This window comes from Xyrauchen texanus, chromosome 32 (genome assembly GCF_025860055.1).
Source record: "Xyrauchen texanus isolate HMW12.3.18 chromosome 32, RBS_HiC_50CHRs, whole genome shotgun sequence".
In the NCBI taxonomy this organism is placed as follows: Eukaryota; Metazoa; Chordata; class Actinopteri; order Cypriniformes; family Catostomidae; genus Xyrauchen; species Xyrauchen texanus.
In genome coordinates, this window is record NC_068307.1 from 3,439,840 (window position 1) to 3,507,931 (window position 68,092).

General features: G+C 40.5%; 4 protein-coding genes across 5 annotated transcripts; 3 read left to right on the plus strand and 1 right to left on the minus strand.

Moving 5' to 3' along the window:
* The first annotated feature begins 1,702 nt into the window (after positions 1–1,702).
* On the plus strand, positions 1,703–5,133 carry LOC127625749 (peroxisomal trans-2-enoyl-CoA reductase-like). Its single transcript, XM_052101114.1, has 5 exons — positions 1,703–1,712; positions 1,794–1,927; positions 2,193–2,369; positions 4,189–4,306; positions 5,018–5,133. The coding sequence occupies exons 1-5, from the start codon at positions 1,703–1,705 to the stop codon at positions 5,131–5,133; spliced, it is 555 nt and encodes a 184-aa protein (XP_051957074.1).
* Positions 5,134–7,625: 2,492 nt separating this feature from the next.
* Positions 7,626–12,427, plus strand: LOC127626369 (transmembrane protein 169-like). Its single transcript, XM_052102110.1, has 3 exons — positions 7,626–7,787; positions 7,966–8,271; positions 11,412–12,427. The coding sequence occupies exons 2-3, from the start codon at positions 8,031–8,033 to the stop codon at positions 12,044–12,046; spliced, it is 876 nt and encodes a 291-aa protein (XP_051958070.1). The 5' UTR covers positions 7,626–7,787; positions 7,966–8,030; the 3' UTR covers positions 12,047–12,427.
* Positions 12,428–17,671: 5,244 nt separating this feature from the next.
* Positions 17,672–32,074, plus strand: cflara (CASP8 and FADD-like apoptosis regulator a). Its single transcript, XM_052101650.1, has 11 exons — positions 17,672–17,847; positions 18,870–18,932; positions 19,014–19,584; positions 19,750–19,855; positions 23,542–23,674; positions 24,316–24,368; positions 24,450–24,513; positions 24,602–24,654; positions 24,765–24,843; positions 27,533–28,049; positions 30,339–32,074. The coding sequence occupies exons 3-11, from the start codon at positions 19,277–19,279 to the stop codon at positions 30,463–30,465; spliced, it is 1,440 nt and encodes a 479-aa protein (XP_051957610.1). The 5' UTR covers positions 17,672–17,847; positions 18,870–18,932; positions 19,014–19,276; the 3' UTR covers positions 30,466–32,074.
* Positions 32,075–32,848: 774 nt separating this feature from the next.
* On the minus strand, positions 32,849–55,274 carry LOC127626288 (UDP-glucuronosyltransferase 1-6-like). 2 transcript variants are annotated; one of them, XM_052101980.1, is made up of 5 exons: positions 54,085–55,274; positions 36,284–36,415; positions 35,428–35,515; positions 33,827–34,046; positions 32,849–33,704 (listed from the first exon to the last, which is right to left on the minus strand). In XM_052101980.1, exons 1-5 carry the CDS (start codon positions 55,024–55,026, stop codon positions 33,425–33,427), a joined length of 1,662 nt encoding a protein of 553 aa, XP_051957940.1. In that variant the 5' UTR covers positions 55,027–55,274; the 3' UTR covers positions 32,849–33,424. The 2 variants fall into 2 exon arrangements, with proteins under 2 accessions (XP_051957940.1, XP_051957941.1); XM_052101981.1 differs by lacking the exon at positions 54,085–55,274 and adding an exon at positions 48,531–49,525.
* Between the last annotated feature and the right edge of the window lie 12,818 nt (positions 55,275–68,092).

A 68,092-nucleotide genomic window follows, 5' to 3' on the forward strand; every position in this document is an offset into this window, starting at 1 on the left:
GAAATCAATCAAATTAATCTGTACATTTTTTAACCGATTTCACTCAAAATATAATATGTAACGAAAACAATTTCATGAAAGGATACACAAATGTAAAATGTATTTTCCTCATTGGCCTCTTGTTGAATAGAAGTATTGTTGTTTATTTTAGTCAAGTTAGAATACATTTGTTTTTAACGGTACATGTCACTTTAAGTAGGCTATGTTTCAGTTCCTACCAGGGACGGATTACCGACCGGGCCAGTGCCCAGGGGCCCTTGACTGCCCGGGCTGCGCGATCTAGTTTTGTTATCCCGCACCGCTTGAAAACCCTTTTGGGCATGAACAACGAACCGCTAGAAAGACACTTCCTTGAGTAAAGACTTTTCTTTTAAAATATATCGAAGCCTCTATGGCCCTGTCCCAATAACCTCACTTGTGGTTTTGGTCTTGCCTACTTTACCCACTTGTCTTACGTATTTCCAGCATTTGGCCACTAGTGTGCAAGTACACGTGAATGACTTTTGATTGCACGTTGGGACACTCATAGACTTAAAGATGTTGATGCTGTTTGTGACAGCTATTTTTGTCTTTTCACTCATCTGAAGACTGATGATTGTTGATAGCGGTGACCTTGATAGCCTAATTAGATAATAAATAACTGAACATTTTACCCATCATTTCATTTATTAATACACTGGTACACACACACTGGTTGGACATCATGGGAAAATCAAAAGAAATCAGCCAAGATCTCAGAAAAACAACTGCAGACCTTCATAAGTCCTTGGGAGCTATTTCCAAATGTCTGAAGATACAACGTTCATCTGTACAAACAATAGTACGCAAATATAAACACCATGGGACCACACAGCCATCATACCGCTCAGGAAAGAGATGCATTCTGTCTCATAGAGATGAACATGGTTTGGTGCGAAAGGTGCAAATCAATCCCAGAACAACAGCAAAGGACCTTGTGAAGATGCTGGAGGAAACAGGTAGACGAGTATCTATATCCACAGCAAAACAAGCCCTATATCGACATAACCTGAAAGGCTGCTCAGCAAGGAAGAAGCCACTGCTCCAAAACCACCATAAAAAAGCGTGAATACAGTTTACAAGTGCACATGGGGACAAAGGTCTTACTTTTTGGAGAAATGTCCTCTGGTCAAATGAAACAAATATTGAACTGTTTGGCCATAATGACCATCGTTAGCTTGCAAGCTGAAGAACATTACCCCAACTGTGAAGCATGGTGGTGCAGCATCATGTTGTGGGGGTGCTTTGCTGCAGGAGGGACTGGTGCACTTCACAAAATAGATGACATCATGAGGAAGGAAAATTATGTGGATATACTGAAGCAACATCTCAAGACATCAGCCAAGAAGTTAAAGCGTGTTTGCAAATGGGTCTTCCAAATGGACAATGACCCCAAGCATACCTCCAGAGTTGTGGCAAAATGGCTTAAGGGCAACAAAGTCAAGGTATTGGAGTGCCCATCACAAAGTCCTGACCTCAATCCGATAGAAATGTGTGGACAGAACTGAAAAAGCATGTGCGAGCAATGAGGCCTTTCTACGATTAAATGTCCGGAAAAAACGAGTTTAAATGTATTTGGCTAATGTGTATGTAAACTTCTGACTACAACTGTAGATATAGATAGATACTGTGTATATAAAATATGATGAATGTGGAGCATAAGCTTTTTAATCAAAATGTTTTAATGCAGTCAAGTGAGGCCAAACTTTAGCTGTAACTGTATAGAAGTGTTAATACACAGATTATTCAAGTCTCAAATATCACCCATGTTGTAGGATATAGTGTGGTCATATCCTCCAGGAAGCTCAAGCGTCTGGTGTCAGCAGCTGAAGAGCTGACTCACGAAATCCCCTCATCCACTTCAGCTAAAGTGACCCCTATACAGTGTAACATCCAGTGTGAAGACGAGGTGACGGTCATATAAACTTGGCTTTAGGAATGGCAGTAAAGCATTCTTTTTGTTTCAAAGATTGTCCGTTAGATGTTTGGCACCAAAATGCTAACATTAGGCCATGAGGTTGTTTTCTGTACTTGAAACTTCATGATGGAAATTGATCATTTTTGTATGTACATAGAGGGACAAATGCCCCTAATTGGCTTTACATATTTATCATAGTTTCATGTGTTATGAATCTGTGTCTACTATCCAATGTTTTAGCTGTCATTTTTGACAGGTGAAGAGCCTGATGGCCTCCACGCTGAAGCTTCATCTGAGAATTGAATTATTGGTGAACAATGGAGGTGGACAGTTTTCCAGTCCATTGAACTTGATGAGTGCCAAAGGCCGGAAGGCTGTGATTGACAACCTTTTTATGAGTTTAAATTTGTATTTGGGTCATTCCTACAATTTGGTGACATTTCAACATACTTTTATAAGTATCTTTACGTTTCATCAATGGCTGGACTGGTATTCTGGCATACCGGGCATTTTCCCTGTGGGCAGATGCACTTTGGGGCCGATCAGGAGCGGACTGGCCATTGGGAGAAACGAGCAGGCCGGTGGGTCAGCCGCGAAACGGGCCAATGCACGACAGACCACAAAACGGCACCGCGATATGCAGAAAAGGACAGCGTCAAGGTGGAAAATAACAGATTGGACATTCAGTGTACAAATGAGTAATTACGGGGTCTGTAAATTATATCTATCAAACATATTTGCAATGTTATATTTAGGGGCCAAGCACTGAAGGTACATAGGCAGCTATTGTATCTGTTAGTGTTCTTGTAAGTATTATTCTTCCACTGAAAGTCTATTGCAGCCCATAGAACCGTACATAGGAATATTGTGAAATTTGGTACACTGTTAGAGGACACTCTCAAATTGAATTGACCCAAATTTGAGGTCACTAACTTAAACCCTCTAGGTCCACCAAGTGTTCAAATTGCACACATGTTTTGGTCCATAACTTTTGATCTGGTCTAGAAACAAAATCATATTTTCCTCTGATTCCTTGGGTCATTCCGATTCCCAGTGGGCTGTTTCATTTCAGAGCCCTGCCCACTAGATTATCCGCAATTTAATATGTTCTGAAAACCTACTTTTTCAAACTCCTCCTAGACAGTATGTCTGATTTACCCCAAAAATCCTCATGACAAATAAATATGGAATTTATGATGAATTTGACAATGAGCCCACCAAAATGGAAGTGAGGCTGTATCTTTGCAACTCTTAAGCGTAATGTCTTGAAGGAACCTTCAAAGTTTTGGCATAGCACCACCTAGTGGTCAGGAAATCTAACAAATTGATACTTTTGCTTATAACTTGTGAACAGTTTGGCCTAAAATCGTGAGACTGATCTCTTTAGATACATTGGGGTACAACAAGTCGAATAATATCCAATTTTCTGACGTTAACTTTTTGTATTTTAGAAATACATTACAAAATGTGGTCCTCTGATTCCTTGATTCATGCCGATACCCAATGGGTGATGTTATTTTGAAGCTTCGCCCACTAGATATTCTGCCATTTTTAATTTTCTGAAAAAACAAATTTTCCGAACTCCTCCAAGATTGTATGTCCGATTCGCTCTAAGTTTTAGCTTTAATTTTAATCTAGAGACACTCATGACAAAAAGTTATGGAATTCATGACGAATTGAAAGGCAAGCGTGTTAAAATGGATGTTAGGATGTATCTTTGCAACGATTTAGCATATTGACATGAAGCTTAGTATGTCATCACAAGCATAACTTGATGGCACAGCACCACCTAGTGGTCAAGAAATATGAAACATTGCTATTTTTGCTTATGACTTCAGAATATTTGGCCTAATATAATGAGACTGCTCTCTTTAGATTCCTTGGGGCATAACGAGTCGAATGATACCCAATTTTCCAATGTCGGCCATATTGAATTTGTCTTAAATTGCTGTATTTTAGAGACGCATTGGCATATCAATCTGAAATTTGGTATGGGTCATTGGGGCCATGTTTTGAAGGTACTCAGAAAGTCTGGGGATAGCAGATGATATAATAAAGTCCATATGACTTTAGAAAATTTGGCCTATTGTCATTAGCTTCCTTGGCTCATTGCGAGAACGATGATACCAAATTTGGTCGGCCATACTTCCTGTCTGCCATTTTCAATTTCAGGTTGGTCTAACATTCATCCTTCCACATTCAGGAACTTTGGCTCCATTCATAGCTAAATTTAATCTCCATTTAATGACAAGGGAGCATCCAGGGCAGCGCTGGACAATCTGACCAAGAGTCTGGCCATTGAGTGTGCTTCCAGTGGGATGGCAGTTCCATCCAGTCCGGCTAAAAGAAGGAGTATATGTTCCATAGGAGGTAGGTCAAAATAATCCTGATCTGACAGAAATTTCAAACTTTCTTATAAGGTTTTAAATCTTGAGAATTTATCACAGATCAGCAACACACCTTAAAGGAATATTCTTTCAATATAAGTTAAGCTCAATTGTGTCAATGTTAACTACCACAAAAAATAATTTCAACCCCTCCTTCCATTTCTTTGAAAGTAAAAACCAATGTTACCTTGAGGCACTTACAATGGAAGTGAATGGAGGCCAATTTTTTGAGGTTTTGAAAGGCAGAAATGTGAATCAGATAATTGTATAAAATCACTTAAATACATTTTTCTGTCCAAACTTTTGAATTATTTGAGCTGTAAAGTTATTTAAATAGTCGTTTTACTGTCATTTTAGGGTTTACGGCGCTGCGTCATCATATAACTTTACAAAGAAAAGGTAAGATGGCGATTTCATCACATTAAAATCATATTAACACACATATTGTTTATGTCTAGTGGCTATAATTTTGAAACGGTGAGTATTTTAACATTTACCGATTGGCCCCCATTCACTTCCATTGTAAGAGCATCACTGTAGCCCAGATTTTTGCTTCTTTTTTTTTTTTTAAGAAAAGGAGGGACAAGTTGAAATACATTTTTGTGGTAAACAAACATTATGCCACAAATGCTGTTGATTGAGCTCAGCTTGTATTGAACCCAGAATATTCCAAAGTTTAATACATAACCACTAGATGGCAGCTATAACCAGTTTAAAGAATGTCTCGTCCGTGTGGATCCTGTTCTGTATCCTGACCTGGAAGAATGCAATGCAGAAGGACTAAGGCCCATGTTTGCAGTAGCACACTAGCATACTACTAGTATTATTTCTGCAATGTGTTGTATGTATACTCTGCACAGTATGCAAATGATCTCAATGCAAAATACTCCACTGACCTACTACATTTACCACAATGTGTAGTACACAAACAGAGCACACTGCACTGGATATTAATACATAATGAGGTCATCAATGACAGCAATGTAGCATATTAATATTTCACTTACTGTTTTAAAAAGAAATAGCAGGCAGTATACATTGACTTAACTTTAAAGAGTTAGTAACTAACTTATACTGTCAGATATGTCTTACAATATGTTTCTTGCTGTCCCCGGCTGCCACTTTCATTACTGGAGCAACCCTGAAGGTGGATGCAGGACAGAGACTCTACCACTCTGTGTGGGAAATCCCAGGTACATGCTTTGAAAATGACAACATTCTTTAAATAAACACCCTGAGCATTTGTGTAGTTTGTGTTCAAAAGTCCTATAACATCTTCTGAAGCGTAAAATATGTAATTGTGTGCAGCGGATGAGGCTATAACACATGAACTGACATTCACTTTTCATTCCTTTTTTGTCTTTTGTATTCCCTTTTTCTCCCAATTTGGAATGCATGATTCCCACTACTTAGTAGGTCTTTGTGGTGGCACAGTTACTCACCTCAATCCGGGTGGTGGAGGACAAGTCTCAGTTGCCTCCACTTCTGAGACCGTCAATCCGCACATCTGATCACGTGACTCGCTGTGCATGACACAGCGGAGACTCACAGTATGTGGAGGCTCATGCTACTCTCCACGATCCACACACAACTCACCACACGCCCCATTGAGAGCGAGAACCACTAATCACGACCACGAGGAGGTTACCCCATGTGACTCTACCCTCCCTAGCAACCGGGACAATTTGGTTGCTTAGGAGACGACTCCAGCGGTGTTAGTCAGCGTCAATACTCGCTGAGATACCCAGACCCCCTAACTTTTCATTTTTAAGTATTAAAAATCTTTCTGTTCTCTCTCTCTCTCTCTCTCTCTCTCTCTCTCTCATCAGACCACAGTGCCTGGCCTCCAGCCCCAGAGGGAGAAAATACAGAAGCATTAAATAAAATCATGGACGTGACCAAATCTAAACTGTAAATCAACCACTTGGATTGCTGTTTGAAACAGCTGTTTTTCCTCACAGTTTGGGTGGACCACAAATAGCTTGGCTTTGTATTACTGCACAACACATCTTGACTGTGGCCTTTGAGTGATCATTGCATCATTTCACTAGTAGGTTTAATCAATGTAAATATGTGTAATAGTATGATATTGTGTATCAGGAGAAATAATGTTTTCGTTTATAAAAAACAAGGTTTATCAGCTGACACGATGACATAATTACGTAAAGTATTTTTTAAAAAGCTCATTTTTGGGTCTATAAAGGTTTTAGGCAATTGCATTAGTATTGTTTCTGTATTTTGCTACCATGGTACAGTGTTGATATGAGATGGTGCGTGTAACATGATATTTACATTGTACTGTACTTGAAACCATGGTACCAAAAATATGGTAAAATATTATACTTTGTACATCTATGATGCTGATGATGATGATCCATAATAAAACCAGGCTTCTATGTCACATGTTATGATATTTAGTTACAGGGTTAATATATTACAGGTAAAGTGGGACACTTTCTGATAATTTGTCATTAGTGTTTGACATTTTAAAATATAATCCAAATGGCAATAGAAATGCTACCCCATACTAGTTTAGCGTGAACTTAATGTTGATTTATAATTTACACTTAATTATACATGATTAAAGGAATATTCCAGGTGTAATACAAGTTAAGCTGAATCAACAGCATAAGTGTCTCAATGTAACCCTTTTTTGTCCGCTATTTTTGTGGTAATCAACATTATGCTTATTTTGTATTAAACCCAGGGGCGTAGGAACCATTATAAGCGATATGACAATAAGTGACATGTCCTCCTCACTTTTAGAAAATATATTATTTAAAACTGTGCTATAGTGAAGAGAGGCTGATGAGATTTAGAATGTATCCCCCAGTTTTCAGATCGTTCCCACGCCCCTGATTGAACCCGTTATATTTTGTAATGCTTCATTGTCCCACTTTACCAACTGTACAACTTTACCTGTTTCCACCCATATATTTATTTCATTTTAATTGTATTTAATTTTATAAATTATAATTTATAATAATTGTATACATTTTATAAATGATAAAATGTAGAAATTATAATTGTATTATAATTTATAATTTTATATGTAATTTTATAAATTATTATTAATGTATTTTTTGCATGGTAACGCATTGTTAGGAAGTAATGATTAATCGGTTTTGCTGGCATCTTATGGTTTGTTTTCCAAACTCGTTTAAAGATTCATGCTTCTGCAGAACGCCGGTTGCCAGGCAGAGCCCACCACAGTCTGAGCATGCGTACGGAGCGAAGCGCGCGCACGCCGATGATTGGCTGAAGAATTGCATTCCGCTGGGCAAGGAGGAGAGGAAAAGGGGTAGGACACGCTTTGGGGCGCGCCGCACGATCTCCGGTGTAGCACTGTCCGGGAAAAAATAAACCGAGTGCTACAATGGTACACGTGGTGAAGACTTGCAAAATCATCATTTGAACAAAAGAAAGCGTCATCTCCATGCATTTGTATTTGCTACTGATGCAAGGTAAGTGTTCTTCAGCATCGTGCATTATCACATCTATGTACACAAAAGCAGACAGTTAACACGGTGTGGTGACTTGAGACTGGGGACTATTGCAGGTCAACAGATGATGCTATCATTCAATGCATGCAATTCAAAGTAACATATCACAAGCTATATTTATTTTCCCCTACACTAAAAGAAAACATCAGATGACATCACCACCATCTTAAGGGTTGCAAAGGATTCATCAGTAGGAGGCACATCATGAGTGAAGGGGCATCTGGAAACACCACTGGTATGGAGTTGGAGGGTGTGAGGACAGAGGAAACCCCAGTAAACACACTGCATAGGTCAGCAGAAGAGGAGGGAACCACCACACGGAGGAAAAAGAAGAAGAAAAAGAAGGAGATCATCTACCGCTCTGACCTGGAGGACGATGATGAGGATGCAGGGGAGGGAACGTCAGCAGATGTGGATGGAACTTTTGATCCTCGACCTGAAGAAGGTGAAAACACACAAAACCTGTTGTTATGTTATCTGAGGCACGTCTGGGTCATTTACAAATAAGGCTGAGGCGATAAAAATGAGACATTTTTATAAATCTAGATTAAAGTTTGTGTCCATGTCGGTTCAACACATTTTTAAAAACATCTATAGCATTTTATACCAAAAAACAAAATAAAAAATGTTATGTGCTGCAACCATCAAGTTCCTTGCACCTTGAATACATGAGAGCGGACACAACTTTAATCATTAATTTCAAAAACGTTTAAATATATTTAAAGGTGAAGGCTAAACAAAATTACTTTGAAAATGTGATTGAAAATGATTAACCATCAAGTAAAAGGTAGTAAAATACTTTTCTTGCCCCTTGAATACTTGAGTGTACACAACTTAATTATTTAAAAATATTTTAAGGTAATATATATATATATATATACACAACAGTTAGTTCCGGTCCTCAAATCTGATTGGATGAGAGATGTTCCATGAGCACTGATGGTGTGACAGCATCATTTACATTTACATTTATGCATTTGGCAGACGCTTTTATCCAAAGCGACTTACAGAGCCCTTATTACAGGGACAATCCCCTGGAGCAACCTGGAGTTAAGTGCCTTGCTCAAGGACACAATGGTGGTGGCTGTGGGGCTTGAACCAGCATCCTTCTGATTACCAGATTACCAGTTATGGTGCTCAGACCACTACACCACCACCACTCCATACCGCATCATCACTCGGACGCTTCACTGTTTGTGCATCACTCCACTTGTGTTCGTGCTGTTCTAAACTAAAGTGTAAGAGTAGTGCAGATCTGTTAAGAGTTACTGTATAAGTGTCTCTTACATGAATTTTGTATTTTATTTTTTGACATTACATATGTTCGCCAGCAGGTGGTGGCAAAATATAATTTTGGTGTGTAATATGAGCCAGTTGGTGACGTGAAGTGAATCCGTCAGTCATTGTTTACGTACAACAGCACTCCGTGATCGCTCGTATTACTACTACACGACTACAGCTAGAAAATAGCTTTAAACGGCTTTAAACGAACAACTTCAGCATTACGGCTCATCACAGCTGAGAGACACAACAGACTGATCGATTACACAATGGGTGCTGTTTAAAATGGCGGAGGACATTGCGGTTTCTATAGTGAATGACTCTTGCGACCGGCTACCGCAAAATAGGGAGAAATACCCCCCCGCTTGGACGCTATTTTTCCACTGAGAAAGCTGATCTTCAGAAAGCTGACAGCATCTCTGCTTGGGAGTGGTAACAGGTCTCTCTCTCTCTCTCTCTCTCTCTCTCTCTCTCTCACACACACACACACACACAAACACTCACACATCCTTGTTTGTCCAATAACTTGTAAGAAACAGCACAAGCCGTGATACTATTTCTGAAGTATCATTTTTGAATTCCTAACGGAGGCTTGAACGCATCATTTGTTTTGAACCAGCAACGGCAGATTCTGATCGCTTGCGTAAGAAAGTACTTCCATGCACAAATGCTTTTTTTGCCTGTACTCGGTTTTTCCTAATTTTTTAAATGTACTTGTTCATTGAACTGTTGTATATAAGCAATATCACACTCGCAATCATGCTATATGACCCTATATCAGCACTGCTGTGATTACCTACGGCACTCTAATCACAGCAGTGCTGATATAGGGCCATATCGCACTCTTGCTCGTGTGATATTACTTAAATATATATATATATATATATATATATATTTCATACACAATCTTTAGTCTTTTTTTCACATAAAATGTTGGATAAACCATATGACATATTTTTAAGCCCCTGAAAATAATATCAAAATGATTTTGAACTCAGAAACTGAAAACATGTTCAAGAAGAGGGGTAGTTTTGTGTGCATTGCATTTTTAATATATTTTGTTAGCAAAAATATTAAAAAGTTAATAAATCTGGATTAAAAAATGAGCGACACCTCATTGACCAGTATGTTACAGTATGTTGTCATCCGTCTTCTAGTTGTGCTTGATTGTGGGGACCATATACAATCACACATTTCTGAGGGATCAGACAAAGTATTATTTTGATTATTGTATATTATTTTATGGTATTTGGAGATTAACTGTTGTGTAATGTTTGTACAAGTGCAACAAAATGTGCATGTGCCCATATATTGAATGTAATGAGATAAAAAGAAGATGCCACCAGACAGACAACATGCAGTGAAGCTCCAAGAGTAGACCAAAGACTGTTCCTTCAGAAATAGTCCTTGGATGAAGTATTCTGTATCTTTCATGTTTTTATTCTGTCTGCGTTGTTGCATGTTCATTATTATATTGTTTCTTCTGTTAGAGTGTTATGGACTAAGCTTAGTCACTCGCTAAAAGCATTTTTCTGGGTATTCTGTGGCTGCTGATGTGGACTTGAAACATCATAATGGTTTTTTGCTCATCCATTAACACACTCACTGTTTCTAAAGTATAGCAATAAGGCATAAACATTATACATGCAACCATGATTTTAGTGTTATAAAACCACTCATTACCCTTATCTGTGTAAAGTTATACGAGTCAATCACGAGACGGCAATATTTTGTCCAGATCTATGGGAGCAAATGATTCAAAAGTACATAAAAAATAAAAATGCATTTCACACAAAACAAGTACTTGAATACACCACGATTATGAGCATGCTTTCAATAAAAAGAGTTAAAAGTATTAAAAAAAAGAGAATAAAATAGAAAATCAAAGTCTCATTAAAAGCTGAAATTCTCGGAAAATAAATGTTGGCATGAGTAGTGAAGAATAATCTTTTATTAACATTTCTTTAAGTATTAAGCAGGGAAACAAATGCGTTTTCAAATATGATTAATTTTCAAATCGTCCACCAAGTCATGTGGTGTAATCCTGAGAAAAGACCATTAAATGGCATAAAGCTAGTAAATCCTTGATTTTAACTAACTAAAATACATTTTTGTATCTATACTTTTGAACCATTGAAATATTTTAATGTTTATGGATTGGCCCCATTCACTTCCATTGTAAGTGGCTCCAGCAACCTCAATTAGTTGAAATACATTTTTGTGGGAATTAACATTATGCCACAAATGCTATCGATTGAGCTCAACTTGTATTGAACCCCAAATATCTGTCTTTGTCATTCACAGAAGAGGAGGATATACCTCCCGACAGCCGTTTCGTGACTCTCGCTGGCACCATAACGCGAGGAAAACGGAAAGGCCAAATGGTAGACATCTATATGACCCTCACTGACAAAGAGTTGAGAGACATGGCGCGTTCCAAAGAGCGTCTAGATGCGGAGTGCGACGGAGTCGCTGAAGCCAAGCAAAAACCCTGCACACTAGGGGTCAGCCAGGGCCCTCATGTTTTCCTCTGGAGCCTTTCCTGCTCTCCATTCATCTTCTTTCTCTCCTTCATCTTGTCGTTTTACTACGGGACGCTCACCTGGTACAACGTCTTCCTGGTTTACAATGAAGATCGCACCTTCCTGCACAAGATCACAGTGTGTCCTTTGCTCATCCTGTTATATCCGGTGCTGATCATGGCATTGTGTGTTTGTATGGGGGTGTATGCCGCTGTCACCCAGCTCTCCTGGGTGTTTGGAGAATGGTGGCTGGCGGTCAGGGACCTGGAGAAGGGCTTCTGTGGGTGGATGTGTGTGAAAATGGGGTTGGAGGACTGTGCCCCGTACAATGTGGTTGAGCTTCTGGACTCTGACACTCTTTCCGGGACTCTCCGGGGAAAGAGGATAGAAGATGTTGAGACAACTTCTGCTTTGTGAACTGTAAAAGATGGAATAGCATTGATCTTATGAGAAGTCATAGTAATAGGATTATGAGATCTTAAAATTGTAAGATATCGTACGAGTTGGCTCAAAAATGCTTGACTTTTATTGCCATAGAGAAATATAAACAAACCAATGAACAGTGATATCAAGTTTTCTCCTTAGTTTAACACCTAACCTTAAAGTGAAACTCCAAACCGTAAACCTAACCATGATTTTAGTAGTTAAATCACTGTTGTGTATTAGAGGTCAACTGATAATGGATTTTGCCGATACCTATTACTAAGGTCGTGGAAAAGGCAGATAACAGATTAATCCGACGATAGTTTTTAAAATCGATTTATAGCACAATTTATAAATATGTTTTTAGACTTTCCTTACAATGATGGGCACAGATATACAGGTAGAGGCTGCAAGAGTCCAACATAAATAAAAAATAACAAAATCTTAGTTGGTCCTTGTGGTGGCGCAGTTACTCGCCTCAATCCGGGTGGCGGAGGACAAGTCTCAGTTGCCTCCGCTTCTGAGACCGTCAATCCGCGCATCTTATCATGTGACTCGTTGTGTATGACGCAGCGGAGACTCACAGCATGTGGAGGCTCATGCTACTCTCCACGATCCACACACAACTCACCACACACCCCATTGAGAGCGAGAACCACTTATCGCGACCACGAGGAGGTTACCCTATGTGACTCTACCCTCCCTAGCAACCGGGCCAATTTGGTTGCTTAGGAGACCTGACTGGAGTCACAGGGACTTTTATTTTTAAATAAGAGTAGACTTGGCTCCATTACAATGCTCTATATTTAAGAATATGTTTAATGTCTATATATTCACCAGATAAAGGGTTTTATATATATATATACTTAACCAGATGAGGTTGGAGGCTTGATGTATATGCTGATTGCTGAAGGGGCACGTTTCCATATAGTCACATTTTCATAACATAGATTTTTGCAGATAACCGATAGTTCCAAAAGGCAACTATCGGCACCGAATAATTGGTTAAACCAGTATATCGGTCTACCTCTATTGTGTAGCACTGAAAACAAGGAAACATCTGTGTTTTGAATGAGCGTTCTGATGATTTTTCCTACATTTATTTAACTTTCGTGCAGTATGGAAGAAAGAAGAAAGAAAACATTGTGTTTAGAATGAGTAGAAAGAAAGCGAATTACGGTTTATTCTGCAGCTGCCAAATTATTCTGAAAAATAAGAAAAATTACAATTACAGCTGTAACAATTAACTAATCATGAAAAGCATACAGCAGTCCGTGTAGGTCTACTCATGTTGGGTTTTTATTTGTGTTATCTATTTAACGTGTGTTTTTGCAGTGGTTGAGCATTGTTACCAATCACAGATAAGTCCGTTGCTCACTTTCAATATGTAATGGATTCAAAATTCAAATAAAACATCAATAAAGGGATTCACGGTTCTTAGCTTGTTTCGGATGCATAGCCATCATAAAGAATGAAGCATGTAGTTGATCCACCCAAAATAAGTATTTAATGTAAATTTTATTAATTTAAATTAATCGCAATTACAATTTCAAGGGAAATAAAGCGTTGGATAGTAGTCTAGCTCGATTTGAAATTCTGTTTGTTGATTAGTTGGTCACTATGGGAATAAAAGTCTTTCCTTTTCTTATGAGCCAATTCATACAATATCATTTACAATTTTGCCATCTCGTACAAATTATTACGAGTCGTTATAAGACTGTGTTGGCTCTGCAGACATGTTGTAGATTACCAAATGCAAATAATTAGGCAAATTTCTTAGTTTGTAAAACAAACAATCAACCGTTACAAAAATCGAGAGTTCACTGCAAATTTGCCGCAAACCTGCCTCAAATTCACCACTGATTATTCCCAAATGCAAATGAGCTTTGCAGCAAATTTGTGGAAAATTGTCCAATGTTGCCAAAGGTTTGCTGCAGGTTCACCACTACCGGTTAAGAGCTGCAATCTTCTGGCAAATGTTTGCACTAATCACAAGCTCATTTGCATGAAAATAATGAGCCGCAAATTTGTGGCAGGTTTGCAGCTAGTTTGCCAGAACTCTGGATTTTTGGATGAGAAATGTTTTCAGTCATTGATATCATCGTACATTTGCCACGTAGACTTAAACTGTGAGCACCTTTACTGAACTGTTGTCACAGTTTTTGTTATAAATAGAGGCAAAACTATTTTCTGTGGAATTCGACAGCATGCCACAGAGATTAGAAGCTCTTTCCGCTGTCTGTTTTTTCTTCCTCATTTAAAACATTTCACACATACATGGCTTCCGACATAAAAATTACCATAGAGCAATTGGCTCCTAAACTGAAACATTAACAGTGTTTTTTAGTTGCCAAATTAAATATACAGAATTGCACGATTTAAATGGTTGTTCAGAAGCAAGATAATATAAATGGTTTAAATGGTTGTTCGAAGACATCTGATAATAGACTTACCGGTCGATAGTTTTTCAAATCAATATATATATCACGGGACATTTAATTATAAACAAGCCTGAAATATTTTTAAATGTCTGTGCTCCCAGTTGGGAACTCACTGACGTCTGAGAAAGTGACTATGATTCAAACCTCCTGTGTTCAAATCTGTTTTGTGAATCTGGTTCAGCTGATTGTTTAAAAAGACCCAGTTCAAAACAAATGTATTCAATAACTCAAAAAATGATATCCCCTTTATTGGACACTTTTGCTCGCTGAATAAATTAAACATGGCTGACTGTGAATAGGCATTCCTACATGGGCATCAGTAACTAAAAACACTTGCTTTGATGACATGTTGCTTTCACACCGCTTGGTGTTAGTATAAGTCCAAGACGACAAACACATTTTTTTTACTGAGTTCCCGCTTTAAAAGAGAAAACATCAAGAGTCTTCTATTTGCACTGATTTATCGTAGAGTAGGTCCGGGAAAACCTGGCGTCCTGAGATCAAACTGTTGTTTTTATTTACACTTCTGACCAAAAAGAATCTGAATGAGACTGAAACTCATTGAATAGCTCTCGTCAACTATTTTAAGTATTTATCTTACATCTTAAAACATTCCATTAATTCCAAAATAACAGAGTGATCTGAAGTCTCTCTCGTGACATGGAGATAGCTAGCTAGCTAGTATGTGTCATGTAGTTCTAGATGACATATTTCAACTTAAATATCCTTTTTAATCTTTACTTCTGGCATTTATTGTTTTTCTCTTTATTTTTTTGTCAGAATGTGATTTTAACTGGACGTGAGTCAGCCACTAAACTAAATAGTAGACAAATTAACCTCGTACACTCTCTTCCATGCACTGGAGTTTCGTATTATTACAGTGTTATATTTTTGCTCTAAGTAAGGGCGCTTTGTGTTTTCACTGGTGTAACAATGGTGCTATGATAGTGTTCACTAAGGATATCAGCCATTAAACACCACAGACTGTTTCACACACTAAAAGATCACATTAAACATATTGGCTCAATTGCAGAGGATGTGGAATTCAAGGGGGTCCTGTTACATTTTCAGAAATATTTGACTCCTCTACTTCAGGTGGGGTCGAGTCTGGTTCTCATAATTTGAGTTAAGCGTGTTAAAAATATGAAGTCAATAGTAAAGATAAAAGATTTGTAAAGTTGAATACTTTAAAATGTGTAATTATTAGAAGCTCTCCTGGGCAGGTTTGGTGCAAACCAGAGGGTCTCAAACTTTTTGATACCAAGGACCCCCCAGATATGACGAACCCAATCCTAAAACAGAGAAATTGTTTAATGTAAGAGAAAAATAGTAACTGTGGAATTATAAATAAAGCATGCTGTTTGCAAAAATCAAATAATTGGCATTCAGTTTAAATAAAATATCTGGGAATCTTTTACTCTGTATTAAATTGAGTGTAGCTTTCATAGAATAAAATAATCATGATTATTCTCATTATTTCTGACCATTCTTCATAAATTGACCATTTTTTTTTTTTAAGAAGTTAAATTTTACATTTTACCCATCAAAATATTTTCCATTTTATTATAGTTTGGTATTTTTAATTACATTTTATTTCTATTTTATATAAAATTTTTCATTCCAATCTTTATTTTGACTGTTTTATGGCTGCCAAAGTTAAAGCGTTTACTGGTATAATATATAGCGTCTATTGACTACATAATTACATTTCTCAGGGCAGTCTTGTGATACCTCGATCTAGCGGCACTTTCATGTTTAATTAAGGTGGACTGCAACTTTTTTTATTTGTATAATATAAGGTGAATATGGGTAAAGTGGGACCGTTGAAGTATCTATATTAATTTCCTTAAATGGTAAAAAAGGGGAAGTAAACAGTTAACGTTTTGATGTTTTAAATTGATGATTTTACATCTGCATGTGTTTCAGAGCTCATTTCATGATCACCGGCGGAAACCGTAATTATAACGAAAATGACAGAAATTTGAGGCTATAAAAAAAGTTAAAGTTGACTATTGTTTGTAAATGTTATGATTTATGGTGCGAAAGTGTATAAGAAAACATTTCAATTTAAAAGTTAATTACAAATTATTTGAAGATTTGAACATTTTTCCTCTGTCCCACTTTACCAATACAAAAAAAAAAAAGATCTGGGATTTGGTCAAAAGAGGGTTTTCAAAGGTCTAGAGTATTTCTTAATTCTTAAAGACTCCCTAAGCTTTCTAAAATGGTATAATATCAGGTTATGTGGCATTTGTATCATAACTAAAAATACCAAGAAAGTGGGGGCCTGGGTAGCTCATCGAGTACTGACGCTGAATATCACCAATGGAGTCGTGAGTTTGAGTCCAGGTCTCCTAAGCAACCAAATTGGCCCGGTTGCTAGGGAGGGTAGAGTCACATGGGGTAACCTCCTCGTGGTGGTGATTAGTGGTGCTCGCTCTCAATGGGGTGTGTGGTGAGTTGTGTGTGGATCGTGGAGAGTAGCATGAGCCTCCACATGCTGTGAGTCTCCGCGGTGTTGTGCACAACGAGTCACGTGATCAGATGCACGGATTGGCGGTCTCAGAAGCGGAGGCAACTGAGACTTGTCCTCCGCCACCCGGATTGAGGCGAGTAACCGCGCCACTATGAGGACCTAGTAAGTAGTGGGAATTGGGCATTCCAAATTGGAGAAAAGGGAATAAATAAAAAATGGCAAGAAATGTAAAATTTCCAAAAAACTACAATTAAATCAAGGACATTTTTACATTATTTTAGTTGGTTTTTGAATTATGAAAAAGTCAAAGAATAATCTGTAATACTCTTGGTGGGGATGGACTGGCGACCTGTCCAGGGTGTCCCCCGCCTTTCGCCCAATGTTAGCTGGGATAGGCTCCAGCCCCCCGCGACCCTGTACACAGGATAAGCGGTTGACGATGGATGGATGGACTCTTGGTGGGACCCGGTCCGCCACTGGTTTCAAAGCACAACTCTTGTTTTATAGGACATATATACTGTATATGACAGTATTTATAACATTGTTTATTAAAGATATTTTTTTCTCATTTGTCATCTTAATTTTGTTGCACTCACGTGTACACAAACGTTTTTAACGGAGCACCTATGTGTTATATATTTACCATAAGACCGCCTTTTAAAGGGCTGATGACTCAACCAGTCTGTTAGAACATCTGCACTAATGAAGTTTAATGAGATAAAAGAAGTAAATACTTAAATAAGGAATAGGTTTTGGCCTTTGTGTTAATAAAATTCCCCTCAGAGGGCGGGGCAACAGAAGTGTTGACGTTGAAGGTACTTTCGCTTTGGTTTTTAAAGGGCGTTGATCATCGGAAATGGAGCCGCGCAGCATTGACGGTAACTATCTTCCGTTCAGACAGAACGCGTTATTGCGCAAAGAATTGAAACATACGCAACGATCAGAGACGTCCGTCTAGCGCGTGTTTGCACAGACGCGTTCGGTGTGAACGGCCCCTAATCCGTTGGCCTACGTTTAGAGGTCATTTGCTGTCTTTTGTTTTCCCTCTTTACTTTCTGTCTTTTATTTGTATCTCTCTATAAAAATATACGTATATGTTTGCTCCTTTCATACTCTATATATGCTACTTTTTACTGTGGGAAGTGTCGCTTTATCGTCATCGTTCATGTGTTGTGAACGACACGGTAATTTATGGGCTTAGATCATGAATATTAATTAGGCCGTTCTTAAAGGGATAGTCCTAGTTCAGTAGGCTACAAGTTAAGATCAATCGACAACGTTTGCGTGTTGATTAACACAAAAATATAATTTCGACCTGGTCACTTTTATTTAACCTAAAATTCGTTTAAGATGGAAGGGTCCGTTCACATTCATAATATGTATAAGCCACGCATTCATAGGTGGAGTCATAATTTATCTCACGGGAATCCCCTGTGTCAAAATGGGAATGAGACTTTCACTTTTGTAATTACACTCTGGCATAAAACATAAGTCGAATAGAACCTGTTTACAAAAACCGCAGAATTTGTTATATATATATATATATATTATAAAAAAAAAATAATAACTAAATTATACATATATGTATGTATAATGTTTAAAAAAAAAAATAATACAATAAAAAAAATATATATATATATATATATATATATATATATATATATGTATATGTATAATTTTGTTATTAAAAATAAATATATATATTATAAAAAAAATTAATAACTAAATTATACATATATGTATGTATAATGTTTAAAAAAAATAATACAATAAAAAAAAAAAAAAATATATATATATATATATGAGGCTTTTTAAAATGCACTGTGTATTTGAGGGTGTCCAGGTACTTTCTGTTAAAGGCGTAGTTTCATTATAAATTATGATCACTCTTTTTTTTCAGTGTTTCCAGGAGAAAAGGCAACGCCACCTTCGGGTTTGGCCCTCTACCACAAGGACATTGAAGGTTAGTGTAGCTTTCTGTTCAGCTGTCTTCATATGTTCTCAAGTGTTGTTATTTCATGTATGTGTTTTTTATCTTTTGCAGGTGTAAATCAAAAGTGGCTGTTGATTACATCAAAAATGTGATGTTAAAAGTCAGATTTTGCCCTCAATACTTTCAATTCATAACTTAATTTCCTAAAGATCATCTTCTTTTTCAATAATTCTTTTCACGTTTTTTTTTCAAGTAAATGATAGATGTTTAAAAATGCGTAAAACATCCCTCCCCCAACTCTTACAATGACCGTTTGGCTTGCTCAAACTGTGAGCAATACAACCGACAGCATCTATACAGAATCATAAAGTGAAATGGCGGATGGATTTTCGATCATGGTTAACAATGTGACAGCATCTCTTAGCAAGGAGGAGTGTAGGACCCTACTGTACCTGTGTACAGATTTATTCACCAACAGCTGTGTGGAGGATTTAAGAGGGGCTTTGCTGGCTTTTGCCAGTCAGAAACAAAATCAAGCAGGGCAGTCTCAGGCTGGTGGTGCCCTCCTGATGGAGCTCATGTTCAGAATGAAACGCTTTGACATTTTAAAGAAAGTTCTCGGCAGCAACCGACAACAAGTTGAAGGAATTCTACAGAAAGGAGGCGTCCTCTCGGATTACAGGTGAACAATCTTCTTTGTCTATGATTCTTCCTTCTTGAAAGAGAACAACACATATGGTTAAAATGATGGTCACAGTATTGAATGGCTTTATCGTGTGACAAACAATGCTTATTATTTACACCGGCCGGAAAGTGTCCGTATTTTGAACCGATCTCGTTTACGCAGGGTTCTAATGGCAGATGTGAGTGAGAACCTGGAGAACGATGAGTTACAGTCCCTTATCTTTCTCCTGAGCAGTACCCTGCCCAAAGAGAGACTGGCTAGAGCTACTGTAAGACTGCGGGAATCACATGTTTAACCTCCAGAACATTTGTTAAACATTTGAGTTCTTTCACCCCCTTTATTGTGTTGTTGTTGAAACATCAGTTCTGCTTATAAATGTGCAAACTTTACAGAATCTGCAAGATGTTTATTGGGTTTGGGTTTTTTTAAATAAGAGGGATCTAGAAAATGCTTTCATTTACTGCTGCCCAGAAGAAGCTGTTTTACATGAATGATATTAACATGCATAACAAAATAACATAAATTATCATGTTTGAAAGTTTACACACCCTTTGTTCTTAATTATTTAAAGCCATATACAACATATACGACAATAATCAGAATTTCTTTTTTGTGAACGTTGCTGTTTTTTATACCTAAAGACAAACTATAAATATTTGTTTTATGTCTATAGACTATATATATATATATATATATATTTTATTTTTTATAATATTTGATACATCAGGCTTTTCAGATTCAGATTCAATACTTTATTGCCATACAACTCAGTACAAGTTGTTAGGGATTTGCTTCAGCGTGCTCATAACAACAAAATGCAACCAAAGACATAGAACAATTATATACACAACGATATCCCCTACGGGATGACACTTAACACAGACAGATAAAAGTAAAAGGAAAACACCGCTCACCACGTACTTGGATGACAGTCCAGGATACTATAGTGGCTGATGTCAGATAGGAGTAACAATTACATATGACTACAGAGCGCAAATCCACAACTCTACAATAGATAGATAGAATCGATAAAAAACACTGATGGTTGTCATAAAATATATAAAAAGTATAATAAAACACTATAAAAAAATGAGTGCCAATAATGCAAAAATATGCAAATACTGCAGACTCGTTAAGAGAGCCTTTTTTCCATAAGTGACTGGTTCATGGGTTGAGGGCTGTAAGAGATTTTATAGCTCTGCAATATGTACTATTGAGGAAGCGGGAGGTTTTTGTCTTAATAGCTCTTAACCTTCTTCCTGATGGAAGTATGGAGAAAAGGGAGTTGGCAGGGTGAGTGTCATCTTGTAGGATTCTAAGGCCTTTGCGACGAATACGGGCCTCGTAGATCTCACAGATTGGGGAGAGTTTGCAGCCAATGATTTTTGAGGCTGTATTCACTATCCTGTCTAGCTGAGACCTCTGCTGGACAGTAGAGTTGCCATACCAGACAATAATAGAAAAAGTAAGGACACTCTCGATGGCAGCCTGGTAGAACTGCAAGGTACCCTTGCAAGCAACTCCAAATTTCCTCAGCTGTCGAAGGAAAAAAGCCTCTGATGGGCTTTTTTAGTAATGGTAGTTATGTTATCATCCCATTTTAAAGATGATGATATCGTAGTACATAAAAACCTAAAACTGTCCACCCGCTCCACCACCTCCCCATTAATGTACAGGGGCTGGGACAACTTCCCCCTTCTACGGAAGTCAACCACTAGCTCCTTAGTTTTGGAGAAATTTAGCTCTAAATTGTGGTTGGAACACCATTCAATCAATGCGAGGACCGCTTTCCTATAGGCAACATCGTCATCGCCAGAAATGAGCCCCACTATTGTGGTATCATCTGCAAATTTAAACATTTTAACAGATTCAGTGTGTGATGTGCAATCATCTGTGTATATTGAATATAAAAGAGGTGACAAAACACACCCCTGAGGGGCTCCAGTGTTAATATGCTTAACATTAGAGATTTAAAAGTCATTAATGCTCCTGAGACCCAGGAAATTATTTTTGTAAAGTACTTTTAATATATAAGATATTCTTTGCCCATAAATGCCACGGTAGTAAATATTGGGATATCTTAAGAGAATTCTTTAGGCTTTTCGGAGATACCAAATGTTTGACCATGACAACTTTATCCCTTTGGTCTACAGAAATGCATGAGATCACATTTAGAGCATTTATGTGCAGAAAATGTCTTTTTTGTTATTTTGATCAGTTGCCGATGTTTTCATATTCATTTTAAACAACACAAGACTAACGTTTTAACTTTGGAAGCGTTCAGAAATCAATATTTGGTGGAATAACCTTGATTTTCAGTCACAGCTTTCAAGCGTCTTTCACATTGCTGTTGGGTGACTTTATGCCACTCCTAGTGCAAAAATTCAAGCAACTCTGCTTTGTTTGATGGCTTGTGGCCATCCATCTTCCGCTTGATCACATTCCAGAGGTTTTAAATGGGGTACAGGTCTAGAGATTGGGCTGGCCATGACAGGGTATTGATCTGGTGCTCCTCCATCCACACCTTGATTGACCCGTCTGTGTGGCATGGGGCATTGTTCTGCCGGAAAACCCAATCCTCAGAGTTGCCAATCCACATTGTCAGAGCAGAAGGAAGCAAATTTTCTTCCAGGATAACCATGTACATGGCTTGATTCATGCGTCCTTCACAAAGGAATTCAGCCTAGCTGAAGCACCTCCAGATCATCACCGATCCTCCAACTGGCCATCTAATGGTTAGATTGAGATCTGGAGAGGACTACAAGCCACATTGTCTCATGCACACTGTGAAATTTGGTGGCATTTTTGCTCCAGGAGTGGCATAAAGTCACCCAACAGCAATGTGAAAGACTGGCCAAGATGCATGAATGCTGGGATTGAATATCAGGGTTATTCCACCAATTATTGATTTCTGAACTCTTCCTAAGTTAAAACATTAGTATTGTGTTGTTTAAAAATGAATATTAACTTGTTTATTTTGCATTATTAGAGGTCTGAAAACAGGGCATCTTTTTTACAAATTTTGATCATTTGTCATTTTCTGCAACTCTCTTTCTTTATTCAGTTTATTCAGAGTTGCAAACTCTCATCCTCCACAATATTAATCTGCCTGTGGAATATCCTATTTACATTTATGCATTTGGCAGACGCTTTTATCCAAAGTGACTTACAGTGCACTTATTACAGGGACAATCCCCCCGGAGCAACCTGGAGTTAAGTGCCTTGCTCAAGGACACAATGGTGGTGACTGTGGGGATCGAACCAGTGACCTTCTGATTACAAGTTATGCGCTTGGCCCACTACGCCACCACCACTCATGCTGCTTTGTTACAGCAATCGTGAAGCTGCGTTCATGATTTGCATCAGGGCGTCATCATCCGCCGCTCTGAACTCCACATGAAAAGCGCTTGGAGACAAAAATGTCTCATTCAGCGTTTTGGTGATATTTAAGACGATATGCTTCTGTGGGAATTAAATATGCCTTACATAAGCTAAAAAATACGTTATATCCGTCACAAGTTTCATGTAGGCATGTTTTTGGCATTAAGAGCTCCTTTCTCCATCATTTGATCACTGACATGGAAAAATGTACGCGTTAAACTTCTGAAATTAATCGTTTGCTTTAACGTGTTCATTTTGACAGCTAGCCTATACTTAAACATCTTACATACTATAATACTTGAATATCTGTTATGCAGATTCTCAATGGCAGTATTGAATAAAAACATTAAAATAAAACAAAGGGCAGTTTTAATGATTTCTATTTTATTTATTTTTTTAAATACCAAACATCTTACAGAATCTACCAGGGGTATGTAAACGTACAAGCATCAGTCGTTGTTGTTGTTTATTGTTGTTTATTGTTGTTGTTATTAGAAAGGTATTACAGCAAAAGTCTGGACAAAAATCGACTGTTTACATGGTCACACTTTTATTTCTTTTTATTTCTAACAGAGTTTCCTAGATGTGGTGGTAGAATTGGAGAAGTTAGATGAAGTATCCTGTGATAAGCTAGACCTGGTTGAACAGTGTTTGAGGAACATTCACAGAATTGACCTTGTCAAAAGGATTCAGGCCTACCATAGAGGTAAGTTCACATCAATTAGACTTCTTGTCAGGTGGTAAACTCTAAATGCTGAAACAGAATGCCGCTCCTGCTCTAAACATTGAGAGATGCATTTAAGAAACACCATGCGACAGTCAAACTAAAGCTGCTTTTTCAACATCTGGACGAATGTTTAATAAGATTGTGCTAGCTAGCTCGAATGGCACGGTTCCACAATGAGAACCATTTGGCCCGATGGTGAAAAAGCGGCTTAAGTAGTAACTCATGAAGTAACTAGAGGTTTTTGCAGATCGATGGACATGCAATAATGCATGCTTTTATTTTACCCACTATAAAAAACTTTAGGTTTTTAAGCAAATAGTCATTTAGCAAATTCTTTTTATTCAAAGCGACTTACAGTGCACTTATTACAGGGACAATTCCCCTGGAGAAACCTGGGGCTAGGTGTCTTGGTCAAGGGCGTAGTGGTGATGGCTCATGGCTCCTTGCAGAGATTTTACCACCAACCATCCGGTTACCAACCCTGAGCTTTAACCACGACGCCACACCACCCAAAATATTTTGAGACTGTTTCTCCAGTCACTTTTAATTTTTTTTGTCAGCATACTTGTAATTCTCAAGAGCAACAGAACTAGTAATGTGAGAATATGAATCTGTTTTAGGTCGGAATGTACCATGTGTAGTCCCTAAAGTTCCTAAGCAGAATTTCTCAAAAGTAAGACAAAATTTCTTTCATCACATTTATGTGAAATAAGGGTTTATTCAGAGTTGCTAAAATTGTTTCACTGCATTTTAGTACACCCCTGGGCCCCCTCAGCGTCCTATTAACCCAGTCAGACAACCTCAATGCTGTTCTCAAGGTGAGTTCTTTTGTAACCTCTTTATAACTTTTCACTTTAATTTCGACCCTTTGTATAACAACAAAACTTGTCTGTGGTCTTTTTCTAGAGTTTAAAAATTTGAAGGTTTCCGTGCCTGAAACAGGGACATCGTACACACAGGTGATCCTCCCCTTACTTTACTAATAAAGAAGATCTAGTCATCGTGGTATATTTAGTTTTTGAATGGGTAGGTATTAAGAAATTTCTCCCATTGTCTGTATGTCTGATAGGCTTTAGTGGATGAGTATCAATTGAATCCTGATCAGAGGGGCTTGTGTGTGATTATTGACTGTGTTGGCTTTGATGGAGGTAAGTGTGTGTGTGATAGAGTGATAAAGGGAAAGTTTATTAGAGGAAGAGAAAGAGGCTATAACACAAGACAGGAGTTAATAGATGTGGTTAGTTTAAAAAGACGCTTCATCATGTAGTTTCCTCTAGAGATTGACGATACCTAAGGTGGTGGGAAAGGCCGCTAATCGATTAATTGGCCGATAGTTTTTAAAATATCTCTCTCTATGTATATTTATATATGTATTTAATTGTTGATATCTAAAGAATTTCTAATTTAATCCTAACTATGACAGGTATAAACACAGAGGCCACAAGAAACCCCCAGAAATTAATAAAATCCCAGAAACAGTTTATTGTTCAACTGAAATCCCAATTATAACCAGAAAAAATGAGGTTTTGTTGAATAATGGCCCTGTTTTTTTTTCTCTGTACGATTGTTCGTTCCGAATGCGCTTTTGAACGGTAACAATGGATTCCAATGGCACTATTCATGGTGTCACATAATTAGTTGCAGTTCATGAACTCTTTGCACTGCAAACATAAACCCGATCTGGACGTTATTTAATATGGATATTGGGGCCTGGGAGGCTTCATCGAGTATTGACGCTGACTACCACCCCTAGAGTCATGAGATTGAATCCAGGATGTGCTGAGTGACTCCAGTCAGGTCTCCTAAGCAACCAAATTGGCCCGGTTGCTAGGGAGGGTAGAGTCACATGGGGTAACCTCCTCATGGTCGCTATAATGTGGTTCTCACTCTCGGTGGGGCGCGTGGTGAGTAGTGCGTGGATGCCGTGGAGAATAGCGTGGGCCTCCACGCTACGTCTCCGTGGTAACGTGCTCAACAAGCCACGTGATAAGATGCGTGGATTGACTGTTTCAGACGCGGAGGCAACTGAGACTTGTCCTCCGCCACCCGGATTGATGTCACTGTAGAGTCACTACATCACCAATATTTTTAATGCAATGACAATATAACAAATTATGGCAATAATTTAAATAAATAAAAAAATGTGATCAGTGTTTTCTTTGTTGTTCTATTTAATATACGCATCATATTTTATACTATACCTGTTATTCTCAATGTACATTATTCCACGTGTATTTATATCACTCGCATAAAAAGCAACTATCGGCACTGATTATTTGACAAAACCGATATATCAGTCTATCTCTAGTTTCTTCAACTGGGCACTTTTAGCACTGTGAATTTCTCGAAAGTAAACTGTCATTCAAAATGTTTGTATTTTGGAGATTTATGTAATTTTTTCTGAAAGTCATGAAAATTCCCACTGCAGTCATTTCCAACACAAAATATATTTACGCACAATTAAATAATATTTTCAAACTTCATGCATCAGAAAAATTACTGATTAATTGGAAATGACGCCCAATAAAAATATTCTGCTCACAAGTGATATTTACCTTGATTTTTCATTGTTTTCTTCAACCATCACTTATTTACTCTCAAACATGCTGTTACTTTTGTCCACTTGGTTAACAAGTACACTAAATTTGAAAACTTTATTAGGGGCAAAACTTTTATAAACAATTTCAGTATTTATGGTGGGAATATCATAGATTAAACATGTAATAATTTTTATAATTTATGATTTTCATAGTTTAATATTAAAAGTCTGGATCTGGGACAAGCCTACAACTATTAAATAAAAATAGTACTGACAATCGATTAAAATTGTTAATCATGATTAGGTCAATCGCAATTAATTGCATCGTTTTCCACAGTCAATCGCAATTAATTGCATCGTTTTCCCAGTCAATCGCAATTAATTGCATCGTTTTCCCAGTCAATCGCAATTAATTGCATCGTTTTTCCACAGTCAATCGCAATTAATTGCATCGTTTTCCCAGTCAATCGCAATTAATTGCATCGTTTTTCCACAGTCAATCGCAATTAATTGCATCGTTTTCCCAGTCAATCGCAATTAATTGCATCGTTTTCCCAGTCAATCGCAATTAATTGCATCGTTTTTCCACAGTCAATCGCAATTAATTGCATCGTTTTTCCACAGTCAATCGCAATTAATTGCATCGTTTTTCCACAGTCAATCGCAATTAATTGCATCGTTTTTCCACAGTCAATCGCAATTAATTGCATCGTTTTCCCAGTCAATCGCAATTAATTGCATCGTTTTCCCAGTCAATCGCAATTAATTGCATCGTTTTTCCACAGTCAATCGCAATTAATTGCATCGTTTTCCCAGTCAATCGCAATTAATTGCATCGTTTTCCCAGTCAATCGCAATTAAGCACAGCGTTTTCCCAGTCGATGCAGTCAATCGCAATTAATTGCATCGTTTTCCCAGTCAATCGCAATTAATTGCATCGTTTTCCCAGTCAATCGCAATCAACCGCATAGTTTTCCCAGTCAATCACAATTAAGCGCAGCGTTTTCCACAGTTAATCACAACCACAAACTGATGTCATCAGAATTTTTTCAAAAAGCAAGTAAATTCCCAAAAGAGGAAGCATACTTGAGAACAGATGTTTATAAAAAATACCCCAAGATTTCCATTCTCATTAGATCTCCAAAATTACCTTATCAGGGTCTGTTTTTTCCTCTTCGATGACACATTTTTAACATGTCATTTGATGGAACAAACCAGTTAACGTGAGAAAGGGACAGAATTTGTCGGTCATTGTACGTGCACTCAATCTTCTTAGCATCTAAATTGTATCCTTTCAGAGATGCTGAGCCAGACATTCGAACGTTTGGGTTTCATGGTCATCTTCCACTCTCTCCTGGGTCTGAAAGAAACCCAGAAAGTCCTGGAAGACCTGGCCCGCCACAGGAACCTCCAGAGGGTCAACCGCTTTGTCTGCTGCCTCATTGGCAGGGGATCGGACACTCACCTGCTGGCTACAGACTCCCACGGCCCTGGCATGATGCTGGAAGATCTCAAACAACTTTTCAGCCCAGTCCAGTGTCCCTCCCTGTGTGGTAAACCCAAACTGTTCTTCACCCAGATCTACAGGACGGAAGGAGCACAGCGAAGACCCTCAATGTATGATGAATACCTTGAGACAGATTGTCCATCACACCACTATGCTGGGAGTCAGGGTGAGGACGAGCGAACGGTCCCGGTGTCTGCGGATGTACTTTGGAGTGTCTGCACAACAGAGGCAGAGCTACTGGAAGGCTCTGGTCACCAGTCTGTTTACCTGCATGCATTAAAATCTGCCTTGTTAAGGGGATTTGAGAGGTATGGCAACAAAGTTACCAATTAACCAGTCAGCATTCTTATTTTCCTTTGTTTTATTGTGTTGGATTTGAATTTACTACAAAGGAGATGCATGCTTCAGTTCACACATAAATATGCATATACAGGATTTATTTTACTCTTGTACTTGCAAAACATAAAAAAACACCCTGCATGACACATGCTATTGCAAGCTGAATTGACAGTAAATGATGTGCGGGATATGAATGATAGATTTCTACAATTCACTTCACTAGTTAAAATGCTCATTTGTGATATCAACAAAATGAAATCCTAATGTTTTATATCAGTAATATCATTTGCGTAACTTTTGTGTATATTGAATAATTCGGATTTTTACTAGTTCCAACGTTATTTCAGATATCTGGAAATAAATTGGGAGAGAAAATAAAGATATTTAACCTGTTGATACGCAATCACCCGCACGCGGTGGTGACGTCACTCTGCTTACATTTAATATGTAATTTACCGTCTATAAATGTAATTAATGTTAACAAATGATACATCTTTTCAAAGGTCAAATGGTTCAACATTGGATCTCTGTTTCACGATAGCAATCCTCCAGAAACAGCAGTTGAGTTATTTGTGCAGGAGTACAAATGAAAATATGCGATGTCAAAACGGGACTTTTATTATGAAAACACGATCGCCAGATGAATCCAGTTCAACACACTTGGGTCAATCGTCCATGACAAGCGTTCATTAAAAACATCCAAAAGCACTTTTTGTCCATAAAAGTGATAAATGTGAGAAATATTGATATATTCTCCATTGTTTACATGAGATCTCGCCTTCGTCATCGTTCTTCAACAAACTGCAATCTGAGCAGTATTCATGTTGTAAAACTGTTTATGATCTGATATATTAGAGTCTCATAAACAAAACCAGCCCGTCTCCAAAGTCTATTTATAAAAATGTGGCGTAGTTTTATTCATAATAGTCGAGCAGTGCCGTCAGATTTAGTGTCGTCTTGAGAAGCGGAGCTTAATTTTACTCTGAACACTTCCAGAGATTTTACAGAGATTAAAGCTGCAGGAACTCATTTATTATTCGATCATCTTCAAATATGAAACGTAACTTCTGTAGACTCGTGACTTTGAGGACATTGTGTTTCTGGGTTGTCTTGCCACTTTTATTATTGTTTTTTAGATTATAAAAACACATTCAGCACAAAATATTTCCATTACTATAAACTTCAGCTTCTCTAACTTTAATAAATAAGAACATATATTAATTCTGAAACTTGTGAAATAAAGTCCAAAGTGTCTTCTTTCAAAAGATACCACAACTGTGTCCAAACTCCAAAGGGTCCCGTAAATACAACCGTTTAAATTCATGTATGTCATTTTCATGGTTTGTGCTAAAAATGGTTTGTGCGTATCAACAGGTTAAAGACACTTTCTTAATAGTTACAATAAAATTTCAGATTTTTACTAGTTGTAATTCAGTGTTGATATCAGGAATGGACATTTGATCTAGTAACAATGTAATTATTAATATAAAAAAAAAAAAGAATTTTTACTAGTAAAAAGATTGTTTTTGATATCAATATTTACATTTTTACTAGCGCAAATGTCCATTTCTGATCTCAACGATTTAATAACAACTAGTAAAATCTGGAATTTGGTTTTCACTAGTGACGATGGTTTAAACTGTTAATTTCAGATATCTGTAATGCGATTGTAACGATTAAGAAAGCATTTTTAAATATCTTTATTTTCTCTCCCAATTTATTTCCAGATATCTGAAATAACGTTGCAACTAGTACAAATCTAAATTATTAAATTTACACAAAAGAATCGAAAATGTGCATTTTTACTAGTTGTTATTAAATAGTTGAGATCAGAAATGGACTAGTAAAAATTTAAATATTGATAAAAAAAAATGTTTTTATTGATTATTAATATCTGTAATCGCATTTTGAACAGGAGTGAAAAACGTACCATGGAATTCTACTAGTGAAAATGCAGTTACAGATAACAAAAACTGTTTTCTATTGCTTTAAATAATTAATAATTCTTGATATCAAAAATTAACACATTTTTACTAGAGTAAATTTAATTGCTGATATCATAAATGAGATTTTCGCTAGTAGTAATTGCATTCCTGATATCAAGAATTGGCATTTTAACTAGAGAAAATGTCATTATAGATATCTTATTCATATTCTGCACATTTAGTGATTATTATTATCAACGTCTAAATGGTTTCATGTGTTTGCATGTCTCCGCATTCTACTCTATTGCTGCTGATTCTGTTTTTCTATTGCAGGAAGATGCATGTATTGGATATTATGATAGAAGTGAACAGAAGAGTGTTTAGTCACAATCAGCAGAATCCTGAGAAGACGTATCAGCCTCAGCTCTCTCATACACTACGGAAGAAACTTTACTTTTAACACTAACAAGTGTGCGAATCAACACAAACGGCTCCTTTTCTTTCTTTCTTGGTCACAGATTCACGTGGTTCAGAGTTGAAGTAATTGTTGTTTACTGTTTGTGTAGTTGATAAACAGCTTCATACTGCCATAGCAAGGAATTATTCTATTGCATTACAGTATATTTTATTTGTAGTTATTTATTAGTGCAGCTTAATTGCTTGAATGTATCGAAGTGTCTTGAAATTACTGAGGTGAGTTTTGAATTTGAAGGCTGTGCAGAGGGTAACGTGATTTAACCAAACATAATCTCACGTTCTCCGTCAATATTATTGAGTTTTAGTCAAATAATCGAAAGGGTCTATTATTATCATTGTATTTTTTACAAGACATTTTTATTTGGCAGCTAAAACAACGTTCTCTATTACAGTATCTACTGCTAGTTTGTAATTTATTATAATTAAAATTAAAATAAATATATAAGAATTCTTCTCTTTTCGCAGTTGTAAGAGCGTAAAGTATACTATGTGTAATCTAAGCAGATTTTACCACTTATATCAATATTTAATTGTTCGTATTAGAGGTTCATCATTAAATCATTTATCAGTTATTGTTTTGTTTTGCTTTTGTTGAAGAGTTTCACCATCATATTATAAACATAATTGCAAACTGATTGTGTAAAATGTCCTTGAAGGGTTTGGATGATTTGTTTGAGGATGTTATAAGCAACAGGTATATCTTGCGACATGAAATGAACATCATAAAACATTTCTGAGTATTATGTTTAGCTTAATGTCATGTCCACTAATGGAGGGTTTCTGAATATTTTTATTGTTACAGCTTTTAAAGGGACAGTTCACCCAAAAATGAAAACTCTCATTTACTCACACTCATGCCTTTCCAGATGTGTGTGACTTTATTTCTTCTGCAGAATTTCAGCTCTGAAGGTCCATACAATGCAAGTGAATGGGTGCCAGAAGTTTGAAGCTCCAAAAAGCACATAAAGGCAGCATGAAAGTAATCAATTAGACTCCAGTGGTTTAATCCATGTCTTCAGAAATTATATGATGCGTGTGGGTGAGAAACTGATCAATATATAATCAATATGTGGTAGAAATGATTCTTCCTGCCCAGTAGGGGGCGTATGCATGAAGAATGTGAATCGCCAAAAACACAAGAAGAAGAATGTGAAAGTTAAAGTGGAGATTGACTGAGCAGGGAGGTGAATTAATAGTAAAAACTTACAAAAATTCTGTTTCTTACCCACACCTATCATATCACTTCTGAAGACATTGATTTAACCACTGGAGTCATGCTGACTTGTGTGATTTTTGGAGCTTAAAAAAAATTGGCACCCATTTACTTGCATTGTATGGACCTAAAGATATGTGAGATTCTTCTAAAAATGTAATAGGGGGCTGAATACAGTTACTTTATTTGTGTATTCTGTACAGGGCTGTAACCACAATATACATTGAGGGGAACGTGCCCGCAATAGATTACTCAAGGCCAGTAATGTAATCTTAATACTTTGGATTACTTCTTCAGCACTGCTACGTATTTTTCACTTGTTTTGACTAATAAAAATTTATTTGGAGAAAATATATTCTCCAAATAAATACCAAATATCTTCTGTTGTATTGCTTCTTAAAAATGAGGTAGAGAGAGAGAGAGAATATCTAACATGGATTTTCTTGATAAAAAAAAAAAAAAAAAAAAGGTTTTTGATAACAGGCGCATGTAAAATGGCTAGAAATAGCATTTTAGCTTCCCTTACAAAAATTATGATTTTTGAGAATTTGCCACTCATTATTTTCACATGCAAACGAGCTTTGCGGCAAACTTGCGGGAAATTGTCCATTGTTGCCAAAGGCTTGCTGCAGGTCTACCACAACCAGTGAAGAGCTGCAAACTTCTGGCAAACACTTGTGCCGAATCAAATGCTCATTTGCATGTGAAAATAGCGAGTGGCAAGTTTGCCAGAACTCTACATTTTTTGTATAGGTTAGCACAAAGCTAACAGTTCACATGACAATTTACAACAGGTGTATTTCAATTTCTTCTGCTCCAAACTTACTTCAAATGTACTTCTCTGTCTGCTCGTATGAATGTGACATATCATGAGAAAGTGTTTCACCGCTGTTCAAATGCACTTTGGATCACATAATTTATATGTATAAATGTTTTCCATCTGAAAGAACTAAATATTAAATGAAACAAATGACAACAAAATGAAAAGTAATCTCTTCAGTAATCAAAATACTTTTTGAATGTAACTGTATTCTAATTACCAATGATTTCAATTGTAACTGTAGTGGAATACAGTTACTTATATTTGGTATTTTATATACGGAATCCCGGAATCAGCCACTAAACGACAAATTTTATACACAAAATACATGTTCACATTGTACTATTTTATTAATTGATTCAGTTCACAGTCAATTTTTAACATCTGTTACAAGTTATTATACAGCTTTAGGCCAGAAACAGACTTTACAAAAGTGTAAGCAAATGCGAGCGCTTACCCAACACATTGCCAATGCGCGGTTCAGTTGAATATGCTTAACGTGCATCCTTGTGTTACTGTGGCGGTAACAAACCTAAGTACTCAAGGGGAGCGATTGAGTTCCCTAGCCTATGAAATAAAAGTTGCTATAAATATATTGACTTTAAATGTCGCTCCGCCATGACAGTTGCTGACTTGGAAGAGAAAACTCACCTTAAAAGTGGACCATTGACTCAATAGCACCCCTTGTGGCAACATTGAGATTGCAACACGTCCTTGCGGTATGACACAATAAGTTGAGCATGCGTAGCTATGAGCGCCTGCATTTACGTACTTGCATATAGTATGTTTCTGGTTCAGTGTCAGGTTGCTTATCATGACTATGAGATTGTAAATCTGAAATGAAGACATGGTAGACAAAACGACTTGGAAACGTTTGTAAGCTATGCCAACTTCTCTCTCTATATGCGGTCAGTCCGCCTTCCTCTTCTGCGTTTTTCGGCAGCACCTTCTCCAGCACAGTGCACAGCATTTCAACATCGCTAGAGTTACAATCAGCACAACACAAAGCAGGAAGCCGATCACATCCAGACTGTGGTACTGAAACCAGTTTAGGTCATGGGCAGCAGGTCTCAGGTGGTCTGCCCCCTTGTGTCTCATAACAAACTCTGTCCAATAGACTGCTAGTTCAAGAGGCTTCATGGGACGGTCATTGTGTATGGCAGAAAGCTTCTCCATTCTTTCCTTATAGCTGCAGATTACAGTGAGAGAGATGGAGGTGAGATGGGGTGTATAAAAGAGGGCAGACAAACCCCAAAAAGACAGGGAGTGTACAAAAAGACAAGTATAATAAAGTTCTCGTCAAACTCTTACCTGCTGTCGTTAATAACTGTGTTGAGAGCGTTGACCAGTTCTTCTGCTGTGATGTCAAAGATGCTGAGGATCACTCCCACCCCTCTAGTTGCCACACGGTGCACGTTGTCACCTTGGTCGCCAAAGAGTGGAAGCATAACCATGGGAACGCCATGACAGATCCCTTCATAGATTCCATGCGTTCCACCATGAGTGATGAAGGCCCGGGCTTTAGGGTGACCTTTCAAAGGTGACAACCACTGAAGTCACATACATGTATTAAATGCATACAGGATGCATGTAATGCATGTTCAAGCATTCTCCAGTACTTTGTAAAGCTCACTAGATTGAGCTGATTTAACCGCAGTTAATAGGATTAACGGACATCAGGGGTCGGAATGAGTTCTGCACCCCATTCATTGCAATCAGACCTGACATGCCAGACAAATGAGACTTAACACAGTTTGTTTAACAAAAACTACTTCTGTGTTCTCAGTTTAATGATCCATGTTGTGGTCACTGGAATGTGTGGTTGCCTGGTCTTTAACTAGCTCCTCAAAAGGATAAGCCAAGTGCTTAATCGCTAGATTTCACAATAATATTTCATTCTCTCTCACTGGTCCTCACTTGAAGGAACGTTTCTTAGGACATGGCAATTCCTCTTTCCTCAGGAGTATGACTGTGACATCCATTAGACACGTTTCTAAATGTTTTGCTTGATTACAACCAAAATAGGCAAAGTATATGGTTTTAAATGCAATTATATGAAAAACTTAAATTCTACACATCTGTGATCAGGTTTGCTCTACTGATTAATAAAACAGGCCCTACCTTTCGCTGTAACAGTACGATTTCAACAATGTACATATGCAATGTTTTTAAATTAGCCAATTAAATGTTGCATAGAATGGACAAGGTACAAGTTAAGCTCAATCAACAGCATTTGTGGCTTAATGTTGATTACCACAAAAATTCATTATAACTTTAGTCCCTCTTTAACTTTAGTAGTAAAAATCTGGGGTACAGTGAGGCACTTACAATGGAAGTCAATGGGGCCAATCCGTAAATGTTAAAACAACGTTTCTCAACCATTTGCCCACTGCGACCCACTTTTTTTTAAATGCCAGTCATCCATGACCCACCGTCAGTGCTTCACGGTTTCTAGCTCATTCAAACATATAAGTGAAATAAAATATGCACTTTTATGCAATATGATAAGATCTACAAGATATTACAATATAAACATTTTAAAGTAAACATTGACATAATTCATCAACTGTAAATCATCTGCGATCGTTTGTCATACATGTCTGGTATTCATTGATGACTGAAACTCGAGCACCCAGTGTGCTTTTTACTTTGAAGTCTGTAGTGCACAGAGACTATGAGTTTATTAAATTCAATCGTAGCCTTTTAAAGTTTAATAATCACGTTAGGGCCAAAACGCTGGAGACCCTAAAACTCTAAAACAACCATGGAAGCACTGATTTAAACAACTTTACAGCTCAAATGTTAACAGAATAATTAATGTAAGTTATTTTCTAAACATATAAGCTTCACATTTCTGCCTTGAAACACTCCTGTCTACGTAGATGTCTAAATGGCAAACCCGTAAAACTCACCAAGCAAGTCATTCTGTGGAAGCCACTTCATCAATTTGACATTTTCAGGGACATTCTGAGGCATCTCCCCCGTATACCGCCATAAAACCTAAGAAAAAAAAAAAAAAAACATCATTTAGCAAAAACTAATTTTCCAAAGCAACTACAGGTGCAGTGTACCTGAAAATGGTATTATGCAATGATTGTGGGGGAATTCAGCATCCATCCAGTTCAGGGATCAGCACTACCCAGAAGTACCCTTCTATTGTAATAATATTGGAAAATGTGGGAATTCTCATGCACTTTTGAAGTTAATACATCATTCTTAATAAGGAAAAAAGTGACACTGAAAAGTGACTCTTGTTTGGTTTAACTGAAACACTATCCTCTCCAGCAGTGTTGCAAGACTGCCCTTCAGCACGCATGATAACTTTGGAGGTGGTACGGAAGAACATCTGGCTTCCATTAGGGATATAGCTGAAGCTCTGCGTGCAGCTTTCACTTAGTTTTACACTTTTGCATGCTGGGCTAACAACTGGCCAAAGTGGGCACATATGGCCAACAATCCTTGACTGAGAGATGACTGAGCATCTGGGATAATGTACAAAATGGGCTCAGGTCACACACCACATCCTTTGTACAGGAGGTGTTCCTCTAAAAGCTTAGGCGCATTAGTGCATGCACCATTTTAATGCATTATTATTTTTGTGGTTTGCTACTTCCATGCTTTTTGTTTGACAGTGAAGTTCCCCACAAATAACTATTTCAATACACTTTGCTTTACTGCCAAGACCCCTTTCCCCAAGTATTTAGTTTCTAGAGTTGGTCGATATAACCGTTTTGGTATTAAAATGCAGGGAATCTTAAATGATCTTACCCTCTGTGGGATCATACCGAAGGCCTTGAAGAAGATAGCAGCTTTCTCTTTTGGCATGGAGGAGACCAGAGATCCCAGACTGAACACCACAATGCCATGCTCTCCTGAGCCCTCCACAAAGTGTTCAACTTCCTGCACAATACAGAAAATAAGCAAAAGAATAAGCCAAAATAAAAAAATCTGCACCATGTATAACCCATGCTGTAAACTCAAAGAAAGAATAGCAAATACATGTTTTGAAAGATGGCATTTAATAAAATGAAAACAATGCAAGAGCATTTTTTATGGTATGCTAACTATCTATGAATATATAGATTTTCTCTAGATGACATTGCCCATAAAGTTTCAGTTATGTTCTTATCATCTTATCCTACGATTGGCTGAGGTCACCACTCTTCTGTTTTAGCACTCTATGTTGTTAGTCCTCTTGCTCAAGCCAAGAAAGGTTTGGTATTGCACTCCAATTCATTCTCAGCATCTCCAAAATGATGCAACCAAATGCTTTCAGACTAGATATATAGAATAGGCATCTTTGACAAATGCCTCAAAAGTCACCGGAAAACTGGTTCAGTGTCAATACTGTTATTTTTCACTTCAGTGGGTAAAACCACTATTAGTTCGGAGACACTTGGGTTTATTTTCATTGAACTAAGTGTTGACGACTAGCTAGAGCCTGTGCCAGCCAAATATCACTTCAGTCTACTACGATGGACTCCAAAGAGGATGAACTGATGCCAGCACCAACCTTCAGACATACTTCACTGGACGCTTCCTGAAATTTGGACTTAAAATGAACCCAACTGGAAAGGAATCTGCCACAAACTTACAGTAGAACCGCAGTGCACCTTACCGAACTCTGCCTGCATCACCTTGGTCAAAGGATGGACTACACTCTTAAATTGGAATTGGTCAAACATTGGTCCCAAACACTCACTTAGTTTACTAATTTTAAATCTTGACTTGTACTACACATAAATAACTAATATTGGCATTATATTCATGTTTAGTCAGAGGGGAACGGGCCCCCACAGTGAGCCTAGTTTCCCCCAAGGTTATTTTACTCCTTTAACCAACATCTTATGGAGTTTTGTGTTCCTTGTCACGGTCGCCTTCAGCTTGCTCACTGGGGGTCTAAATATAAATATAATTATTTTCTATAATTTATTTTTAGGCACAATTCACAATCATGTTATTAAACCGCACTATTATGACTCAAAGACTTCACTATATTACAGCTTTTTCTGTTAAGAATTTTCTATAAAGCTGCTTTGAAATGATGTGTGTTGTGAAAAGTGCTAAACAAATAAAAATGACTTGACTTGACTGAGGAAAAAAAGTCACGTTTCAGATTTTGTATTATGTAATCTAAGGCATATCCCATTTCTGAACCCCAACCATTGTTCACACAGTACAGTGCACCGTGCACAATGTTTCTGATCTCTAGGCAGATTGTTTTGCCTGTAAAAAACCCCAAGAGACCAGAGTTCAGGGAGGGTGTTGAGTGGCAAAGAATACAGTGAGCACACCATGTTGCCTTAGGTAACCACCAATGCCCTAGAGAAGAGAGTCAGATTACCATCATGGGTAAATATAATACATGATAAGACAAAGAACCAATGTCAAAACTACAAAATGTAACCCATATTTTCAGAACCGACAATGACCCCAACCGAAGGTTATAAACCATGCCCATAGATGATGGAACCCTTCACACAAGGACAAGGAGTTGTTACTGAACATGTTTATAATTGATATAACCCAAACTAACCCTAAATTTCACATATCCTGACCAACCCAAAGGACAGAACCAAAGGTGCCTCTGGTGACTTACTGCAGTAAGTTCGGAGCTCCTCTCACAGTTGATGCCTCCGATGAAGACCATGTTTGGCATGATAGGCCTGGGGTATTCAAATGTGAAGTCGTATCTAAACAACCATATAGCTCCGTGGCCGATGAGATCCCGGTACGTCACATCTGCATCCAGGTATCTTGAGGCAAGTTCGTCAAAACTGGCGTACATTATCCGACACAGCACCAACTCTATGCCACTCATGATGAAATTGTAGGTGCGCTCAACAAAGGTCATTTTGTCAGAGCTGCCGGAATTAAACCGGGGTACATAGGATGGGGGAAAAGGACACTGCGTTGCCAACAAGTCAATGCCGCAAGGCAAGCCACGCAGGAAGTAGACGGCAGGGAGACCAAGTGCAGAAGCGATAATAGGCCCACATGGCAGGAACGGGTCGGTAAGCACCAACTCAAAGTTATCCTCCTTCAGTTTTTCCATCAAAGGTTCGTTATAAAGCAGCGACTCACATCCTTGCACCTGCATCCTAGTGAAGTTCAGCAGCCTACTCATTTGGACATAGATATCCATTAGTGCAGGGCTACGCTTGAATACCCCCTGCTGAAATCCCCTTAAGCTGGTGGACAGCTCCTCCTTGGACATCCGCACCGGGAAGGTCTCTGTGCAGAAGAGTTTGGAACTCTGGATCAAGATGTTGGTCTCAGGCACCAGGACCAGGATGTCATGGCCTCTCTGGGCCAGTTTGGTCGCCAGCACCTTCATGCTGAGCCAGTGGCTGCCTTCCACAGGCATGACCAGCACTCGGCCACCCTGTGCAGGCCTCAGCCAGGCACCCAGCCAGAGCAGCAGCAGCCCTGAACCCAGCCCCCACATCCAGCCCTCCTTCAGCATAATTGGGTCTGCCTAAGACCAAAAACAAGCACTGAAAGAAAAGGAGAGGAAAACTCCTCCTCCAGGAAAGGGGGCTGTGTAGAATCTTTCATGTGTGACTGAGAAACAAGAGAGTAAAAAAAAGAACAAGAGGAAGGAACAGGAGTTGTCTGCGTTGTGGTTCTCAGATGTTAATAGTGTAAATCTTCATCTGTTGCTGTACGGCAGCCTCAAGGAAAATATTTCCTGAAAGGAAAAGACCTCAGCGTGGCTAGACGTGTTACACAACACCCTATTAAATAACTTCAAACATGCATTTAAGTGAATTCTCACAAGAAAAGAGAAGATTTGAATGCAATACACATCATATTGACATGCTTATAAAAAAAACAACACTGTAATTTCTTTTTATTAAATGTACTGTAAAATACTGTGAGCTGTGGCTGCCAAAAATGCACTGTAAGAAATACAGTGACCATGTTTCAGGCATTATGGGATGTCATTTAGGTGCCATTATGTTTTATAGTTTACTACAGTTTATATAATTAAAAATAATGTATAATGGAATTTTAAATATAATGAAACATGATGGGTAATGCTTTTTAATGATTTTACTGTTATTTATGCAGTAAAATCTTTTTTTTTTTTTTTTACATCTAATTTATTTATCTTTTTTAAAATATTATCTTATAAGTAATAAGTATTAAGTATTGTCTTGTTAAATATATATATATATATATATCGTATCTGTGCTACCTGTAAACCAATTATCTATTTTTTCTTTTACTGTAGCATTTTGTATTTTCTATAAAATTCTGGATATTTTTGATACTTGAAATTCATATTACATTAGACTGCTGACAACATCATTCAATCCTTGTGGTTAAGAAAGGAATCCCTTGTCTGCACGCATGGGTAGTGAATATTTATGAACTGAGCGACCAACAACCATATTAAGCTGTCAAATCAGCAGAAACCGGCGACTCCCACCAGCACCTCCCCCTTCCCCTAGAACCCAACTTGCGTGAGAAGCTCACCACTCCTTTCCTTCCCATCTCACTGTGTTGAAGAGATAACATGACCCAAAAAAGACCCCACATGCTTTCTAGAGCATTCCACAGCAATTGGATTTCCACATAGCATTTAGCTCATAAAGGGGGAAAAGACAGACATGAGCGGAGGACTTTTTATTGTTCCCTGAAGTTGACCATGTTGACCTATGGATTAGTTTTCTACAGTTTAAACCATCAATAATCAGCTTTTTTTTTCTTCACATGACAACATAACACCGCAACCCTAAAATGACTGTAAGAATCGATGATTTAAACAACTGTACAGCTCAAATGATACACAAGTTTTAACAGTAGAATTAATTTAAGGACTTAAAGGACACATTTCTGCCTTAAAAAATTGGTCCCATTCACATCCATATTAAGTGACTCACTGCAACCTCGATTTTTGCTTCTTTTTATTTTTAAAGAAAAGGAGGAACAAGTCGAAATGTATTTTTGTGGTAATCAACATTATGCCACAAATGCTGTCGATTGAGCTTAACTTGTGTTTAACATGGAATATTCCTTTAATAAGCCGCCAATGTGTAAGGTCATGTATACGGCTTAAACCGTTAGTGAACATGCCCCGATAAACAAAAACTGTTTACATAGGTACATTTTTGCCCATTACACAATTTTTGCCGTTATATGTAGACACCATTACCGATGTTCTTATCGGCTTATCCAACGTGTGCAAGTGTTGAGCACAGGGTCGTTTTCATGGGCAAAAGTTTGGGATCATGCAACCTTAATGCCCAGAGCCCCTGGTAGTCAAGGGCCCCTGGGCACTGGCCCCATTAGCCCGTTCGGTAATCCATCCATGGTTGAGCGCATGACTTTTTACGTTTTGACGACTCATATAAACGCAGCGTAGGTTTCTTACGTTGTTGTTTTTTTTATAAACTGGTTTGAGATATTTATTAGCATATTGCTGTGCACGACATGCAAAGGCCCAAGGGCCAAGTATCTCCAAGGGCCCGCTGCAAAATTTGTTGAGCGATGGGTGGTGGGGGTTGTTTTCATGGGCAAAAGTTGTTGACCGTGGGGGGTTTCGTTTTCATTGTTGATGGGTTTTCGAGCGGGGGATCACGCAACCTTAATGCCCAGGGCCCCCCCAGGGCAGTCAAGGGCCCCTGGGCACTGGCCCCATTGGCCTGGTCGGTAATCCATCCATGGTTGAGCGCATACATTTTTACGTTTTCACGACTCATATAAACGCAGCGCAGGTTTCTTACGTTGTGGTTTTATTAATAAACTGATTGGAGAAATTTATTAGCTGTGCACGAAAACTCACTCATACAGTAAATATTGCACATGTTCACAACTCGCTCAGTAACTCTGTACTGAAATAACAAATCAGATTTAACATATTTTACTATGTTCTATTAAATAAATTGCCACAAACCTCTTTAACTGCAGTTTGAGTTGCATGAAAGTGCTTTTCCAAAATGACTCTTTAAGATCTGATCTAACATCTGATCTAACATGACCATGTTCAAGATTAGTTCAAACACTTAATGTTTGCCCTTTCCGAATCCACTAATCCAAACTCACACGAGCAAACACACGCAAATGCCAAGCACTACTAAACTAGTGCCAAAGTTCAACCCAGTAAGAGCCGGTGACCCAGTCACAGTCATGTGCCAATTCCTAGAAAACACGTCTCCATTTTAAGCATTCCCACCTAAATGAACATCTGGGCTGAGCTGATGTTTATATTCAGGGCTGGGACTTCAAGTAAGTACGAGAGAACAGTGACCCCTGCCGTAACTTTTGGAACAAGAACATTTTTAAATAAATAAAACGGGAAGATGACACATGTGACAGTATTGTTGAAATCATACTGCTAAATATATTTATCTATATCTATAGTTCCCCAATGGATCATCTGATAATCATGCAGATCATGCAAAAGCCAGACATGAGATACAGTAACTCCATATCGTGACTTATCACCTACTCAGGCAATCTGGATTTAACCCATAGACTACTGCTAAATAGTGCAGTCATTAAAATGTGTTTACAACACAGACATGACCTACTTCACGGTCTTTGCTTCTTTTCCCGTGTAGATACAGTTGTGTTTTAGTTTGATTTCAATGTAATCAGTTATGACCAGCTTGTGAATACTACCTCAGGAAATGTTCCTATTACAAATAAAAATTCCCAAAACATCTAGTCTTCAATAGAAGTGAATGGGGCCCATTTTTGGAGGGTTTAAAGCAGAAATGTGAAACATATATTAATATAAAAGCTCTTACATTAATTCTTCTGTTTAAACTTGAGCTGGAAAGTTGTTTAAATCTTCACTTTAGGGTTTACAATGTTACGTCACCATGGAAATGAAGTTGAAATGAACTTTACACAGAAAAGGTTAGTATGCAATTTTATCACACTAAAATCATGTTCACACATACAGTATATTCTTTACGTCTTGTGGCTATGCTTTTGAAACAGTTTTTACGGACTGGCCCCATTGACCTCCATTGTAAGTGCCTGTCAGGGTGTGTGCAGGCAGCTGAAGACGAGGACACGAGGATTTCCAAAATAACTGATTTATAAACAAAATAGACTTCTACAAACACAAAGGAACACCCACGATGGGGAAACAAACATAAACCTAGAAAACACGGAACTAGAAACACAGGCTAGGAGGAACATCCAACTACATCCAAACACAAGGAACTTCAGGGAAAACACAACCATACAAGGACGACGACCAACAAACACTGAGGGAAAACACAGGGCTTAAAAGAACTGGGACTAATGGGATAATTAACTGAACACAGGTGAAGAAACTGAACACAAACGAGGAGCGGGAAAACTAACAGGACTGAACCAAACTGACAAAAGACAGTGGGGGAAAACAAGATCTCAAAAACACATGAACTCGTGACAGTACCTCCCCCCTCCCTGAAGGCGCGTCCTCGTGCCGTATAACATCTAAAGGGGTGGGAGGGTGGGCATCCTGGACTCCAGGACGGTCCAGGCGGAGCAGGCTGGTCAGGGGACCAGGGCGGAGCAGGCTGTGGGCGTGGCCACGACGGAGCAGGCTGTGGGCGTGACCAGGGCGGAGCTGGCAACCGGGCAAGGACAGGTTTGGGGAACCTGGGAGGAGGCCACTGGACAGGGACTGGGTCAGGGGGCCTGGGAAGAGGCCACAGGACAGGGACTGGGTCGGGAGGCCTGGGAGGAGGCCACAGGACAGGGACTGGGTCGGGAGGCCTGGGAGGAGGCCACAGGACAGGGACTGGGTCGGGAGGCCTGGGAGGAGGCCACAGGACAGGGACAGGGTCAGGAGACCTGGGAGGAGGCCACAGGACAGGGACCGGGTCAGGAGGCCTGCGGGAAGGCCACAAGACGGGAACAGGGTCAGGAGGCCTGGGAGGAGGCCACAGGACAGGGACCGGGTCAGGAGGCCTGCGGGAAGGCCACAAGACGGGAACAGGGTCAGGAGGCCTGGGAGGAGGCCACAGGACAGGGACTGGGTCAGGAGGCCTGGGAGGAAGCCACAGGACAGGGACTGGGTCAGGAGGCCTGGGGGAAGGCCACAAGACGGGAACAGGGTCAGGAGGCCTGGGAGGAGGCCACAGGACAGGGACTGGGTCAAGAGGCCTGGGAGGAGGCCACAGGACAGGGACTGGGTCAGAAGGCCTGGGAGGAGGCCACAGGACAGGGACCGGGTCAGGTGGCCTGGGAGGAGGCCACAGGACTGGAACAGGGTCAGGAGGCCTGGGAGGAGGCCACAGGACAGGGACTGGGTCAGGAGGCCTGGGAGGAGGCCACTGGACAGGGACTGGGTCAGGAGGCCTGGGAGGAGGCCACAGGTCAGGGACAGGGTCAGGACCCCTGGGAGGAGGCCCTAGAGGCGGTGACCTGGAAGGCTCTGGCGGCGGAGCCGTAGGAGGCTCTGGAGGTGAAGCAGTAGGAGGCTCGGGAGGCGGAGCCGTAGGAGGCTCGGGAGGCTCTGAGGGCGGAGCCGTAGGAGGCTCTGGAGGCGGAGCCGAGGGAGGCTCTGGAGGCGGAGCCAAGGGAGGCTCTGGAGGCAGAGAGGCCTCAGGGGGCGGAGCCGTGGGAGGCTCAAGAGGCTTGAAAGGCGGAGCCCTAGAAGACTCGAGAGACTTGGGAGGCGGAGCCCTGGAAGGCTCGAGAGGCTTGAGATGCGGAGCCCTGGAAGGCTCGAGGGGCTTGAGGGGCGGAGCCCTAGAAGACTTGAGAGACTTGAGAGGCGGAGCACTGGAAGGCTCGAGAGACTTGAGAGGCGGAGCCCTGTGAGACGGAGCCGAGGGAGGCGATGGCTTAGGAGGCTCAGAAGGCGGAGCTGAGGGAGCCACTGGAGGCGGAGCTGGGGGAGGTTCAGGAGGCAGAGCCGTAGGAGGCTCAAGAGGCGGAGCCCTAGAAGGCTCGGGAGGCTCTGGAGGCGGAGCCGTAGGAGGCTCAGGAGGCGGAGCCCTAGAAAGCTCTGAAGTCTCTGGGAGCAGAGCCGTAGGAGGCTCTGGAGGTGGAGATGTAGGGGGCTCGGGGAGAAGGGTCGTGGAAGACTCGAGAGGCTCTGGAAGCGGAGCCCTGGAGGGCTCGAGAGGCTTGAGAGGCGGAGCCCTGGAGGGCTCGTGAGGCTTGAGGGGCGGAGCACTGGAAGGCTCGAGAGACTTGAGAGGCGGAGCCCTGTGAGACGGAGCCGAGGGAGGCGATGGCTTAGGAGGCTCAGAAGGCGGAGCTGAGGGAGCCACTGGAGGCGGAGCTGGGGGAGGTTCAGGAGGCAGAGCCGTAGGAGGCTCAAGAGGCGGAGCCCTAGAAGGCTCGGGAGGCTCTGGAGGCGGAGCCGTAGGAGGCTCAGGAGGCAGAGCCCTAGAAAGCTCTGAAGTCTCTGGGAGCAGAGCCGTAGGAGGCTCTGGAGGTGGAGATGTAGGGGGCTCGGGGAGAAGGGTCGTGGAAGACTCGAGAGGCTCTGGAAGCGGAGCCCTGGAGGGCTCGAGAGGCTTGAGAGGCGGAGCCCTGGAGGGCTCGTGAGGCTTGAGGGGCGGAGCTCTGGGAGGCTCGAGAGACTTGAGAGGCGGAGCTCTGGGAGGCTCGAGAGACTTGAGAGGCGGAGCCCTGGGAGGCTCGAGAAGCTTGAGGGGCGGAGCTCTGGAAGGCTCGAGACGCTTGAGGGGCGGAGCTCTGGAAGGCTTGAGGGGCGGAGCTCTGGAAAGCTCAGGAAGTTCAGAAGGCGGAGCTCTGGAAAGCTCGGAAGGCTCGGGAGGCGGAGCTCTGGAAAGCTCGGGAGGCGAGGCTCTGGAAAGCTTGGAAGGCGGAACTCTGGAAAGCTCGGGAGGTTCAGAAGGCGGAGCTCTGAAAAGCTCGTAAGGCTCGGGAGGCGGAGCTCTGGAAAACTTGGAAGGCGGAGCTCTGGAAAGGTCGGAAGGCTCGGGAGGCGGAGCTCTGGAAAGCTCGGGAGGCGAGGCTCTGGAAAACTTGGAAGGCGGAGCTCTGGAAAGCTCGGAAGGCGGAGCTCTGGAAAGCTCGGAAGGCTCGGGAGGCGGAGCTCTGGAAAGCTCGGAAGGCTCGGGAGGCGGAGCTCTGGAAAGCTCGGGAGGTGGAGCTCTGGAAAGCTCGGGAGGCGGAGCTCTGGAAAGCTCGGGAGGCGGAGCTCTGGAAAGCTCGGGAGGCGGAGCTCTGGAAAGCTCGGGAGGCGGAGCTCTGGAAAGCGGAGCTCTGGAAAGCTCGGAAGGCGGAGCTCTGGAAAGCTCGGGAGGCGGAGCTCTGGAAAGCGGAGCTCTGGAAAGCTCGGAAGGCGGATCTCTGGAAAGCTCGGAGGGCGGAGCTCTGGAAAGCTCGGAAGGCTCGGGAGGCGAGGCTCTGGAAAGCTCGGAAGGCGGAGCTCTGGAAAGCTCGGAAGGCGGAGCTCTGGAAAGCTCGGAAGGCTCGGGAGGCGGAGCTCTGGAAAGCTCGGAAGGCTCGGGAGGCGGAGCTCTGGAAAGCTCGGGTGGCGGAGCTCTGGAAAGCTCGGGAGGCGGAGCTCTGGAAAGCTCGGGAGGCGGAGCTCTGGAAAGCTCGGGAGGCGGAGCTCTGGAAAGCTCGGGAGGCGGAGCTCTGGAAAGCTCGGAGGGCGGAGCTCTGGAAAGCTCGGAGGGCGGAGCTCTGGAAAGCTCGGAGGGCGGAGCTCTGGAAGGCGGAGCTCTGGAAAGCTCGGAGGGCGGAGCTCTGGAAAGCTCGGAGGGCGGAGCTCTGGAAAGCTCGGAGGGCGGAGCTCTGGAAAGCTCGGAAGGCTCGGGAGGCGGAGCTCTGGAAAGCTCGGAAGGCTCGGGAGGCGGAGCTCTGAAAGCTCGGGAGGCGGAGCTCTGGAAAGCTCGGAGGCGGAGCTCTGAAAGCTCGGGAGGCGGAGCTCTGGAAAGCTCGGGAGGCGGAGCTCTGGAAAGCTCGGAGGGCGGAGCTCTGGAAAGCTCGGAAGGCGGAGCTCTGGAAAGCTCGGAAGGCGGAGCTCTGGAAAGCTCGGAAGGCTCGGGAGGCGGAGCTCTGGAAAGCTCGGAAGGCGGAGCTCTGGAAAGCTCGGAAGGCGGAGCTCTGGAAAGCTCGGAAGGCGGAGCTCTGGAAAGCTCGGAAGGCTCGGGAGGCGGAGCTCTGGAAAGCTCGGGTGGCGGAGCTCTGGAAAGCTCGGGTGGCGGAGCTCTGGAAAGCTCGGGTGGCGGAGCTCTGGAAGGCGGCTCTCTGGAAAGCTCGGAGGGCGGAGCTCTGGAAAGCTCGGAGGGCGGAGCTCTGGAAAGCTCGGAGGGCGGAGCTCTGGAAAGCTCGGAGCTCTGGAAAGCTCGGAAGGCGGAGCTCTGGAAAGCTCGGAAGGCGGAGCTCTGGAAAGCTTGGAGGGTACGGACTCTTGGACGGTCACGGCCACTGGCTCTTGGACGGTCACGGCTACTGGCGCTGGCTCTTGGACGGTCACGGCTACTGGCGCTGGCTCTTGGACGGTCGAGGCTTCAGGCGCTGGCTCAGGGACGGTCACGGCTACTGGCACTGGCTCTTGGACGGTCACGGCTACTGGCACTGGCTCTTGGACGGTCACGGCTACTGGCACTGGCTCTTGGACGGTCACGGCTACTGGCACTGGCTCTTGGACGGTCACGGCTACAGGCGCTGGCGCAGGGGTTTGCTCGCTGACATGTGGAGCTGGTGTGACTGGGAGCGCCAGGGATGGCTGAAGGGTCTCCCCTGTGGGTGGTGAGGTAAAGTCCTCCTCAGCATCGCCCACAGTGAGAGGTGAGCCGCACACCAGTAACGTCTCCTCAAGGAAGTCGACGAGAGTCCAGCCTCGCGTGTCCCGTGGCAACCGCTCCTTCAAGGAAGTGTGCAAATTACCCCTGAAGAAGGCCACCAGGGCTGAGTCCGGGAAGTTCGAGACATTCGCCAGGTTCAGGAAGTCGTTAATGTGGTCTTCTATCGGGCGGTCTTCCTGCTCCAGGGTGAGCAGGAGAAAGTTAGCCCGTAGAGCCGCTGGATCCATTTATGCGGGTTGGTCGTTCTGTCAGGGTGTGTGCAGGCAGCTGAAGACGAGGACACGAGGATTTCCAAAATAACTGATTTATAAACAAAATAGACTTCTACAAACACAAAGGAACACCCACGATGGGGAAACAAACATAAACCTAGAAAACACGGGAACTAGAAACACAGGCTAGGGAGGAACATCCAACTACATCCAAACACAAGGAACTTCAGGGAAAACACAACCATACAAGGACGACGACCAACAAACACTGAGGGAAAACACAGGGCTTAAAAGAACTGGGACTAATGGGATAATTAACTGAACACAGGTGAAGAAACTGAACACAAACGAGGAGCGGGAAAACTAACAGGACTGAACCAAACTGACAAAAGACAGGGGGGAAAACAAGATCTCAAAAACACATGAACTCGTGACAGTGCCTCACTCAAACATCGATTTTTGGGTCGGAGGGACCAAGCAAGTTGAACCCAATTTGTGTGGTAATCAACATTATGTGACAGTTTTCGCTAAACTTGCATTGAACCCGGAACAATCCTTTAAAAAGAACTTATCATAAAAACAGTACATGCGACTTATGCATCACATCACAAGAAACAATGTGGAATTTGTCCATTTCCATAATAAATCTTGATATCTGTTGTGCTTCAGTGCTATGAGAAAACCTTGTTCACTACTCCCAGTGGACACTCAACAGGCATCAAGATTTTCACCAAAAAATATCATAAATTCCAGTTTGTTACACATTAGAAAGTCAAGCTTGATAGGAATGATAAGACATGCTTAAACCAACTTCTTCAATGTACTGTAGAAAGTACTTAATCTTTTCTGCTATATTTACTTCATCACAAAATATAAGTGAGCTTAATTACACATGTTTTGGAGACACCGCAACTCAATCAAATTGAGGGAATGAGTTTACTCAATCAAACGAGTAAAGTGAACTTATCATGGTTTTCAGTGTGTAAAGAATTATGAATTTTATTGCTCTTGTTTCTTCAATATGAAGAAAAGTCCTCACAATATTTTGCTGATGCTCACCTTCATCAGGGGGTTCTTTATGTCACAGTTAATCCCTCCAATTAGCACCATGTTGGGCATCAAGGGTTTGGGGAACTCCAAGGTGAAATCATACCGCATCAACCAGAGAGCTCCACTTTTATAGATCTCCAACAGACTCACATCTCTCTGCAGGAAGTCGGACGTCACTTCCTTACTGGACCAGTACATAATCTCACAGAACAGCGGTTCCAGCAAGCTCACAACCATGTTGAGCACACGCTGACCAAAAGTCATGCGGTCCAAGTTTCGTGTAAAGAAGCGCGGGACATATGAAGGAGGGTCCGGACAGCCTGTGGCCATAGAATCAAGACCACACGGCATTCCCCTTAACATGTACACTGCAGGTACAGAGAGATTATATGCCATTATGGCACCTGTTGGTAGCGCAGGATCCGTCAAAACGGCATCAAAGTTTTGCTCTCTAAGAAATTTGATTAGCTCCTGATTCTTGAAGAGACTTTTGGTTGTAGAGTCCAAAAATTTAAAAAGCTTCCTCATATGGTTAAACTTTGAAATTACATTCACCACGAAAGACTCCGCTGCAGATGTCAACTCGTGAGAATATTCGTCCATCATCTGGTTGAGAAGATCCTGCCCATATGCAACTGGATACTTTTTTGTGATGTAGTGTTTACCCGGACCCAAACGGATGCTGACCTCTGGTATCAACACGATCACAGTGTGGCCTCTACGGCCAATCTCTTCTGCCACAGCCTTCAGCCCCGTCCAGTGACTTCCATCCATGGGTATCACTAACAGTTTCCCAGTCCAACCAATCTTTTCTTCCAGCACTGTAGAACAGACTATACCGACCATTAGACAGAAAATTGCTATGTGGTGCATCTTTCTAGCCAAAAACTTTCTTCTATGATCTCTCTGCCGATATGCACGTGTGTCTGTTTCCTTACTGTGTGCAAATACTGTATATCAACTGGTTGCTTTTGCAATTGACTCTTTGGTAGATAGCAGGTAGATAGCTATCCAGCTCGCTAGTGGTTGGATATATGATGTGGGAGAGACCTTATTTAAACCTTAAAATAAATTAAAAAAATAAAAACATTTTTAAAAAAAAGTCCAAATCCATTCAAAAGCAGGCGAAAGATACAAAATAAGTGACTTGTGCAACACAAATGGGGAAGTTAGACTTGACGTTTAACACAGAGAACACTTGCCTGTTGCACAAAGTCATGTCAGGGTAATGATTACAAGAATCACAGTACACAGGCATGTAAATGCAATGGGAAGACTAGAGTGAAACTACATTGACAAAATGCTTTGGAAATAATTTACTGCCATGTATTTGCCATATAGTTTCAGGACAATAGGCAATATCCTACATAGATCTAAATCTTTGCAGAATATGTAGACCTTTAATACTGATTATAAAACTGATATTTTTGGACCTAGATGCTGTTTGGTCAACAGCTGTGCTTTATACATGATAAAGAACAGCTCTGACCTCTCACGGAACTTCTATGAGACTTATTATTCTCTGCTTTTGATGTTGAAATGTAAACATGTATGAGCACAACACAAGTGCACATGTGATAAGCCGATAAGAACACCAGATAGGTGTTTACAACAACATGGATTCGAGGGAAAATGGCAAAAAAGTAAGTGTGCTGATCAGTTTTAGCTCAAACCGCAAAATAATATTGACATACGTATATATATATATATCGTAAAGCCAGAGATCAGGTTCCTTTAAAGGTTTTTCTCTCCACTTACATTGAATGGATTTTTTTCTCTTGCCACAGTCACCATAAAGCTGCTTAAAGCTGCTTTGACACAATGTCTATTGTAAAAAAGTGCTAAATAAATGCAAATTATTTAAGTGAATACAAACATGTAAATGGTGAGTTTTTCTCATATAAATCTTCTGATTAATGCAGTGCTATTGCTTAAGTTACTTTACTATGTAGCTCTGATTTTTGTTGCCAATGTCAGACATTGTTGTGTCACTTAAGATTTAATAAATATTTTTGTCAAATTCTTGAATAAGTTTAAGCGAAACATTTCTTGGCACTGTTTTATGTATAAACGAATGTGAAATCTGTGTATCGTTACATGCCTAGTATGAACATGTATGTTGTTTGAGATACAAGTGTTGAACGGAGGTTGGCTAATATGCTAGAGCTAACGGCAACTTCTATCCACTATTAAATGGTGAATGCTTCTGTGTTGTAAAATCAAAAGTGTTCCATACAATACAATACTACACTTTTAAAATTCATACACTACATGGATCAGTGCATAGTGTATATTGCAAGTGCCAGTGGCTTTAAGAAAAAGCATGGCTTCCTTTAAAATTTTGCAAATGATCACCTTTGTCAGAGGATTTCTAATTGCACAGTTAATCGCTCCAATTGGTATCAAGTTGATCACCCGGGGTTTGGGGAACTTCAGGGTGAAATCATATTGCATCAACCAGAGAGCTCCACTTCTCAGGATTTCCAACACACTCATATCGCTCTGCATAAAGTTGGATTCCAGTTCCTCATTGGAGCAGTACATCATCTCACAGAGCAGCGGTTCCAGAATGCTTACAAGCAAGTTGAGCACCCGCTGACCAAAAGACATATGGTCCGATTTTTGTGTAGACAAGCGAGGGACATAAACTCCTGCCAAAGTCAGTCCCAAGCCCGGTTGCAAAATGAGGAGGGTTGGGTGTTGGGCTGGCATCCCATCCCCATAAAAGAATAAAGACAAAGAGGTTTTCATGATATGTGCCAAAAATCTTCTCATACTGCATCGCTTGTCACGCAGGTTACCAAGGAGTGTGTGCCCTGGTTCTGCTCCACCAGCCAGAGGTGACAAGTGGGTTATGGCGGACAACATCCAAAAAAAAACACATCCTCAAGGCACGCTAGCCACTGAGGATTGGCACCTGGAATGTCAGGACTCTACTTGGAACTGGTACATCCAGCTTAGTGTCATGTGAAATATCAAAAGTCAACATTAACATCATGGGCATACAGGAGGTCCGTTGGTCAGGGATAGGTAAGACCAAAGATGATCTGATGTAGGTGCTATGCGTCAAGGAGGAGTGGCATTGATAATGGATCATCTGTCAGCAAAATCCTTGATAGCTTGTAAGCCACTCAGCGATTGAGTCCTGGTTGCCAAGATCAAACCCACCTTCGGTGACTTATATGTGGTGGTTGCATACACACCAACAGAGGATGCCACAGACATGGACAAGGACCATTTCAATCCAGTCTTAGGAACAACTAGAAGTGGATAAGTGTACGTGGTGGGCCTGTTAGATATCGGCTTCCCAAACAACAACACTGAGAGACTTCTAAACTTCTGCTTAGGCTCGGTTCTCAGGATTGGTGTCTCATGGTTCCAGTGTAATGACATTAATCATCTGACCTGGTTCTCCAATGATGGAGTAACCACCAAGGAGATAGACCATGTCCTTGTAAACACCAAGTGGAGTATTTTTCAGAGCTGCAGAGTTTATAGGAGTCTTGAACTGACACAGACCATAGAGCTGTGGTAGGCACGATAGCTGTGAAGCTAAAACACCAACTGATGTGAGCTCTTGAGAATACTTGCTATAACACCAGAAGACTAAGGGATCCAGCCATTGAGCAAGCATTAGTGGCTGGGATTGGAGATTGTTACAGAGCCCTTGATGAAGAGGAAGTTTCTGATTAGACAGTATTCAAAGAAACAATAAACAAAGCAGCAAGCAAAAATTTGGGGCTACAACCTGGACCCAGAAAAGAATGGATCAGTGATATCACCTGGAAATTGATAGAGAAGAAACACCTGGCCAGACTACAGAACAAGGAGGAAAAGAGCAAGTTACTACAGAAGCAGTGAAGGCTAGTATCCACCAGGACCGTCAACTGTGGGCCAATGAAAATGCTGAAGAAGCCGAGGGTGACCTTCGGTCAGGTCAACTTCGTCAACTTGCCAAGACTTCACTCTGCCATTCCTCATATATCAAGCCGAAAAGGCTCCAGTGATGGTCACCTCCTTATTGACAAAAAACAGAAGTTAGAGCAGTGGAAGGAAGACTTTGAAGGACTACTTAACAGGCCACCTCCAGCCCCACTCCACTAAACAGTGCTAGATTAATTGGCTGTAGTTTAACATCACGCAGAACATCTCTGATGTAGAGCTGGGAAACAACATCAATTGTGATCCACCTACACATGAGGAGTTAATGGCTGCCATCCAACGAACAAAGAATGGGAAAGCTCCCGAAATATCTTGCATCACCATGGAAATGCTGAAGGCAGTTGGTTCTTGCTGCATAAACTGGCTGACTCAGACCTACTCCAAGGTTTGGACTAGCAGGTAGATTCCTGAGGATCAGAAAAGAGGCATAATCCTCCCATTCTACAAAGGCAAAGTTAAATGCCAGGAGTGCAAAAACTACTGTTGCTATCACTCTCTTCTCTGTGCCAGGGAAAATGTTCATCTTGTTTCTCTTGTCAAAGAACCATCTACTGAGCAGACAACAAATAGAGCAAAGTGGCTTTACACCAGGCCGCTATACACTTAATCTGCTGACCCAGACTAGGAGAGAATTTCAGCAGCATTTATGGATTGCATACATTGACCTGAAGTGGCTTTTGACTCAGTGGACCGGCCCGCTCTGTGGAAACTGATGTTTTCCATTGGCCATCCTTCAAAGATCATGGGTTTGGTGAGGAAACTGCACACAGGCATATTGAGTGCGGTACAGAATGACGGCCTGCTGTCTGACTGTTCCCCATCAACAGCAGAGTTAGGCAGAGCTGCAAGATTGCCCCCAACCTCTTCCTCCTCGCAATGGATCACATCATGGAAAGAAATGTCCACAGTGGTTAACACTGGGCAATGAAACATTTACTGATCTGGACTTTGCCCTTGATGTTGCCCTCCTTGCAGGGATGCTGGAAGTGCTTGTTCTATCCTTGGGCATTCTGGACGAGGAGGCAAGCCAGCTGGGACTGGAGATCATCTGTAATAAAACCAAATCCAAACAACTGTGCCATCAAATACCAGCCCATCTTCTGTTCCTATTGCCAGAAACCAGGTGGAGGTTGTCTAGTCCTTCACCTACTTGGGCTCGCTGATAGAAATACAGGAAGCAGTGAACCAGAGATCTCCAGGCAATGTTTACATCACTGACAAAAAACATCTGGCACTCAGGTATATGACTTTAAATAAAAATTTGCCTCTAGTGGTCGTGAACATGCAAAGGATATCAATATTTTCACTGAGAAATGACATCATTGACAAATAAGGTTGTCCGAGGTGATCTTATAATAATCTATAGTTTAAAACACGTGTTAAGTTCATCGAAATATAATCTTTGTGCCAAATTTGGTTTCATAGATAAAAAAAAAACATTATAGCATTTTTCTGAGCTGCACTACTTTAATGATACTATTGGGTACATTTTAAGCTTTAAAGTGAGGCACTATCAACTGCCATTGTATTAAAAAAGACGCATCAGAATATTCATTAAATGTTCCGTTTGCGTTCTGCATAAGACAAAAAGTGTAGGACAGCCATACGTCTCTGCACTCACCTCAGTTAGAGTGCTTTTTACGGCACAGTTAATCCCTCCAATTAGAACCATGTTGGGCATCAAGGGTTTCGCAAACTCCAGGCTGAAATCGTAGCGCAGCAGCCACAAAGCTCCAGTGCTCAGGATCTCCGCCACCCTCACATCTCTCTGCAGGAAACGGGATGCCACATCCTCAGTTGACCAGTATATCACTCTGCAGAGCAAAGGCTCCAGGACGCTCACCAGAACATTCAGCACACGTTGATGGAAAGACATACGGTGGGAGTTTCGCGTGAAGAACCGGGGAACGTAAGAAGGAGGGTCCGGGCAGGCTGTGGCGGCCGAGTCCAGTCCGCAGGGTAAGCCTCGAAGCATATAGATAGCTGGTAGGGAGAGGTTATAAGCCAGTATGGCACCAGTTGGCACGGCTGGGCTGGTGAGGACAGCATCAAATTTCTGCTTCTTCAGGAATTCCACAAGCTCTTGGTTGAACAGGAGGCTCTCAGCGGTGGTCCTTTGGAGGTCCACAAATTTCCTCATGTTACTGATTCTGGTGCTGATTTTCTCAATCAGAGGGAGTTGTTTACTCTCCATCACCTTGGCATTCCGAGCCTGGAGCTCTTCCAGTTGTTCCTGTCCATATGGAACAGGAAATGTTCTGACAGTGTAGTGTTTACCGGGTCCTAGCCGTACACTGACCTCTGGGATGACCACCGTTACTTTGTGACCCCTGCGGCCCATCTCCTCAGCTACAGCCTTCACGCCAGTCCAGTGGCTCCCGTCCATGGGAATCACTAAAAGCTTTCCAGTCACACCAGGTTCTGTAGGCTGCGTCGTCTCTATGAAGGCTGCAAAGGCGAGCATACAGTGTCCCATAAATACAGCCGATATCCAACTCATCTTTGGGCCTCCATGTTCCAAGTGTGTACTCGAGAAGTGATGCATTCTGGCTTTGTGTACCATGCAGGGCTCTATTCAAGTCTTTCCCCTTCTCTGTGTTTGGATCAAGGCTTGTTTCTCTGTGTAAATTCCATGCAGGATTAGCAAACTGCTTAATTTAATTAGATTTGTTAGTTTAGGGACCGTTCTCAAAAGTGAGGAGTAATCAGAGCGAGACAATGTCAAGTTAACAAGATCAAGCTGAGGTTATGAATGTGTTATCTAGTAGTTAGAAAGGGAGTAAAAAAAATGATTCACTTAGTCACTCTGACTTAGATGGACAGGAAAAAATAGCAACATTTCTGCATGACAAAAAAAGCCAAGAGCCTGGCAATGAATTACTTGGGTGCAAAGTCCCACTCATCATTTGCTTTAATTTGACTGGCTGAAATCCCAGGACCTTTGTCACACTTTCCAGCCTGAATTCACCTTCAGATAATTAAATGTCTGGTATGGAGGTCCAAATTGCTCAAAATTAAATAATTTAATAGTTATTTAAATAAAATTATAATTATAACTATAATAATAATGATTAAATCACTAAATAAATCAATCAATGTCCTTATATTTCATTTAGCATTATTTTGCATACATGTTCATTTTAGCATTATCTTTGGGGTGATTTTTCATTTTAGCATGAGTATTTTTATTTTCAGGGCTATTTAGCTATTGTTATGTCACTCAACAAGATTGCAAAAATTATTTTGCCTTATAGTAATTATTAGATAGATAATTCAACTATCTAAGTTTTTGTCACATAACGAGACTTCAATTTCAAAGAGTAAAAACAACTATTATCTTGCTGAGCTAATTAAATTATACAAGTTTCTGTCACTTAATGTGTATATTAATCTACTAGTTGTCATTCAAATGTTGATATCAGGAATGGACTTTGCACTAATAACAATGTAATTGTTAATATAAAAAACAAGATTTTTTTACAATTTTTTTACTGCATATGTGAAATTGGAATTTCAACTTGTAAGAAATTAATTATTGATATCTGTAATTGCATTTTGAACAGGAGTGAATAACAGATTGTGAAATTCTACTAGTGAAAATGGATTTTCAGATAACAAAAAAATACTTTTTATTTGTTGAAATTAAATTTTTGGTATCAAGAACAGCTTTGTCTGCAAGTAAGTTTACAGACAGTCCCTTACCACACCCTCCTCAGTTTTAGCACATTTTAGTACCATATGAGGACTTTTTAGACAGTCCCTTAGTTAGTCCCCACCCTAGGCACTATTTCCAATGAATATCAAGGGTACCTAAATGATCTTTAAGGTCAATGACTTTCATCAGACCAGCTTAAATACGGGACAAATTGAGTCCCATTTTGATTTGACACGGGACGCATCATTTTATCTTTAAATATGGGATGATCCCTTATTTTACAAGACGGATGGCAACCCTAGGTGAGATAGTACAGAAGTCCTGAACCACAAGGTACATTTTTTTAGCTGTCTTCTTGATCATTAATATATAGATTTCTTTAGAAATGAAATAAATTACAGGCTTTACCAATCTTGTGTGAAACCTCACAGAAGCGAATGGTCCCAATCTGTAAATGTTAAAATACTCACTGTTTCAAAAGTAAATTCTAGAGACTGTTGTGTGTGAAAATCCCAGAAGATCAGCAGTTACAGAAATACTCAAACCAGCCCAACTGGCAATCAATCATGCCACGCTCCAAAATCACTGAGATAAAATTTTCCCCCCATTCTGATGGTTGATGTGAACATCGACAGAAGCTCCTGACCCTTATCTGCATGATTTTATGCACTGCTGCCACATGAATTACTCACCAAACCCAATTACTATGGATTAAGAAAGTGAAAGAAAGTGAAAAGAAAGAAAAAGAGACAAAAGAAAAGTTAAAATTTTCTTTCTTTCTGACCTTTTACTTGATGGTTGCAGCACTTGACATATTATAAGCCATTCAATATATATATATATATTTTGTTGCAGAAAATGCTATAAATGTGTGAAACCAACATGGACACAATGACTACATTTCTTCTAAATGCCTTCTGAACTAAATATTTTAAAGATTTAATATTTTTTATCAATTTGGACAAACTTACGTGTCAACAACCCCTTTATTATTGTGAAAAATGACTCGCACTGTGATAAGAAAGATTTCAGTCATATTGTGTGTGTTGCAGCAATAGCACAAAGACAGATTAAGATGCTGTCCGGAGAGATGGGGTCTCAGAATCATACCCCACATTAACATCAGGACCAAGACGAGCAAGACAGGGGCGCAGGGTTCTCCACGGCAGATCCAACCTCAGAACGGATATGACCACCTGTGCCCGCTCGCATAGTTTTCTGGTGCTGTGATTAACTTGATACTGGAAGAACCGCGAGACCAGTTCAGGCCCCAGTTTGACATATGCCCCGCAGTTACTGCCCTCTTAATAGTAGTTAGAAGCAGAAAAAATAGTGATCACCTTTAAAACAGAAAATAATACAATTGTTTACAAATGCTGGTACCAACAGAAGAGGGCGCTACTGGAACTGTTTAACATATTTCTGTCTTTTGTAATCATCACTAAATCATAACAAATGTTAATATGAGATAATAGATTTTATGCTCGGCAGTCGTCCGCTCATAAGTCTCTTGATTACACTCATGTGATCAGATAAGCAGACAGAGGCCGTGTTTCTACAGCATGGAAGGATAAGGACTGCAGACATTCAGATTTGGTACAGACACCAAAACAACATGTATTAGATTAATTGTCAGCATCAGCTGCATCATGACCTGTAGTCATGGAGTTACAATATATAAAACAATAATTATTATGGGTCAATGATGTGACACTCATTTTTTTCCATCTAAATATATGTTAGCCTATATTATTTTTGTGTTCAGGTTCAATTTAATTCTCAAAATAAGAGTAATGCGATTATGTTCTTGTAATGGCAGAGAAATTAATTTCCTTCTGATTCATACATTTTAACACAACCAGGCATTACAGGGATCCAGACTGCAATCCAGTTTGTGTCAGTGATTAAACTCATATAAAACAGCCCCAACATTGTAAACAGCATTGACAAAGACATCGGAGAAAACACTGTGTCATGCACTAACTATATGCATTATGGTATTTTGGCAGAAATGTTTTTATGGGTCTGGGTAGCTCAGCGAGTATTGACACTGACTACCACCCCTGGAGTCATGAGTTTGAATCCAGGGTGTGCTGAGTGACTCCAGCCAGGTCTCCTAAGCAACCAAATTGGCCCGGTTGCTAGTGAGGGTAGAGTCACATGGGGTAACCTGCTCGTGGTTCGTGATCAGTGCTGGACTGGTAATCTGGCATACCGGGCATTTTCCCGGTGGGCCGATGCATTTTGGGGCCGATCAGGGGCGGACTGGCCATCGGGAGAACCGAGCGGGTTGGTGGGTTGGCCATGAAACGGGCCGAATGGGCCACAATAAGCTAAAATGAGCTGCCGAGTTATGCAGAACGGACCACAAAACGATGCCTCGATATGCAGAAAAGGAGAGCAAACAACCCCCCACAGCACACACTTCCCAGTCCAGCCCTGTTCGCGATTAGTGGATCTCACTCACAATGGGGCAATGGGGGTAAGTTGTGTGTGGATCGCGGAGAGTAGCACATGTTTAGGCTACTGCTTTTCATGACAAAGTTGCCATAGTTTGTACATTTTTAATCATCGATTGACATCGTCTGGCGCACATGTTTCTTCCTCCAGCTCAGAAACTCCAGTCCTCTGTGGAGGACTATCACCACTGGTTGAATCAATCTGCACCCAATCCGATTGGTTTAGCGTTCCATGACGCTGAAGCATTTCCGATGATGTCATCTGATCCAGAAAAGCTAACGTGTTTGTAGCCAGATAGCAAGATGCTGTGTGCGCATTGTGCTTCGTGTGGATGATCTAAGCATCCGATTACTTTGTGTGTGGGCTCGTTTTAAAGATAATGGCCTCCTCTAAGTAACTGTATGTGATTTTATGTTCTGTTTATTTTTTGTGAAGTTATATTTGAAAAGCGAGCAACACCTGTTTGCATTAAACACGTATGTCAAAGACATATATTTGGCCATTACTCGCTATATTTTTTGTCTGTGAGTAAAACAAATGGGCTGGTTGTATTCTAATCTTGAAAGCTTTCCAACAACATATGACACATGGCTTTTTGATTAGTTTGATGCTTTTAGCGATTACAATATGTACAGTGCAAAAATGTTTATTATTAACAAAACTGAAAACTTGTGATTTATCTACAAATGCGACTTGTTAAGTTTTGGTCATAATGTCTACATGCATTGGAAAATAGAGCTTCTAAGATTTCAAACGACACCTATTTTGTCTTGGTCAAGACTGTAGTTGTTCATATTTTGATAATTATTATTCTCACGGGCATCAAAGCTTAAGGAGTTAAAGAGGGAGGTGTATATTTTGTTTTGGTGGTTGTCACATCTAAGAAATATTCAATGGAGTAAAAAGTGTGACAACTAGCCCCGGTCTCCCCTTCAATTAATGTGCAATTAAACTCAATAAAACCATCAGAAAAGCATTGCAGAGCCATGTGGCCAACACTAAAAAGATCTACTTTGTCTTTCAGCAGTGCTCAGGAAGTCAAGGTCAGTCTTGTCCGATATGCCACCATGAACAATAAGTACTTTGTTGTTGTGAACATTTTCTAGAGGAAGCAAGCTGAACACGTCCTGTAGAAGCTGTAGGATTTCCCTGCCATGAGCCTACTCAGAGAGAGCAGAATTATTGATTACTTACTCACCTGTTGTTCCAAACACATTTCAAATGGCGCCAAGGCGGGAGGGAGGGATGGAATGCTCTCAAGAATATAATGCATGAGTCACATGGACTACTTTTATGTTTTGTTGTGCTTTTTGGAGCTTCACAGACATGTGAACTAGCCGGGGGGCCACTAATTGCAGGGTTGGTGGTTCGATTCCTGGCCACATGACTCCACATGCCGAAGTGTCCTTGGGCAAGACACTGAACCCCAAGTTGCTCCCAATGGCAGGCTAGTGCCATCATTGGTGTGTGTGTGTGTGTGTGTAAATGAGACACAGTGTAAAGTGCTTTGGTAACCGCTAAGGTTAAAAAAGGCACTATATAAGTGCAGACCATTTACCACATTGTTGTGAACGGAAAATAGCAATACCAGGATTCTTCACAAATTCCATTTTGTGTTCCACTGAAAATAAATAACAGCATGTGTGTTTGGAATGACTTGAGGGTGAGACAACAACTGAATTCTCATTATTGTGTGAACTATCCCTTTAAGTTAAGGATGCTGTTCTGTAAATGGCCACTGGGCGGAAGTGATGTCTAAGGTTCAGAAATGCACCTGACAAGCAAAAATAAACAAACTAATATTGTATGCATTCAAATTCCTAATCCACATTAGTTAAGCGTTTTAATGAATGTTGCATAGTTAAAAATCCAAACTATACCTTATACTTCTGCATGACCTCTCTTTTGAATCCATATCTGTAAAGACTTCCAATCATCTCTTGTCTTTCTTTATTAGACTCCAGTTCAATCCACTTCTAAATGTGTAAATGCATGATGTATCATGCTACCTGAGGGTCATGATACTGTCTTCATGATTTCCTCTGTTCAGGTGCATATGGTCCGGGTAGAGGAGCAGGAAGGCAATCAGAATGATTATGATCTCCATAGATTTCTTCCCTCTATCCACAACATCTCCATTGAAAATGTAGGGGACCTCCGCAGAGGGAAACCAATCTGTGCAATAAGGCAGTAGATCTTGTATTAAGTCTCCAATGATACCCAAGTGACTTTAATATGATGAAATGTAATTGCTATAGATGATATGCAACATTTAATAAAAAAATCTGCATTTACTTTGTAAAATAAAAGCAGCAGGTCATCCAGTCTAATATGCAAATCGCCTGTGTGAAAGAGAGACTTTTACAAATCACAGCTGTATATCATTGCAGGAAATTAAATGTTGGTATCAGTGATGAAAATAAAACATAAACAGCCTTTACAATGTTATGATGCAATCTCTTTAAAAGTGTTCCAAGATGGGAATCCAGTTATTCATGCATGCTTTTTTGTACTAATTGACTCTGGAGCGCTGTTGAGTCTGAAATGATGCAGGTTGTCTGTGAGGAACCCATTGAGGTACACTGAAGTGCTTCATGAATTGCAAAATAAATAAGCACTCATTTATTCATGGTGTCATCACTATTTCTCATGCAAGATTTAAGAAACACTAAGCAGTCACACAGTGCTTCAATCCATCAGAGCAGGATTTTATAGAAGTAATAGGCTTTTTCGATGACAAATCTAGTGTTGCACAAAATATACATTGTCTTATAGCAGATAGTGATCTCTTTGGCATAGGATGTGGACCGGTATATGATGTTTGGCATCTGTTTTAAGAACTTCGTTGTTTTGTGTAGAAGCTGCAGAACATATTTCCCATGAAGAGTCTGAAAATGAGATACACTGACAGACTTTGAAAGCTGCACTCACTCATTTTTTCCACATTAAAACGTTTTACCCCAAAATAAATGCAGTATTTTTAGTTTCAAATTAATTATGAAACACGTGTCACATGAGAAGAAGACTCTAGTTATATCAGTAACCTTAAAAAATGGTTTTATTCTACATGGAGAGGGTCCCCTCATGTGGGCTGCCATGTTAGAATCACATGACCAGTTGAATACTACTGTGTTTGAATGATGTTGCATCCAGGCCACTAGGTATCACTGTAAATCCAAGATGAAATATTACGGAGTGCACCTTTAAAATAATAATACATGTCTGTAAATTGTTTGTAAATCTGTTCTTATGTGAACTGCCACATTGAACTGAATGCATTTGTTGGTATATTGTTTTTCCTGTTATAAACAGCAATCTAACTTCATTTTGTGTAATTTTTGAATGTAAAAAAAATATTTGAAAATGAGTGCATTTACATGCACACTGATATGCTGACTACTCCCAAAAATCAGCTTATTTAAAAAAAATCTGACAAAGCACCAAAAAAACCAAAAACAAACTTGTTAATATGACATTTGAAATAATCGAGTAATTCTCTGCGTTTGACATCAAACTGTGAAGAGGCATGCACTCAACATGTGTGCACATTGGATGAGCCGGTGAGACCACCAGTAAAGGTGTTTATATGCCACAAGAATCAGTGTAATGGGCAAAAATCTACCCATACCGCCTTTTTTGATTTTACACTCTTATTTTATCCCCATTTTGCCCAATTTGGAATGCCCAATTCCCATTACTCAGTAGATCCTCATGGTGGTGACTCACCTCAATCCAGGTGGGGAGGACAAGTCTCAGGTGCCTCTGCTTCTGAGACCGATCTTATCACGTGACTTGTTATGCATGACACAACGGAGACTCACAACATGTGGAGGCTCATGCTACTCTCCACGATCAACACACAACTCACCACACGCCCCATTGAGAGCGAGAACCACTAATCGCGACCACGAGGAGGTTACCCCATGTGACTCTACCCTCCCTAGCAACCGGGCCAATTTGGTTGCTTAGGAGACCTGGCTGGAGTCACTCAGCACACCCTGGATTCAAACCGCTGCAGGACTCTGGCATGACAATCTGCTCGTACTTTAACTGTCTGGCCTCCTCAGTTAAAGGGTCACCCACCGAGTCCAGGAGGTGAGAGATCAAGTCTGGGGGAAGGAGTTAATGGTGACTGTCGCGAGTATAATAAAAGCAGTAAATCATGATGCGGATATGAATTGGTGTCGCATACTGACATGTCCTGCAGTGTGACATGCTATATTACATCTAAAACTCTTTTATACAGCATTTTATAATTATTATACCTGCAGTTTTATGACCTCATATTAACTGAGAGACTCCTTTAAAAGTTCCTGCATATGACAAATTGTTTTTGTTTTTTTTAAAGGAAATTAATAGATTTCATTAGTGTCAAGTCAAAGACCAAACAAAGAAAATACTGAGTGCATCTTTAAACAATCTAGTGATGCCAAAATGTGTTTAAAATGATGAGGAAAAACTTCATTTAGTGACCAGTTAAAATAGAGACACGATTCATATACATTTCACAGTGCTCTACAGTAGCTAACTGAAAGTGGCGGCACTACTAAAGTAATTTTTCAGTAGTGTTACAGTAGCTCAGCTATTGCTATTTTTACAATGGTGTCGATTTTCCATTAACGAGCTACATTGTCCAACAAGGAGCCGAAAGAGTAATCAAACACACTCCCCTAAACCGTCCTCTCTCACTCATGTAGCGCTGGGAAATCTGAATCATTTAAGTGAGTCAGTTCGTTCTGACGGTTCATGTAAAGGAACTAGTTCACATAAATTATTAACTTTTTCTCTAGAGCCCCCACATAATCTGAAAGGGACTTTACGTTTTTTAAAGTTAACCATTTAGTGTATTGCTGCTATTAATAACGGAGGGCAAGGTGGCAATTTTTTTTCCGAAATATTTTTGGGGTTATTATGGTTTTAGTGTACAAATACCAAAATGTAACTTTGGTTACTGTTGTAAAACTATGGCTTTACCATAGTAGTAACCATTAAAGGTTTTTTTTTTTTTTTCAGAAATTTTTACTATAGTAATATTGTAGTCATCATGACTGTTGTAGCAGTGGGGGAGCTAGGGGGTGGCCAGGGGTGGCCGTGGCCACCATTGACCAAAGCCTGGCCACACCATTGGCCACTCCACTCACAATTGCCGTTTTAGTAATTTCTTTGCTCATTTTTTGACACAGTTTAGGTCTTTAGAGGTGAAATCATCTCTGTACAAACTTAACATTTGCCCACACCAAGGTCGCCAAACCTCTCCGTCCCGGGTTAGGATTAGGGGTTAGAGTTAGGTTTTGGGGTAAGGGTTGGGTTGGGTTAGGATTAGGGGTTAGAGTTAGGTTTTGGGGTAAGGTTTGGGTTAGGATTAGGGGTTAGAGTTAGGTTTTGGGGTAGAGGTTGGGTTAGGATTAGGGGTTAGAGTTAGGTTTTGGGGTAAAGTTTGGGTTAGGATTAGGGGTTAGAGTTAGGTTTTGGGGTAAGGTTTGGGTTAGGATTAGGGGTTAGAGTTAGGTTTTGGGGTAAGGGTTGGGTTGGGTTAGGATTAGGGGTTAGAGTTAGGCTTTGGGGTTAGAGTTAGGTTTTGGGGTAAGGTTTGGGATTAGATGGGTTAGAGTTAGGTTTTGGGGTAAGGGTTGGGTTGGGTTAGGATTAGGGGTTAGAGTTAGGCTTTGGGGTTAGAGTTAGGTTTTGGGGTAAGGTTTGGGTTAGGATTAGGGGTTAGAGTTAGGTTTTGGGGTAGGGGTTGGGTTAGGATTAGGGGTTAGAGTTAGGTTTTGGGGTAGGGGTTGGGTTAGGATTAGGGGTTAGAGTTAGGTTTTTGGGGTAAGGGTTGGGCTAGGATTAGGGGTTAGAGTTAGGCTTTGGGGTAAGGGTTAGGATTAGGGGTTAGTGTTAGGTTTTGGGGCAAGGGTTAGGATTAGGGGTTAGAGTTAGGTTTTGGGGTAAGGGTTGGGATTAATGATTGGAGTTAGGCTTTGGGGTAAGGGTTGGGTTGGGTTAGGATTAGGGGTTAGAGTTAGGTTTTGGGGTAAGTGATTGGGATTAGTGGTTAGAGTTAGGTTTTGGGGTAAGGGTTGGGTTAGGATTAGGGGTTAGTGTTAGGTTTTGGGGTAAGGGTTGGGTTAGGAGTAGGGGTTAGAGTTAGGTTTTGGGGTAAGTGTTGGGATTAGTGGTTAGAGTTAGGTTTTGGGGTAAGGGTTGGGTTAGGATTAGGGGTTAGTGTTAGGTTTTGGGGTAAGGGTTGGGTTAGGAGTAGGGGTTAGAGTTAGAGTTAGGTTTTGGGGTAAGGGTTAGGTTTGGGTGTAAAGTTAACTGTGTAACTACAAATGTAATTAAATGCAACAACATGTATTTACATAATAAGTACGTTGTATTAAATGTTTAAGTACATAGTAGTTAAGGCCACCTAATATAAAGGTCCTTTTTTTTTGGCAGAAATAATGGTTTTACTATAGTAAAATCATAGTAAACATAACTATTCTAGGCTAAACATGTCTATTTTATTTTATTATTATAGGCAGAAACTTTGTTTTCACTAGTAATGTTGTAGATTTAGGGTCAGGGTTTTACTATAGTACTATTATAGTAACTGTGAAAAAACACCATGTTTTTTTGTGTGTTTTATTTACCATGGTTAATCTTGTGGTTACTATGGTTTTAATACAAATACCATGGGTGAACTATGGTAAGTATAGTAAAACCATGGTAAATGTATCACAAGGGAATGCAAAACTATTTCAGAAAATCTATTTCCAATCATTCCTCTAAGGGGCTTCATAATTTATCACTATATTTTGATTCAGTTATACAAAGTAGTTTTATTAATAACAAATGTATGTTAAATTTAATGCTGTAACCCTTAAATGTCTCCCTAATTAATATAAAATATTTTCTTCAATAAACAGCTTCAAAGATACGTTTTGTTAGTAGCTTGTAGTGCAGCTAACTACTTTTTTAAAAGAGTACCTTGACTGTAGTTTAACTACTTTAAGTTATGTGATGATTGGTTGTAATGTCATAGGGTAACAGAGGGGGTCAGTAGTGGTGGCGGGAGGTAATGGAGATACATACGGCATGGATGAATAAAAACACAGATAAAAATGTTCATGAAAAGATGCAGTTTATTTCATGCACAACAATGAACAAAACATAGTGGAGGACACAGATCTGTGTGAAACATTCTTTGTTGGTATGGTTAACTGTGAAGATGAAACAGAAAAACAAGTCAATGCTGTCAGAGAGGATAAGTGGACAGCACCATTGGAGATAAATGGGACTATAATAACAATGAAACTGGACACTGGAGCAAAGGCAAACCTGATCAGCACATCTGACATCAAAGTGATGAAAGTGAAACCAAAAATACACAAAGAAATGACAGAGTTGAAAGACTACAATGGACAGAAAATAAAGTGTTTAGGTACATGCAGGCTGAAAGTGACTGTAAAAGAAAAAGTACACCACCTATTCTTCTCTGTTGTTGCTGAGGACCTTGATTCACTACTGGGTGATAAAGCCTGTGAGAATTTGGGGCTGGTGAAAAGAGTGTATTGCCTCAACACAGCCGCAAGTACACCAAGTGACACTGTTGACTCTATAACACAGAACTATGAAGATGTTTTTAGAGGTTTTGGTGCACTGCCCTTCACATATAAAATCCAGTTAAAAGAAAATGCACAACCAGTTGTGCATGCTGCACGAAGAGTTCCAGCACCACTGAGAGACCGTTTAAAAAAGGAACTGGACAGGATGACGATGTTGGGTGTGATAAAGAAAGTTGAAGAACCAACCGACTGGGTCAACTCCATGGTGTCATAAAGAAAAGAATGGCGACCTGAGGATATGTATGGACCCAAAGGATCTGAATGAGAACATTAGGCGTGAGCATTTTCAGATACCCAAGCGTGAAGAAATCACAAGTGAGATGGCGGGGGCCAGATATTTCTCAAAACTTGATGCATCACAGGGTTTCTGGCAGCTAAAATTGGATGAAAACAGCACCAAATATTGCACCTTTAACACGCCTTTTGGCAGATACTGCTTCCTCAGACTTCCCTTTGGCATCATCTCAGCATCTGAGATATTTCACAGAGCCATGGAGCATATTATAGAGGGACTAGATGGAGTTCGGGTATATGTTGATGACATTATCGTGTTTCTTGGCTCCACAGTCCAAGAACATAATGCGAGGCTGACAAAAGTGCTGGAGCAGGTACGCAAGTATGGATTAAAGCCAAACAAGAGCAAATGCCAGTTTGGAGTTCAGGAAATCATCTTTCTGGGAGACAAGCTCTCTGCACAAGGCATTCAACCCGACCAAGAAAAAGTCAATGCCATAATAGACATGCCAAGGCCTACTGACAAGACTGGAGTGTTACGCATCATGGGCATGGTCAATTTCATAGGTAAATTTATTCCAAATTTATCCGCAAAAACATCTTGCATCCGTGAACTCCTACACAAAGAGACTGAGTTTAAATGGACAAGTAGACATGAACACGAATGGCAAGAATTCAAAGAAACACTGACAACTGCACCTGTGCTGGCATTCTACGACCCGGCAAAGAGGATCAAAGTGTCAACAGATGCCTCAAAGAAAGGAATTGGTGCAGTGCTTCTCGATATGCTCAAATAGAAAAAGAATGTCTGGGGCTAGTGTTTGGCCTGGAGAGGTTCCACAGCTACATTTATGGCCTACCCTCCTTCACAGTGGAAACAGATCATCGTCCACTAGTTGCCATTATCAAAAAGAATTTGAACGAAATGTCACCAAGGATTCAACGTTTGATGATGAAAATGCAGAGGTATGACTTTGAGCTCATCTACACGCCAGGAAAACACCTGATAATAGCAGATGTGCTTTCACGAGCACCTACAAGTAACATCGGAAGTACCACTGAAGAGGATGTTCAGTGTCAAGTGAGCATGGTGTCTTCTGCACTTCCGATATCAGACGCAAAGTCCAGACAGATAGTTGTTGAAACAGCAAAGGATACAGAGCTGCAGTTTGTTATTAATAACATGAAAAATGGATGGCCTGTAGGTTCCTGTACACAGTTTTATCACATCAGAGGTGAACTCAGTGTCATTGATGGACTGTTGCTGAAGCAAAGCAGAATTGTCATTCCACTAAAGATGAGACAGGATGTACTACACAGGATCCATAAAGGTCATCTCGGGGTCGAGAAATGCAAACGGAGAGCGAGAGAAACAGTTTTTTGGCCTGGAATTGTCATAGGGTAACAGAGGGGGTCAGTAGTGGTGGCGGGAGGTAATGGAGATACATACGGCATGGATGAATAAAAACACAGATAAAAATGTTCATGAAAAGATGCAGTTTATTTCATGCACAACAATGAACAAAACAAGTTACAGAGTATCTGGGAAGATACTGTTTCAAAGTAGCTTCCCATCAATGAAATTTAAACCTAAAATCTTGATGCTGAAAAAATGGACACGTTATGCAACAATTACCCATTTGAGTAATCGGTAAATAACAGTAGCCTACTTAAATAAT

Coding starts and splice junctions, on each gene's coding strand:
- LOC127625749 (XM_052101114.1), top strand. Junction 1,928..2,192: donor ACATCCAGTGTGAAGACGAG/GTGACGGTCATA, acceptor CATTTTTGACAG/GTGAAGAGCCTGATGGCCTC. Junction 4,307..5,017: donor GAGTATATGTTCCATAGGAG/GTAGGTCAAAAT, acceptor CATAACCACTAG/ATGGCAGCTATAACCAGTTT.
- LOC127626369 (XM_052102110.1), top strand. CDS start 8,031: ATGAGTGAAGGGGCATCTGGAAACACCACTGGTATGGAGTTGGAGGGT. Junction 8,272..11,411: donor TGATCCTCGACCTGAAGAAG/GTGAAAACACAC, acceptor TGTCATTCACAG/AAGAGGAGGATATACCTCCC.
- cflara (XM_052101650.1), top strand. CDS start 19,277: ATGGCGGATGGATTTTCGATCATGGTTAACAATGTGACAGCATCTCTT. Junction 19,856..23,541: donor AGAGACTGGCTAGAGCTACT/GTAAGACTGCGG, acceptor TATTTCTAACAG/AGTTTCCTAGATGTGGTGGT. Junction 24,844..27,532: donor CTGTGTTGGCTTTGATGGAG/GTAAGTGTGTGT, acceptor GTATCCTTTCAG/AGATGCTGAGCCAGACATTC.
- LOC127626288 (XM_052101980.1), bottom strand. CDS start 55,026: ATGGTACACAAAGCCAGAATGCATCACTTCTCGAGTACACACTTGGAA. Junction 36,416..54,084: donor TAAAAAGCACTCTAACTGAG/GTGAGTGCAGAG, acceptor TGTATTGTGCAG/GAAGTTGAACACTTTGTGGA. Junction 33,705..33,826: donor ACAGTTATTAACGACAGCAG/GTAAGAGTTTGA, acceptor TGTAATCTGCAG/CTATAAGGAAAGAATGGAGA.